The sequence below is a fragment of the Haemaphysalis longicornis genome, unplaced genomic scaffold (assembly GCF_048455015.1).
Source record: "Haemaphysalis longicornis isolate Haplotype H1 unplaced genomic scaffold, Haemaphysalis longicornis Haplotype H1 scaffold_9, whole genome shotgun sequence".
NCBI lineage: Eukaryota > Metazoa > Arthropoda > Arachnida > Ixodida > Ixodidae > Haemaphysalis > Haemaphysalis longicornis.
The window spans coordinates 1,372,985-1,433,932 of NW_027526460.1; the positions used below are offsets into that span (position 1 = coordinate 1,372,985).

Sequence of the window (60,948 nt, forward strand, 5' to 3'; positions counted from 1 at the left end):
AGATGAGGTAGATGATCACTAGCTTTTGTATGCGTCGTAGTGTATTTGAGGTGTGATGCATCCTTCTTGATAAAGGGACATGTTTACTGGGAAGCACGGTGGAATCTGTCATGGCTGTGCTTGCATCTGTTTTTTGCAAAGTTGTGGAAGTGGTAGTGGTGAGTGTGGCGGGCATCAAGGGTTTCTTATGAGTGATTAACGGCAGACGTCCCAGGGTTTTGTGCTTAAATATGCATCAAAACAGTGAACTGAATGAAGGTGGCTACGCAGGCTAGTTGATTGAGACTTCATCTTGGAAATTTTGGTCAAATGTCAGGCATGACTCAAGGAAAGGATAGAGACAGGAATGAGCTTCATCAATGAAGCTTCATTTCCCTCTGAGAGTGATTACAAAGTAAACAAAACCATCATGTGACACTGCTTTAACACCACATGTAAAAACCAATTACAGCTGCTGCACACTTCACACTAATTATTCAGTATTCTCTAGTGCATCTGTCTCCCACCTTTATCACATAGGCCTCAAAGATTTCTCTTTCCTGTTTTGTGCCATACAACTTCAGCACTCTCGTTGTATCAAATTCTGGCATGCAGCCACCTGGCGTGCATTGAGTCTTGGAGTGGAGCACCAAATCGGTTTCTGTTCCAGTTGTCAGCAATGCGGCATGCTCCCACCATCGCCTGTTAGGGCCTTGTCTGTCCTATGTACCATCAAGATACATTGAAATTGGAACAACAAACTGTGACTTTCAGTATATGCTGTGCATCATGGTGACGGGCTGTGTAGCCACAGGAGGAACAAAGTTACAAGAATTCGTGTCCAACAGTGTTATGGAAATAACATTTGAGAATGTTAATTTGGCCCACTGCCGCATGTCGTGCGGGGTCCCGCTACGGTTATCAAACTTTGTCACTGTGTAGGATCACGCAGAACACGACGAAGGCTGATCACAGAAGCACAAACGGGCACCAAATATGGTGGTGGGCGAAATAAATATTTTCACAGACCGAACAGTGCCCTCTCGACACCCACGTGCAAGTTGGTCGAACTGGAAGTACATAATACCTTAGATAAGCTACACGAAGCTTACCATCACTCCCAAACCTCCCGCCTCAACCACCTAATAGACGAGACACCCTTGAACTCCTCGTATATCCAGCGCCCCAAGAACAGCTACAAAGTGTGCCCGTCCACATCCGTCAACACATTTGTACAGCTCCCATACCGCGATATACGCATCAATACGCTCGTCAGGAAAGCAACCCTCTGGAGACCAACGAAACTAACGTGGATAATTACAAACTTTTCATTTCTGCGCGCCAATAGTCCTCTGCAATGATTTAACAAGAATATGCAGCAGGACCATGACCTCCTGAATATAATGTCCCGGGGCTTATGACAGCACGCAGCGATTACAAGACACGGGGTTCGACGAACCAAAGCGACGCGCAGGAATCACCTTTGTAGGTCGCAATAGTCTTGTCTTGTTATTTCTTAGTCAACGACCGTGTGGTGAGCGACAAGAGTTTCGTGCGAACGATCGTTCGTGGCTGGCCGGTCGCAATAGTCTTGTCTTGATATTTCTTAGTCAATGACCGTGTGGTGAGCGACAAGAGTTTCGTGCGAACGATCGTTCGCGGCTGGCCATGATAGCACCGCCGTTTGATGTTGAAGGCATACGCGCACTCGCACGTCGGAGACGAAACGCCCAGCGGCCTCAACACAGTGCTCTAATGAAATGCAGCGCAGAAGCTTGTTGCGAGCGCACTCATCACTCTCGCAAATCGAGGCGGCACAACTGATGCAGAACGCCCGTGTTCACCGTCGTAACGCACTACGCGCAAATAAGGCGGCCGCACACACTCAGCGTCTCAATCACACGCTGCACACCACCGTGAGTGCTCTCCAGAAGTTCTTCGAGAGCGCCCGTATCACAATCGCAAGCCGAACACCTATGCACCGCTGCAACGGCAGACAAAAATCACGGCGAGAAGATCGCAGCGAAATAGCCATGGAAACTTTTTCTTCTTCCATGATGGAAATAGCCGTACAACAGCTGCCATTTTTTTAAAACTATGACGTCACATCCGGCAAAAAAAATTGCTTTCTTTGTTTTTTGATGTCTATAGTTGGCGCATGCGCAGTACGGCTCGTCCACCGTTCCTGAACGTCAGGTGCATATCGGGCCAGCAGATGCTGCACCCTGATTGGTCGATTCTAAACACGCTGATTGGTTGGTTTACAAGCAGATGTGCTCTGACCTCCGACGTTTGCGGCATATTTACTTTTCTATATCCCTCTATCACCCCTTTCTCCTCTCTAATCTTTGTATACCCCTCCTCCTCCTCCCCACCGCACTGGGTTGTATGCAGGTGAGCCCCCAGTTGGGCTCAATAATATCCCCAGTGCACTTCCTTTTCCTTTTCACGCGAACCACCTAAGAAGAATTTACTTTTCTATGGCATGGCGGGCTCGTTGAATGCGGCTCCCACCGATGGGGATCGTCAGCGCTGCTCTGACTGTGACAAGGTGTTTTCGCACCGAAAAGACATGCTTAAACACGAGAGAAATGTGAACCACAAAGAGGGGACAAGCCCAAAAAGCCACATGAAGTGTGACAAATGCGGTCACCGCGTTGCAACTTTTCATAACCTCGTCCTTCACCACAAGCGATGCACGATTTCGACGCTGAGATTGTGTAACTGGTCTTCGGCAGCGCTGAAGGTAAGAAAACTTGGAATAGTTTGCTTTTATTTCGCCTACGTTAATCCGCTTCATCTAGTATTGTGCTCAGTGATTTAAGGCCTCTTTTTATCACACGTGACCTTGAATAGCTGTGAGCAGCATTTAGAAGAAAATGTAAATATGAGCGAAGAGGTATTCGTATTTCATTGAATGGACATTTCTGTTAGATAGAAACGATGACTTCATTGTTTTATTTGCGACTGTGTTACAAAGTTTGGTTAGGCCTCAACGTAGGCCTATCAAGTGTCAAGTCCACGCTCAGCGACGTTGCAATTAATGCAGGGCGGTATCTTTCCTGCTGTTAGCTAAACTGAATCAAATGAAATGTAAATGTGAGCCGACGTATATTCGTCACCGTGTAAAATCAACCTTCGCTTGTTCCATGTTGTGACCGTTCCAAATTTCTAGGCCTAACGTATTAGCATGGTAACATTCGCAAGTGGCAGTTGCGCGCATTCACCATATATTACAACAATATTGCGACGCGGAGTCGTGGTTCTGGCTAGTTGGTACATCACTGCAAGGGATTAAAAGCGCCGCGAAGACGGCGGACCAAAATGGAAGGCGCACAGCACACGGTGTGTCTTTGTGTTTCGGTCCGCCGTCTTGGCGGCGCTAAAAAAAAAATCTTGGAATCAAGGCAACGTGACATAATAGAGTTTTAGCATAGCGTTACCGTGTTTACGTTACCGTTTACCATGTTTGCAGGTGTCGACCGCGCATGCACGAGAGTTAACGTGAACGGCTTTATCGACGCCAGCGAGCTTCCTGAGCAGACTAAGTGTACCGTCGCTTATTGAATACAGCGAATGCAGTGCGCTCAGCGCTTTATGCTTGGTACAGCCTATGAAAGTAATCTTACTTGATGCTGTTTATTACGTGTTTCTTGTTAAATAATGCTCAGGAAAGCGACAAACGACCATTTTTCTCAGATGAGCGAGCAAAATGGCCATCCATACTCGTGCTAAGCCTTGCCCGCCTCAAACAGTTCCAATAAGTTTCTGAGCTCGCAAAGTGCTTTTAGGCCTCCAAAATTGTGCTGGCAAGGTAGTGTAGGTTATTGAGTAATTACTACTGGGGCAAATTCTATTTTACCTTGATTCTAACTTTTAAAGCTGTACAGATGATGGCTACAGTATTTTCAAAACAATTATGGCTTTGGTAAAAGACGGCAGTATCATTAAGAATAAATGTGTTGTTGTGATTATGGTATGCACTACAGTTGCATTCAAATTGTATGTCATCCCGCGCTGGTACTGAAAACTGGACTGGGTGGTTCATCTAGGCTGGCCCAAGCGTGCTGCAACTCAAGCCCATTACTCTGCTTGGTAGGAGTGGTGCTTGCACCCTCAGACCAACAGGTGACGCGACAATGAAAGCTAGTGCCCTGCGTTCTGCCACAGAAATCGGTCTTCTATATCATGCTTATGTGAGCGCATGCCGTCAACTTAGCCTGTTTCGGAGCTGAAAGTGTTACTCTGGACTGCCTGAGATCTTCAGAACTGCTGAAGATCTCAAAGTCTTTAAAAAATGTAGAAATCAAACAAATAGACTCAAACAAATAGACTCATACAAAGAAGTAAACAGTACTATTTTCAAAACCTCTTTAATAATGAGACCACTCGCAGTTCTAAAGCTATCTGGAAGCGCCTAAATGTTCTCCTTAATCGGTCCTCCAACCAAACTACTGCCGCGCCAGAAATTACCTTAAACGGAAAACAAATAACCGGAAATGAAGTGACCAATGCGTTCAATGATTACTTTATCTCTATCACAAATAGTACTCATTCCCCAGACTGCACACAATTTTTACCTCCCAAATTGCGAGAAAGTGCATTTTTATATCCGACAGATGAGGCAGAAATCAGAGAGGTATTTTCTACGTTAAAAAATAGCAACTGTTGTGACAGCGAAGACTTACAAACAAAACCAGTTAAGAATACTGCAGGGATTATAGCTACAGTGTTAGTTCACATCGCAAATTTATCTTTCTCAGGCGGGAAATTCCCAAAAAGGTTGCAATTAGCGAAAGTTTCCGTAATTTATAAGAGTGGGGATATCCATGACATGTCTAACTATAGACCTATATCAGTATTGCCAATATTTTCTAAATTAATCGAAAAGTTGATTCATAAAAGAATGTCAGCTTTTATAAAAAAACATACGATCATTACCCCTTTCCAATTCGGGTTTATGAAAAATCGATCTACTGAAACAGAAGGAGATAATACTAGAATCTTTCGAGAAAGGAACTTATACTTTGGGAGTATTCATTGATTACTCGAAAGCATTCGATCGAATGAATCACAAAACTCTTTTCTTAAAACTTGACAATTATGGTTTTCGAGGTACGTTTCTTTCCCTTATAAAGAGTTATTTGTGTGAACGGAAACAGCAAGTAATCATAAACAACTATAGATCAACTTTTAAGACTTTACTAGGTGGTGTACCGCAAGGGAGCATCCTTGGGCCACTTCTTTTTAATTTATACATAAATGATATCGTAAACATTGACAAAGGCTGTAAAATAATTGTATATGCTGACGATACCAGTCTATATTTCCAAGAACCAACATTACATGAACTTGAAATAAAGGCGAACACCGCTCTAAGGCATTTAAATATGTGGAGTATAAGTAATTCCTTAAGCATAAACGTTTCTAAAACGAAAGCAGTGTTATTTCGACCCAAAAACAAAACAATTGACTTGGATCTTCGTTTAACAATTGGGGCATGTAATGTGGAGCTGGTTAAAACGGTAAAAAATCTTGGGGTTGTCTTTCACGAACACATGTTCTGGAATGATCATGTTGACGCCACCTATTCAAAACTCTCTCGTAGTGTTGGCGTGTTGTGCCGCTTGCGTTTCTTGATACCCCAAAATATAAAATTACTACTGTATAATTCTCTTTTCTGCTCAACATTACGGTATTGTTTTCTTGTATGGGGCACCACAACCGTTACAAATCTGGATAAGATCCATAGACTTCAAAAAAAGGCCGATAGGGCAATTGAAAATGTAGCATACGATGAGCACACAGCCCCAATTTTCCAGAAACTAAACATGATTCATATACATGACTTGTACAATTTAGTTTTGCTCACGCGATACAAACTATATATCAAAAACAACGACCTATACTTAACCCAGCTCGCTGGATTAACAAACCGTCCGCGTGTCTATGATACTCGCTGCACGCACACATGGAGTATTCCCTACACACGCACCAACTACGGTCGACAAATGCTTAAATATACCCTACCGAGCACATTGAATTCCTTTCGGGCTTGAAAAAACCTCCTATTTGTTGTATAGTCCTGTCTATTGTGATGATGATTACTGTTATTGCTAGAGAGATTGAGAAATTTTGTTCGACATTGCGTTACCCTGTCACTGGTAGTTTTATTGGAATGTACCTATGCCTGTTTGGTTTGGTTTAATAGATTTTATAGGTCTAAGCATGCCAGGAAATTGCTTTTAATTGCTTTTAATTGTTTTTTTATCTCGACCTCTATATGTTTTTAGTTCAATGTATGTAATATGACTAAGTGTGCCAGAGAATTGTTTTTTCTCCGAACTTACTTGCGCCTGTTTCCGTTGAGTACAATTATGGCTAATTGTACCATAAAACTGCTGTTGTAAAAAAAAGTTCCCTTTTATCTTCTTTGTATTACTCTGCCAAATTGTATGTCTACTGTACATGAATGTCCATTGCAACCGCTGTTTGAATTGTATAAGGGACACAGGCCCCGTCAAGCCCAAGTTGGCTTTTTGCCTGTGCCCTTAGTATATCAGCATATCCAATGTTGAAATAAACACTGACTCTGACTCTGACTCTGACTATGACTCTTTTCTTGCACCCCTTATCCAGTGCCCGTTTCCAAGGGATGGTGCATACCCAACCCTGCCTGAGCCCGTTAAGCTCCAGAGGACTTCCACCCTGGGCCACGGCCCACAATGGCCCACCCGGTGCTGCAGCCCCCTCCACTCGCGCTTCGGTAGCATGCTGCCATGGGTTCTTTTTGGATAGCCGAGGGGGGGGATTCGGTGCTGCTACAATTGATCACGGCTAAACTAGCAGTGCTAGAAGAGGCCAACTGTGGGGACAGATACTCCTGTACAACAGAAAATGGCCTGCTTTTGCTTGCGCTGTCTAATCTTAAAAAAAAAAAAAGAAGCAACACCTGGGCCATGAAGCACAGCATAGTGGAGGGCTACGGACTAATTTAGACAACCTGGGGCTATTTAATGTGCACCGTAATCTTGACACAACGGCACCATCGTATTTTGCCTATTTATTTCCCGCAATTACAGCCTGGCTGTCCTTGGTTACTGCATGCTGCAACCCTCCTTAGCTGGTCATGCTGCCAAAGCATGCTACAAAAGCACTCATGGCCTGCTCGGATTGACATTTGGGTTTCACTACCGTTGACGGATGTGAAGGCTCACTTACAGCCTCTGTACATTTTTTTTCGCTTGCTAGGAGTAGGCCACATTCACAGGCACTACAAAAATTCCAGTGCCTTGGAATGTCTCCACTTTTGCCTGCAGTTGGATGTGCACTACCCCCGCCCCCTCCCCAAACATGTGCTAGGCTTTTTTGCGAGCTGAGAACAAACTTGTTTATTACCTGTCAGTCCAACTACCTAAAATGCAGTCCTGCAGAGTACGGTCACTCATGCTATAGGTGTTCCATTTTTCTGTATTCAGCAAGTTCCTGTTGTCATGAAGATGCTCCATCCCCATTGCCTGCTGCACCTGTTACTGGACAAGTCACTGGTGCTCCAAGAACTTTCATTTTGAGCTGTGAATGCAACACTGAGGGAGCTGAAGACATGCTGAGAAATGAGTCGCCTGGACTGCAGTTGGTGTTTCCCTCATTGCTTGAGATGTGCTCTAATAGGAGTGTTGCCACACTACCTTGGCAATGGGGCCTAAACTGTATTTATACTAATCCAAATAAACATGATTTATGTGGAAAGTTTGCTTCAGGGACATCTCTTTGCTACAGACAGCAATATAGGCCAGGGTGGGAAATGGGAACTATTGAGTGCATGGTGGAAGCTGCCACGAGCACAACTCATTTGAAAGACTGGCAACAGTACCACTTGATTATGAACTTCTGCAACTTAATTTCCATGTGGTGGTTCGTTGTGCACCTGCAGAATTCCAAGAAAAATGGCATTCATGCTGGCTTGCATGATGGGAATGCGAGGGTTTTCTGGGTCTTTCACAGCTGTGTCAATTTTTGAGCACCACAATGGGAACCTTGATGGAGCCAACATTTCAACAAGAGGAATCGCCTTCAGATACCTCCCCTCGTCAGAGCAATGGCTCAACAGTTATTCCTAATGGTGTGTTGATAGATAAGCACTTTCAGTGTGTTACAAAATTTTTTTTATTCTACAATCGGGTCGTCCTAACGTGGTAGCCTTATGGTTAATTTTATTCATTCGGAAAGAAACTTTGATGCTTATCAAGGGTGTGTGCAATGCAGTGGTTTGCAAGTGTTTCGAGAAGCATCATGAAACCCAGTAAAAAGCAACAAACCTCAAGACATCAGAGATCAAGGCGCTTGTTTTCAAGCAAAAGGAGCTTGCATAGCAGCCCCTGACCTTTGCGGTCTCCTAAATGGTAGAATGCAGCGCACATGAACAGGTAACAGAATAAAGTCTCTCAGCAAAATGGCTTGGTGCAGGTTGGTTGCCATGGCCATTTCGAGTCAGCCTCCTACTGTCCACTGCACCACAAAGGCCCCTCCCACAGACTTCAAATGCATGCTCTGTCATCTGAATCCATTCCTTTCTCTGCAGCGGCAAGAGTGCAGTACAGACAATGTTCATGCAGCAAGCACACACAAGAAAAATTGGCCAACGAAGTATTTGTGCCAAAGCAGCAGCAAAGCCTAGAATTATGACATTGGGGTCAAAAACACTGCGGCAACATTGCAGAATGCGTGAGCTTTCCGAGATGCACTGTAAAGCTTACAACATGCCAATGTAAACGGCCCTAAAGTTCTGATGCAGAACAGCAGCAAGTAGAGAGCTATTTTAAAGCTAATAATGAGGATGTCGTGCAATGATGTGTGCCTGTCTCGTACGAAGATATGCACTGCTATTCTTGAATCCTGATTTTAGAGGACTCCTTGCAAAATTGCTAGCCATAATTACTTTGGTTCAGGTTAGCTGATGCTTAAGAGTATATATAGTATCTGCATGCAAGCAGAAATGATGTGTTCAGCAGACACAGCCATGCAGCATTGAGTAAATGGAAACAAGTGTGGCATCTTCTGTGCAAATCAGCGGTTGCCGAAAGAAACAATGCGGCATGGCTATTAGCAGCAAATTTCCCTAGGGCAGAGGACACGCTGAGGCTTCAGCAACTGGATGGAACAAACTATTTCTGATTCGTGTTTAGGAGAAGGTGTACATGCAAGTCGAGAATTTCGAAATTAAGAGCATATAAAAAGAAAGTGCAACTCTCGGCCTAGGGCAAGCACAAATCATGGCCGCGTGTTTATGCACACGGTTAGCTGCCTGCCTGTACTGAAATGAATGTGCAAGTAGTTTCCTCCACCACCTATGCTGACCCCGCCACTGGAGAGAGCATACCACCAGGGTGCCAAGGGTGGGCTGCAGCGAATCCCACATGGCAGGCAAGTATGTGGCCCACCTGAAAAGGGCCGTTTCAACAAGCCGATGGTCGTCGGTGGTGCCTCGCTGCACCTCGGGACGGCGAGCCGTGCTGCAGGCAGTCGTTCCTCTCGTGGCCCTGGGCACCAGGTGCAGCTCGTTCTGGTGACAGACCGCCTGGCCAGCGCCTTCACAAGGATCGCGGACATCTCGTCGATGCAACGATCCCTGGACACGTGGTATCCATCCGCGGCAAACAGGGACCGCTTCGGCTGTTTGGTCGCGTTCAGGAAACGGTGCTGCGCACAAATTCAACAACAAAAGAAGCAGACTGCCAGGGAAAATGCAAGCACACTTCACAGTACAGATATTTGCTGTTTGGTAACAACAGGATGGGCATGTGAATGAATTGCAGTAAGCCATTTGTTCTGTACATGTCCTTCATACCTAGATAAATATGAACCAGGCTGGCTGTGTAACAAAAACGTCAAGTGAGGTAACAACCAAATGTTTTATGTAGAATGTTAGAATACTGTTTGTTATAAAAAGCAATTAATGGTTTTGACAGTAGTTAAGTGGCCTGTTGGAAATCATAGGCTCAAACTAAACAAAAGCAATGTTTCATACAGCTGCAATCGTGTGAAATAGCAAAAGAATGGTTTGGGCCCCAAATTCAGCAGGCATGTTCCAGCTGGGAATGTGTTTGTAGAGCACAACAGTAATAAAGGCATGAAAAAAAAGGTAGAGCTTAGATGAGTTACCCCCAAAGTATTGGTAGGCAGTTAGAATGTTTACAAAAATTTATAAATATTTTGGACCCACTGAAACAATAGGGGAAACTTCACTTGCCCTGGTTTTAAGTTTATTAGTACTGAGCTTAATGCACCCCACACAACACCATTGAAGAATGTTACACCTGCATGAACACAGCAGCATTTAAGGTATAACACAGTTTTATTTGAGCAGAGGTAAATAAGAGAATATTCCATGATCAATCTATTTATGCGTAAATTAGAAAAAGCAAGGTTTTTAAAGTGAAGCTCGGAAGCATGCTAAATGAAAGGGACGAATGGCGAGTCGTTACTAATCACAAATTTCAACTCAACCACCTTGCCGGAAACAAACCCCTTCCATGGAGGGAGTGTGTGTAATCGCAAGATTTTTTAGAGAAAAGTTTGTGAATGCACTGTACACGTAGGCCAGAAGGTATTTTGACACCCCAGCCGAGGACTCAGAGTCGTCAGCGCTTTTTTCTGCTGTTTTGATGATCAAGGGCTGTTTGTTCAGGAACCACCCTCTCTTCTCCCTTTGGCCACCATCTTTCTCAGTCACTGCATTCATGTGCTTGCTGTGGGAGCTAGCAAACATGAGAACCACCTATAGGCAGGGTTACCTCAGGCTCACACAATTGCTGGAGAGGCTAAACAATGTTTTCAAGACCCCCAACTGTGAGCTTGCACTTTTTTTTGCGAAAAAAACAGACATCTAGATAGGCCTTTGAGAGCTGTCTGAAATCACAAAAGTGAGTATTTTGTGCCCAAACTGGCCAGCTAGACCTCACTAGTGGACCCACACGTGAAATGCCTCGCATAAAAATCAATGAAAACCTATGCTCTTAATACTACAGACTCACTGCATTGGCTTATTGCATGGCATTGTGTGGGTGGGCTTCTGGTTTCCACCTATGAAGCCTGTTGGTTGTGTTACAGCGTCCAGTCCTGCTGTCAAACTTCTTGCGAGACTTGCACTGCCCTGGAGTGTACCACCGTGGATTCCTTGGAATTTATGTTGGCCATGAGAAATCCTAGTAAATCGTTACAAGCCCCTGAAGCTGGCTGGCAAGTGGGCAGTTGTTTAGCGACCACTGTTTAGGGGCACAGTAGGCAGGCTGTTACAGAGGCTACGAAGAAAAATACAAGGTCCGTTCATTAAAAAGATTCTTTGCCCAAAAAAACAAATGACATCAATTTTATTGTAATCTTCAAACAAATAAGATAGTACAGAAAATGTGTAGAGCAGTGGGAGTTCCATACACACTTTCCAGCTATTTCTCTATGACATCACAGAATCCTATTTGTTCAATTCACAGCCACCAACCTAACCCACCGCAAAAAAAACATAACTGGGCAATTGCAGTGGGGCCTTCATTTCGTTTGATCGTATCACTTGAGTGCTAACCTACAGTTAACACACAGATAACTGCATTTACAGTGCACGTCCGTATGACGTCACTCGTGCCCAATTACTTCAATGCAGTTTGAAATTGGGATGTTTTTCACCATTTATTTTGGTTAAACTCGCATCATTCACCATTACAGCCTTGACCTTTGCCTATCAATTACATTTGCAGTGTGCTCGCTGCTTATACCCATGGACACAAACAATCCGCTGAGGCTTTCACGTTCCAGGCACATATTAAGATTCTCTTTGACGTTGACTATTGAGCCTACGTAGAACCCATGGGTTTTCATATGCTGGAGACATGATAATCGGCCAAGTGTATACCCTTCCTGTTACCGTCTGTACAGCTTCTTCTCTGACCCTATCGGCTGGGTGTCCTGAATTAAGTCCCTTTGCATGAGAGGACTCGGTAAAATCTGGCCAACATAGCATATACCGCCACATATACAGAGACGTGAAGGTTATGCCAATGCAGCAGCTATGGCATGAAGCGCCTAGCTAGTGTACCTTTTGGAAGACCCAGGTCCTAATTTGTCGTAGCATCATGTGTGTGCCAATGTGAGGAGCTGAATGCATGATGGAAACTACCCAGCCACAATCTGGGCCACGGGCTACGAGACTGCCAATGTTCTCACTCTTTCACATCCTTTGTATCGCAGATGTATTCTGCCACATTTTACTGTAGTGAAATGGCTCACCACTACAGCTGCAATAATTTCTTCTGAAAAATCTTTTCAAGCGCTGAAGACCGTGCATTTATGATACAAGAAAGTCATGATCACCAGACTTTTCCGCGCACAAAACGTATTTCGGGTAAACAATTTTAAGCCACAATTCAATCCACTCGAAAATATATACAAAAAGCGCGACAAACTGCAGATTTCCGGGTCTTCTTTGCTAATCTCCTTAAAGGGGAAACTACTGTGCTGGGTTGTACGCGGTACATGTGTGGGGACACCAATGATTACCTTTTCTAGCTATCCGTGGTTTGCACTTGTAATGCGCACATGCGACCAGTAAAATATCAGTGGCCGCGTCTAGCCTACGTCCTGAGCACTGTACGTTCCGCGCTGATGTCATTTTGAAAACACACCGCGATTTCAGGCCACCGATTTAAGCATTCTGAACTTGCCGTGGTGCAAACTGTTGATAGCAGATGCCGCCGCGCGGACATGGCGCAGCAGGCTCACATAATTTAGAGTTCCTGTATATAGCTCCCGCAGGGAGCTATATACAGGAACTCTAACATAATCACGCTCGGACGGTGTCTTTTCTTGCGTAGGACGTGGGTTGTTCCAACGGGGCCACTCGGCTGCGCGATATAACGCAGGTACCATCGGCATACAGCAGGCGGTCACAGTAGAGTCACAGGTCAGCATTACTCGAGCGGATTTCGCTACCGTGTGGAAAGGCTGGCTTGGTCCCCGCATACGGCAACGTTCTCTCACATTCTGATAGTGCGTCTAACTCTGTCAACTCTGCTTTATCTACGTTGTCGACCCAAGAAATTCAGGCATTCAGGGCTTTCGGATGGCCATACATGCCATTCCGGCGACCGCCAGCAGCGGCAGCATCGGCGGCTTCCGCAAGAACGAACAAAAAAATTCTTTTATAAAACTTCTAGCAAATGAGTAGCTCTCTAATTTTTTATTGAAATGTAAAAAAATTTGCTTTTTTTATTTTACTACGCAATATAATAACAATTGCTGTTAATATGACGTCACTATGACGTAATATGACGTCACGCCTGGTCACGCGGGGTAGGAGTCGTTCCCGCGCGGGGTTCCACCCGGCCATGCACCCGGCGCTGCCTTTTGCAAATCCTCGCAGACGGCGTTTGCGGTGCAGCGGCAAAGAAAGCTTTGCGTGGCAAAGCTTATGTACACGCTGAAGCAGAAGCAGGTAGGCTCTCGCACACACTGGGTGAGACCCGTGTGGGAAAAACGACGTCAAGAAAGCGAATTCTTCACGGCGTTCATGTTGGAGCCGAGAGACGAGGCGCAGAAGGAAAAGCGTGCGCTATCGCTAACCCAAACCAGTGCAAAAAGCAAGGTAGAAAGGCGTAATACTTTTTAGTCATGCTTTTTATGACAAATGAACGAAACAAAAGTTTGCAAACAACCAGCGTACCAAGCGCGTTACTATGCGCAGTGCGGCAACATTGAAATCGCCATCCTCCATGGAGGAATACTCCATCCTCACAGTCGCTCGAGCCGTCGATGTCATGTTATAGTGCATTCCAGGCACTATTCGCCGCGAGCTCGACATGTAGGTGGCGACAGCGTCGCGCTGCTAGTGTGGATGCTCCGCTGAGCGGCCCGTAAGAATGCACACTGTAGGCGCGCTTCGTGCCTTTTTCTCGCCGTATGTGCGCACGAAAGGTGCAAACAAGAGTGGTATGCTGTAGTTCGGTTCCTCAACGTTCAATGTATAGCATGGAAGCGGCAGTCAGTTTTCATTACTACGCCAAAAAAAGCGACGACTCATGGAGAATCTCAGAATGGCCGTAATTGTGACAATGAACTTCTACGCTGTGGCTCGTAGCAAGCTCTATCTTTCCAGAACATGGCTTTGAGCCTTCAATAAACGCATCAATAGAAACAAATCACGAAGCCTCGATCTCTGAAATTCAGTTTACAACGGCAATCTCAATCGCTTTCACTGGTAGCATGACGCATTCTTGCATTTGTGGGATGCCCTGAAATGGTAACACTACTTAACTGCCCCGAAATTCTTTCTAAGAGCTTACGATATTTTTTGTGTGTTCGAAAGGCAGCATAAGATTACTGAATTTTGATCAGAGCAGAGATATAAATGTAACCGCTCTAACGGGTCTTTTAAATGAAATTTTAGCTACTTGAAGGAAGGTTTGATGAATAACGGTTTCGGATCACTTATTTACGGCTTTCGTCGCAAGTGAACTTGCGAATTGAATTGTCAACGCACGCAGTACAATCAACATCTCATGTTTAGCTAGGTTTTCGCAAAGTGACAAGCAGGTTTACAGTGTGCAAACCAAGCTTCTGGGACCTCACAGTGAGCACAAATTTTCTGTTACGGCTGCTCTGTTGACCATTTGCGTTCCTTTTAAAATCTAACAGGTGCCTGCAACAGCGAGATGTGTTTGCATTCTTGCGTATAAGGTCGCTTACGAACCCTAAAGATGGCAATAAATGAAGTTGCGCTGTTGCAGATGTAGTAAAACATTTCCTTTCTATTTCTCGTTGCAAATCAGCGTAACGGGTTCCCGGTAACTACTTTGTTTTGTAAACTGAATATCGCCTTTGCCTTGGCATTTACTTCTTGAGGATTGGTTAAAAAATAAAATTCTGTGCATTTCGTTTTTTTTTTTCGGGAAAGGGGGGGGGGGGGTCCTGCCAACGTTGCAAGAGCAGCGAGAAGAGAATGCATGTAACGCGAAAAGCCAAACTATGGTTATCACTATTACTTACAATCGAAACTACACTAGGCGTCGTGTTCTGTAGCAGTGAAAAAGCAGTATTTTAACACGTATTTTCAAAACTGATTAACGCCCCTTTGGTCCGAGATTGTCCAGGAATTGTGGCTAGCCTTTTTCAAAATTGTATTGAAAGCAAGCATTGTGGGAAAAAATTAAAAGAAAACAGCGAGTCATGGCACACACCCCTCACACATGTGGGCAACAACGTGCATTATATTACGCGTTTTCTCCTCTTTCTTTAAACTTAGTTCCACCTTAAGAGGTTAAGATGTGACCATATTAGGCATTTGGTTACGCTGAGTGAGACACGTTTCTGGACAAGGTGATTCATCTCGGTATATGAAAATGACACACAAAATGCCACATGACTGACGCAAACTCACAACTGCTTAATTTTACCGAAGCATTCCCCCTAAACACTCTTGCGCATCCATAGAAACGTATTTTAAATAATACGTAAAATTAGCAACTAGATACAGTTGAATAAATGTTTACCTCCTCTTTAGTATAAACAACGACTGTCCAAAAAAGGTATTTTAGAAAAGGTACGGGAAGAACACGATCACACAGGCGCGGGTGTAAAATACTTGTCCGGTAATGTATGGGCGATAGCGCACGGGTCGTGTGCAGTGTGAATGTTTTTGTTTGTTTCTTCTTTCTATAAGGACACAGCGCAATTTTACAAGGGTGGGGAATTTGCACGCGCATGCACGGTCTTGTCTCTTCTTACCCGCTTCGCGTACTAAACTTTTATCCTTTAAATAATCATCACGCCACCTTAAAAAAGCACCCTTCGACGTTCCCGAAACGGCAGACGACTGCACTCAACAATACGAAAAGTGCAATGTGCAGAAGCAATGTTTATAACACGTTTCACATTCAAGCGGTGACCACGGCGAAGATGTTTCGTGGAAATTAACCAGCGCATTAACCCGCAACGGCCGCTGATTATTGCGTTTCTAGAGGAAATGCGCAAGCAGAGGTAACTATGTCATTGCTTACTGCCAAACGAGCACACATATTGGTTGTTTTGTCGTGTGCAGCACGCGCCTTGCGCCGCACGCAACGTGAAAAAGCAGACGACGCGAGAGCGCCATCCACACTAGGAGCGGTTCGTCCCGCCGCCGCCAGGGGCCGACTGTGTTCGCGCTCGGGGCGAATAGTCATGTGGTTGCATGGAGGAAAAATAAGCTGTGTGGTTGCCTCGGCGAGCGACTTCGGTTCGGCGACTGCGGATCCTAGTCGCGTCGCTCGTCGCGTCGCTGGAAAAATCGCTCCATGTGGTTAGCGCTTAATTGGTTGTTTTGTCGTGTGCAGCACGCGTCTTGCGCCGCGCGCAACGTGAACAAGCAGACGACCTGAAAGCGCCATCCACACTACGAGCGGTTCGTCGAGCCGCCGCCAGGGGCCGACTGTGTTCGCGCTCGGGCAGCTCGGGTTAGCTGACCGTCAGTAGTATTAACTCTATGGTCCGCTCGCTCCGGTATCGGCAGTATCGGCGGCCCACGCCACACATGCGCTATTGGCGGTGAGATGTTGGAGTGGCGCCCCCTGGCTCTGACGTCGGCTTAGGGATTCGCGCCGCTGTCGTCTGCTACACTCCGCTTGTTAGGGGCAACAGTGCCTGGGCTAGAAATCGCCCGCTTCGTTGCTGTACTGCGTTAAAAAGCGTATTTCTAGCGACTCAGTTATTTTGCCAGCTTCTGACGCATCTGAATAATTTGAAGCTGTATCCCCCACAAGTTTGCAACACACGAAGAGATAGAGAACAACTTTCTTCAGAGTATCGGTCAGAAGATCATGTGTAACTCGTCCTTTCTTGCTTATTCGCCAGGATCAGCGATCAGAGCTTCTCGATAAGTATTCAAAATGCGTAGGCTTCCCTGCAGTATTTTTGAGATGCTCCTATGAAGACTCAACAGTCTAATACTACGTACCAAGCAGCGGCCTCTACACGCTCATCGTACAGCAGGAAATAAAGCGGCTTTCTCCTGTTTCTTTCGTTGTTGTCTTGTATCGGATTAATGTTTCTTGCTTTTTTTTTTTCTGCCCAACGCATTAATTTTTCTGCGCCGTCACCAACTTCTTATTAGGAGGTTTCGGGATGTTTGGCAGCCTCACAAAGGTCGTGTGGATATTTCCTTCATTTTGTATGGCATACATTCCCTTCTTCACAAATTGGCTTTCATTACGGCTGCGTGCAAGAAGGTGCATATCCGCAGCGTGCTTTGTTTATTCACATGCAAATGCAATGAGATTTGTGCTACGCCACCGCGATCGCGCCCTAAACAACGTGGTCCACAGTACTCGAAGGCGGCTTTTGTGCTCCGAATTTTTATCGTAATTATATCGTTATCATAACTGACTCTCAACTCGAACAATGATGACATGATTACGGTGTTTAAGGCATGATATACTCGCTAACTAATGTAATAAATAGTATACCTGCATATATTACAAGACTCGAAACCGAAGAATTCCAAGTAGCTCTTTATTGCTTTTCAACCCTTCCAGGCGCGAAGAACAAATCCTATTCTACTCGGGATGGCGTTCTATGATTTGAAGAAAATTACTTTTACTCTCTTGTCCTAGACTGAGGACCCGGCCCACTAACCAGATCGATTTAATTGTTAAACAAAGTTTTCCCCTCCTCCCCTTACTCCTGCTCCTCCTCTTGAGTGCAGTTTTCCTATTACGCATATCCGAATATCGGGAAGATATGGCTGTGCAAAATGTTCCGAAATATCCCTCCAGGTCTTAACAAACATATATGTGTTACTATAAATTTAACGAAGACGTGACTCGTTTTGCTAAATAACCCTCCATACTGGTTAGATGCCTGGTATAGAATCAGCACGAGCGTATATAAACACTGGGTTATTTGGAACTCAACCTACAGTTTTTGCAGTCTATAGTGCATGTCGGCAAACTTTCATGCCTTGACAACGTAAAGTGATGTGACAAAACGCGTTCGAGCGTTCGGCAAAGTTGCAAAAACTGTTTTACCTTACATATGATTACCGGGAATCGTGATGCCTTCTGCCAAAGCCGACAGCCCTGAAGGCCTAGAATTTGATTTGGTCTTCCATTTTCGCTGTTGTCGGTTATTAGCAGCTGGCTGTTCCTTTTGTTCGAATGCATACATGAGAAGCTGACGCCTATCTTCGACTCTTCGCGCTCCGCACAGGACCGGCTTCGCAAGGAATGGGGTGGCGCCGGCAATATTTCTCCCGTAGCGGTATCCAAAACTACTTTAATTGACACCATGAGCTAGTGTATGCGATTTTAAGCCTATCATTATGCTAAAAAGTTACCCACACGCCAATTCTGGTGCGGACAAGCATCAGACGTTGACCGGGCGCAAAGAAACAGCAGGGAGAGCGATCCTGAGTGAAGCAGACGACAAATGCGAGAATCCCTAAGCTGACGTCACTGAGGCGCGCTTCGCAGCGCCGCCTGTGTTCGCGCTCACCGCCAATGGCGCTCGCGCTTGCTATCGGAACGGAGCGGGCCGTGAAAAAAACGGTCAGCGTGAAAAAACGGTGGACGCGACCGCTGCAGCTCGGTGCTGCAGAGTGTCGCAGTTACTGGGCCCTTTTCGCGTGCGCCTCGCTCAGGGCGATTGTTGTTTGAGCGACAACCAGCGGGAATTACCGTAGCTGATGCACCGGTGCGACAGCTCTGTCTGCTGGAAGTCCGCGAGAGACCGAGGGGCCGCCTTGTGTTGTGCCCGTACGGAGGCGCGCATGGCGGCCATGGCGGAAGAACGGAAGAACAGCATCTGCCCTTTCGCCAATCATACTTCAGCTCAAGTACTCGGTGTGAGTCCTTAGAAAGCCTCTCCAGCTCAGCAGGCCCTTGCCTAGAGCCTCCAAGACACACGTGCAGCTTGTTAGCCCGGCTGCAGTCATCAGGAAGCCGTAGTGAGACGAAGAGGAGGGGAAACATTACCACAGAACAGGGAGGACTGAGCTTGGCAGCGACTTCACCTGCAGTGCGGGGGGTGAAAGATAGGACGGAGCAGAAGAGAAAGGAAAGACCCTCCTCTCCCGGTGTGAAACGCGCTCGAAGAGACGGCGGCCGAGCGACCCCGCTGGTGGCCAACTAGAGCAGCAGCTGGCGGTCAGCGCGTCGGAGGCGCCGAATATCGGTTTCGGTGTTTGCGGATCACGGCCCCCGCCGGCACGCCGCTCGTGAAACTCGCCCCGATTTGCCTGCACAAAGGGACCGCAAACGAAACCAGAGCGGCCGCCGTGTATTGTTATTTTGCGCGCCCCCGCGGTCAAGGTTGGCCGCTTTCGCGGGCGCTCTCTCCCGGGTTCCACCGGCACCGGCCGCGAGCGACGACGGCCGTTTACTATTCCTCGGCTTCAGTGCTTCCCACGCCAATCATCGCGGTCGCAGGACCGGTTCTGACACGAACTGGCGATGGATTAAAACGAGCACATGCCCAGCTGGGCCTGCAAGGTACTTTGAATGAATAAAATAAAATGTGGAAAGACGATCGTCGTCCGCCGCCCCTCTTCCATGCCCACCGCTTCCCCTCCCGCTTCGCTCCTCCCGCCGTAAACCAACGCCACCTAGACTTTCCTCTAGGTGGCGTTGCGTAAACACGGTGGAGGTTTTCTCAAGTCACTCCGTCTGCTGGAACCTCTCGTTCTTGGAATGCCGCCAGGAGGGCTAGTGCCGCACGCGAGCGCTTTTTTGAATTTCAGGTCAGCATATTTTTTTCAGAGCGCCATTTTTTAATTTTCTATCTCAAAAATCAAGCAGCCATGTACGCGTAAATAAAAGAACCCTGTAAATATCACAGATGTGCTTCAGTAAGGCGTGTTTTTGGGCGACTTGGTTCATATTAGGGAAATACGATTTAGCGCAGCAAAAGACAATTTAGCGCCCGTCCTGTCCGTTCGCAGTCTTTGTCTTTTGCTGCACTAACCTTATTTCCCTAATTATCACAGATGTATATATATGATCGTTTTCCTCAAATAGGTCCCGTTCTTGCTCAACAATGCAGACAATTATTAACATTGCCGCCATATCCAGTTGTCTGGAAATTTTCGCGCTTAAAGGAGCCCAAGAACCCTCTTTAGTACGCCCGTATAGGCCTCCTGCGCTGCCCAGGGGGCGCTGCGCAAGCGGCTTCCGGGCAGTACTTCCGGGTAGTACAAAGCTGCGCGGGTCCCATAGGATCCCCTGTTGACAGAAGCAAAATGAGCTCGACGCCCCCGATTATTTTGCGACGTGGTCACAGCTCATCCCCGACGCGTCCGATCTATTTCAGCGATCAACTTGGCATTAGGGGAAAAAGCTTTGCTGCGCTAAACACGTTTACAGCGACGACGAAAGTGCCGGGACCGTGACGGCGTCTGCTACTCGCAGGTTCACCGATCGATGGTCGTACGAAGTGAAATTCTAAGTGAAATTTCTAGGTTAAACTAATACTCTAGGTTACAAAGACTTCTCAAAAACAGCCAATCAAAAAAGAAGAGTGACGCAATCGGCGATGATCGCGCTTTAAAAAGCCAGCGAGTCCGGCGGACCGCAGGCTCGCCTGCTGCGGTGCGTCGCTCTTTTGCGTACCTGCACACTATGCGTGCACTTTCATTAAACAGTGCTCGTTTGCGTCGCCGTTACGAATACATGGTGCAGCGTTAGCTTGCCGTTTTGTTGCGTGTCTCAGTGACAAAATGCCGCGACCGTCAGAAGCGTGAAATCTGTTTTGCGATTCCGAAATTAGTGGCCGTAAAACAAAGTGGTCGGGCGAACTAAGAGGCCGCTCGCTTTCCTTGTTTGCTCTCACTTTACTTAATTACGCTCTTGCAACATACATTCCCAGTTCGCACTTAATAGCCTAGAATGAGGGTCAGTAACGGCCGAGTTCCATGCAGCCGACACGGCGGAGAGCTGGACGGCAAATCCGGAGGGGGGGGGAGGGGGAGGAGGAGGGGGCTTTGAATGCTAAGAGAAAAAAATCAGCGAGTTTCTAATAGTATTTGACAATAATCTGGCGAAGTGTGAAGATGGGGGGGGGGGGGGGGGGGCAATTCAACTGGAGGACGCCAATTCTCTGTTCTTGTCTCGCTGTCTAACTCCTTTGAAGTCAAAACTGGCGTGTCGGCGTTCAGATTCGACGACCCCTGCACTAGAAAACCAACACAGTCAGTGATGATCGTGTGTAAATATTCGGGGCCCCGCGCCGTGTATGCGGCTGTGTTATGTGATGTTATAGAAGTACACATCTCTGCAGGCAGCGGGCGTGTGATTTGGTGCATGTTTTGAGTCTTTTCATAGCGCTTAATTTGTTTATTTGGCGTATTGCCCCACCTACTCGCTAGTATACATGTACCCTGCCGTTCGTTAATCGTGCAGCGTAAAACGTTACGCAAGAATCCTTTAGTTTGCGAAAATACGAAACAAAATTTCCACTCGTTTCAAAGGCGGTGCCAGGCCAGCAGTGTCAGCTGAGTCGGCTGCGCAATTCTTGCGTTCGCTTGCATGCTCCCGCTGAAGCAACGTTTTGCAGTTACCTCAGGATATAGGATGAGCAGCGTTCCGTGTTTATGCTACTCGTGAACTTTCCTTTGGCGACCGCATGCAAGAAGAAAAAAACTGTTACTGTCGTCAAACAGTTAAACCACCTGACCTGGCGATACTGTCCCATGCCGCCAGGGCCGTACCCAGAAATTTTTTTCGGGGGGGGGTTATGAATTTTGGGAAGGGGGTAGTTTTGCTGAAAGCAACAGTAAGTATTGTTTACGTGCTGCCTGGAAAAGATTTCGGGAGGGGTTCGAACCCCCAAACCCCCCCTCTGGGTACGGCCCTGCATGCCGCGACCACCGCGACAGCTCGCTCAAAAGAAAACCGACAAATCGACTTTTTTTAGCGGATATTATTTTTTTAGCCTCTGCAACTACTTCAAGGGCTATTTCATACAATATGCAGTCATTTAAACACCCCACAAAGCGCCACAACCAACTTTCACTCTGGCTTGTAATTGAAAACACATGGAGGGCGACGAGGGTCGTCTGCTTTTGTACTACCCAGAGGCGTCGGCCGCTAGGGGCGCTGCATGTCGCCAAAACTCCAGCGCAGGAGGCCTATCAGGCGGCTTGCGTGGAGGGGCCGAATTCTCTCAAACGAAGGGGTAACGCCATGCAAATGCATGTGTTCAGGGGTTGGGGCCGTCGCTCTGGGGTGTTTTGCGAAGGGACTGAGCCGCAGAAAAGCAGTGCGGCAAGGGCGCGAAGCTGCAAGCGCAACGACGGGGCAGCGGGTGTCACTTCGCGCCCTTGCCACACTGCTTTTCTACGGCTCAGTCCCTTCGCAAAACACCCCAACCCCAGAACACATGCTGTTGTGACTTCTCTTTGTCCTCCCTTGTAGCTAGACGGCGGTTCACATCACCATTTCATTACGCTCGTCACGAGCTGCCGCATGCTCATGCGGCTGCGTCGGCTCGCGCCACTGCTTATATAAATGCCATTAAAGCCTCATCCTCTTCAGACTTGTCGCTCCCCTTCCTGAGCATTGCGCCGCAGCTGGAGGACCCAGAGGTCCAACACACATGCAATTGCATGGCGCTACCCGTCGTTTCAAAGCGACACCCCGTCGTTTTAGAGAATTCGGCCCCAGGAATGCGAAGGGCGGGCAATGGCGCCAGGGCAACCCGCGCTCTGTCCAATTCCCGCCAGTGGGGTCACGTCACTATCGGTGCCATTTGTGTTGACGACGACCATCACACTTCTCGCGTTTGACGACACTTGTAAGCCCAGAGATATGTTCTGAAGCCTGCAATACCAGCTGACCGCTACGGAGAGAGAGAACAAAATATTTAGTTTGTCGACTGCAGGAAGCTCCTAGGCGTCGGCCAGAAGCCCCGCTGCGACGTGTACAGTGTGGCTGCCTGCGGTCATTGCCATTGCATGTATGCTAGGTCCGCTCGTTCCTGGCACCTTGGGAACTCTGAAAGGTAACGCGCTGGGTTGGGTAGACAATCTGGCTCGGATAGGAGTTTGTCTGGAGGAGTCGCCACACCACGGACTGGGGTTTAGGTACCCAGGGATGCGCGGGTGGGAAGTGGGCCCGGGTCAGCCAATATTGGCTGGCAATAGGGCACGAGTCTGTCCCTGTCCGACAGCGAGGCGAAACGCTCGTCTAAATTGACGTCCGCTCGGTCGGTGATGTCTCGAGCGTCGTCGTCCGCGGATTCATTCCCGGCCAGGCCGGTGTGGGCAGAGGTCTAGATTAGCTGCGTCTTACTGTTCGTTTCTCGGGCTTGAAGCCGGAAGTTAAAATTTCGTACGCCTCGTGGGAGCTCTGCCTTCGGGAGAAATTTAGAAATGCAGACTTGGAGTCGCTTCTTACGGTTCTGATCTTTGTGGAGGCTACTACCGTCGCCAGCGCAATGGCCGCTTCGCCCACCACTGAGGAGGTCGTGCAGAAAGAGCCGGAGGCGATGGAATTTCCCTTATTATTGACTGCCGCATTTGCCATTGCGTCGTGATCAAAATGATCAAGAGAGCGAGGAAATAGACTTTGTTGAGTTTGTCAACTGTGGTGCTTAATCGTCGGCCGTGGGCTCTGAGCCATGGAAAATTTATTTTTGTGCACACGGGTTGTGGAATAAGAATAGCGGCACATAGGTGATAGACGCGTTTGCTTTCGTGTTCGACCGCTGCCGGCATGCCTCACGGAGGTAACCTTTCAGCTTTATAAGCAGGAAGAAAGTTTCTTTCGTCCATGACAAACCTCAAACGCGACGGGGCTTGGTAGCTCCACAAGTGTGACACTGCCGGACGCAAGCGGCAGTTTTTGCGGAGGTTCACAGGAACCTCCGGTAATGCTCCTGAGGTGCGAGGTTGAAAGCGAGCCTCCGTCACAAACCAACGTGCACGCATCTCTATAGCCCCGGAAACGCCGGCACAATTCCTTGCCTTTTTTTTTCCTTCTCAATTTCACGCACATACAAGAGGCCGAGTCCGGGTATCTCGAGCTCCCGCAAAGGATGGCCGCCTGATACGCACCAGACGGCGAGCGAGAGAGATGGGTGCGATATCGGTCAAGGCTACGTTCGGCCAACCGCTGCTCCGTTTCGCGCTCCCGTTGGCGCCTAGCTCACGCATCTGCGAAAGGGAAAGCCGCCATCAGGCACGCTGGAGGTCACTGCCAGGAAGGAAGACGCGCCGATGTGGGTTACAGGGAGGGTCCACCTCGGCCCCGCAGTGGAGGAGGGGGCGCCCGCGGGTGCGGCGCTCACCGCCCGCCAATGAACTCGTCCGAATGCCTGACCACGGCTCCCGACGTAGTTGGGATGTTGGGAGAGCTCGCCAACGTGCCCGCTCTTACTACCTCCGCCAAACGTAATATTGGCGCGCGCATCGCTAGAGATGCTTGTTGCGATTCGCTTGTCAAAAGGAGGGTAATCCTTATACTTTATTTATATTTACACAAATTTTCTGCATTGCTGAGCAATGATGATGGAGCAATGTTTTCACCGAACAACAAATGGGGCGCATTCAGCGGCCGCAATAAAGTTTCGTGATGTCTCTACCGATTCACAGCGAGACTGTTCGACAGGCCAATCAGTGAACGTTAGGAGGTCTTCGCGTACGGGCCAACGGGACGGGTGTATAGCGCTTGCAACACGCTGGTGTTTGCGGTAGGGGCGCTATGCAACGCGATCAAAACTTGACCGTTCAAAGAATCAACCACGGTGTGGAATCAACCAAGCCATGAATTAAAGAAAACCTTTCTTTCCTCTGTGTACTCAGCCCGTTTTGGAGACAACGATGCATTACGGAAAGTGGCACGCTTGGTAAGCATTCCAGGCGATTAGAGACAAAAATAAATTACTGGAACATCTCGCTGCCAAAATTGGTTGCATCTAGTGTCACTAAATAAAACTTTATTTCGTGACACTAGTTGCATCCTTGATGGGACATATATTCCCAGTGTAAGTGACAAAGTGGTTTTGCGTCACAGACACCGAAAATGAAAAATAAATTGCTTGGCGGATATTTGTACCACTCCAGATGCGAGTACGTGGCGGGGAACTGTAGAAGGTGTTGATGGAAAAGGACTTAGCCAGGGCGACGAGATGAAAAACAAGCGAACGATTCTTTCCTCCATGCTTGCAGCGGTGACGCACAGCGAGGGCAGCCGCTCCGTGCGGGTGAGTCCACGGGGTGGGAGGGGAGGCTGTCGTGTGAGCGGCGGAGGAGTCCATTGTCAGGCGCGTGCAGCGGCGGTCGGTTTGGGGATGGCGGGAGGTGTGCGAGTGGGAGTTGCGCCGGTGTGGCCTGGGGAGTGGTCTGGGGAGTGCGGGGCGTGGTGCGGCCGGCCGAGGGACGTCGGGGGTGTCCGCGGGGGAGGTTCGCACGAGCCTCGGCGGCTTATTTTGCCGGGGCCCCTTCCTCCTCCGGCCACCACCTCGGGGGGCGGGTCGCGGCCATGCGCGGTGCCGTGCCACCGGCGAAGGCGGCCCGCGGTCACTCGCCTCGGGCTTCCCCTCCGTTCGCCGCACGGCGGGGTGTCAAAGTTGAAGGACTCGCTCCCCGGAGGAGGTGCGGCCGCTGCCAGGTGCGCGGTCGTGCCGGTCGCGTGAGTCCCCAGCTCGTTGAGAACGCGCTGCACGCCCACCGCCTCAGCTCACGTCCAGCCGGCCGGAGCCGCAGAAGGGCCGATAGCTGGAGAAATTTCTCCGGTTAATACGACAATCTCTTTTGGCTTGATGAATGTGTGCCACTCAAAAGTGTGCGCAAGATATGCGGGTAAGATGTGCCTCGCCGTGCGCCATCTCGATAACCGCTCGCATTAGCCACGCAACGCGTGTTAGCTAGACGCCACGACACATGCTCGCGAGGCACTCTTCAAGAAACGTGGCGAAGAGAAAGGTCGAATCAGTGATGCGATCGGTGGCACGTTTCACCGCATAGTTTGGATTTTTGATAAAGATGAATTCAGTTTTTATTGTTTTCAAGCCGTCACGAAACGTGTTGCGCATGCTCGGCTCTTTGTACGTAATCGAAGATATGGCTCCGAAATAAAATCGGTTGCATTAGCGGCGCCAGTCGGTCCGTCTGTCTCTCTCGTCTGTTCGGCGCTGACTGATTGCGAATGAAATCACTTCGCTCCATTTACGCTTTGCCTCCTGCTGCAAAATTTATTCATGGTGTTGCTGCCGCCACCGGGGTGGTCATTCCTTTCTCTATTTCCCTTTTTGTTCCTTCTTAGCATCAGTGATCATCACTTTTTATGAAGATGCTGCAACCTTGATGTGCCCCCTCCCCCGCCCTTACGCAATGCCTTCGGGCCCTCAAGGATGAATAAATGAACTGAATTCCAGCGACTCGGACGCGCGGAGGATGGACCTGATGGAAACCAACGCCGCCTGTATAAACAGTGCCTAACGCGTGAGCGAAAAATGGCCAAACAGCCACTCTCCTGTTGCTCTCTCCTACTCTTCCCCGCTCCGTAGCCTTCCAGCGTGCTTTCGTGTCCGCCAGCCAGCGCCGCTTCTCGGAAACTATGCAAAATAGTGGAAAGTTTGTTTAGCGTTCCCGAGGCGGCGCTCCTACGCCTTCTTGTTTTTCACCATGCCTGACTGTCTTGGTCTGTCACTGATAAAACTTCCTTTGTCACGAAGCAAAATCCCTTGCGCTGCCGCAGGCTGATGCCGGCTTTGCGCTCTTATCTACTCGGATCACAGGCCCTGAAATTTTCTGAGTGGGGCATCCCCCCTCTATCCCATCCGCATTTAGGTATTGTTTTGACCCCCCTGTTCGCACTCCGCATCGGTACGCACTTCTGAAATTGAGGACTATACTGTAGAAGCGCCCGGACAGCGTGGCGGGATCGCAGCTGCTTATCCTTTTGTTTCCTATAATTTTCTAAAGTTTACAAGCACGTGATATTATTGGAAAGTAATCGTAGAAGTAAGTGCCTGAACAAAAAACGTGCACGCAATTTTTTCTTCTCTAAATACTCCAGAAAGAAAAATATCAGTAAAATAATGGCTGCCCCATCCGAAAATATCGTTTTTCTGTTAGCTATATGTCTACCCGACAATCAGTATGTTCTTAGACTATTTCAGTCCGCCTCCGTCTTTATCTTAGGAAAAATGCAGCAAGTATGAAGCGAGCGACACGTTGAACGAGATCCCCAGTGCGCCACAGAACTAGCGCCCCGTCACGGCTAAGATGTAAGCGAAACGGCCCTTGAAGCCCAACAGGCAAGCTGACAGACACACGTCGTAGAAGTGGGTGCGGCGTTCGCGACTCGCGAGCAGTGACGTAAGGCGAAATGTCCGCCGGCACGCGCCACATAGCGGATCAGTGCCTGAACTAAGCGTCCCTACCCTTCCCATTGAAAAGCGCGCGACGCGTCAGGCAATGTTAATACAGGCGGCGTTGTGGAAACAAACGGGCCGTCCTGGAGCGCCGCTCCCGGAAGCTTGGCAGGGCTCGCAAGCTTGGACGTTCCCTGTCTTCCCTATTGGCGGTGAGCGCGACCACAGGCGGCGCTGCGACGCGCGCCTCCGTGACGTCGGCTTAGGGACTCTCGCATTTGTCGTCTGCTTCACTCGGGCTCGCTCTCCCGGCTGTTTATTTGCGTTCGGTTGCCGTCTGATGCTTGTCTGCACTAGATGTTGCGTATGCATAACTTTTTATCATAACAAAACCTTTCAAATCGCATACACCAGCTGAAGGCATTATATTTAAAGTATAGTTTTTGACACTGCTCCGGAAGAAACATTACCGGTGCCGCCCCAGTTTTAGCGAAGCCGGCCCTGTGCGGAGCGCGAAGAGTCGGAGTAAGCGTAAGCTTCAGTTTTCAGCAATCTTAAAAGCAAAGGGAGCCGGCAACAGCTAAAATGCAAGACCAAAACAAATACCAAGCCTTCGGGGCTGTCGGATTTGGCAGAAGGCATTACGATATCCGGTACTCATATGTAAGAGAAAACAGTGTTTGCCACCTCACCGAACGATCGAAAGCATTATATCACACCACTTTACGTTGTAATAGCTTGAAATTATGCCGACATGCACTATGGGCCGCAAAAACTGCAGGTTGAGTTCCAAATAACCCACTGTGTGTATAGGCGCATGCTGGTTTTATACCAGGCTTCTAACCAGTATGGATCCGGTTTATTGAGCAAAACGAGTCACGTCTACGGTAAAGATACAGTAACACTATGTTTGTTCAGACCTCGAGGGATATTTCAGTACATTCCCCACAGCCATATCGCCCCAATATTCAGATATGCGTCATAGGAAAACTGTGCTCAAAAGGAGGAGGAATAGGAGGAGGAGAAACTTTGTTTAACAGTAAAATCGAACTGATTAGTGGGCCGGGTCCTCAGTACAGAACAAGAGAGTAATTTCTTCGATTCAAAGAACGCCATCCCGAGTAAACCACGATGTGTTCTTTACGCCTGGAAGGGGTGGCTACCAATACAGAGCTGTTTGGAAATATTCATCGCTTTCGATTCACGTAATATATGCACGTATACTATTTATTGCGTTCGTTAGCTAGTATATCACACCTTCAACACCGTAATCATGTTATAATTGTTTGGGTTGAGAGTAAACTCGTTATGATAACGATGGTTACGGTAGAAATTCGCAGCACAAAAGCCGCCTTCGAGTACTCTGGACAACGTACGTTGTCTGGAGCGCGATCGCGGTAGCATAGCACGAACCTTCTCATTCTATTTGCATGTGAATAAACAACGGACGCTGCGAATATGCATCTTCTTGCACGCAGCCATAACAAAAGCGAATTTGTGAAGAAGGGAATGTATGCTATACAGCCTCAAGAAAATATCGACACGATCTTTGTGATCCTCCCAAACATCCCGAAACGTACTAATAAGACGTCAGTGATGGTGCGGAGAAATTAATGCGTTGGGCACAGCAAAAAAAAGAAAAAAGAACATCAACTCGATAAAAGTCAACAACGAAAGGAATAGAAGACAACCGCTTTGTTTGCTGCTATGCAATGTGCGTGTAGGGGCCCTTTGCTTGGCACGTTGCATTAGACTGTTCAGTCTTCATAAGAGCATCCCAAAAATACTGTATCCAAGCCTACGTGTTTTGAATATTTATCGGGGAGCTCTGAGCGCTGAACCTCGCATAAGCTAGAAAGGACAAGTTACACACGATCTTCTGACCGATGCTCTGAAGAACGTTGTTCTCTCTCTCCTCGTGTGTGGCAAACTTGTGAGGGATACAGCTTGAAATTATTCATATGCGTCAGAAGCTGTTAAAAATACCTGAGTTACTAGAAATACGCTTTTTGATGCACTAAAGCAACAAAGCGGGTGATTTCTAGCACAGGCGCTGCTGCCCCTCACAAGCGGAGTGTAGCAGACGACAGCGGAGCGAGTCCCTAAGCCGACGTCAGAGCCAGGGGGCGCCACTCAAACATCTCACCGCCAATAGGCGGCGTAAAAATCGACGCCCCACGTGACCAACCTTGACCAACCTAAAGCGCTGTTTTCGACCATCAAGCCCACCAGACGGCGCAGGCAAAATGTTACTTTTGGTATAGAATACAAAACATTCATTCCGTGACTCAAAGAGCCCACACAGTTCGCTTACAATGTGTTATTTAAAAATACTATTAACAAGTTCCGCATCAAACATCCGTTGAGCAAAAATGTACGCAACTTTTTACGAACAGCCGACTGGTGCACCACCTTGTTTCTGAATTCGCAACCACAAAGCCGCCAATTCAAATTGAAACCGCTGCAACGGCCGACCGTTTCAATGTGCGCGGAGCACCGGTTTCGTGACTGTTATTGCTGTTATGTGCTTTTGCGTCCATCAGTTGTTGAGAGGACTGGCAAAACACGAGAATTGAGTGCTTGTGGAATGACAAATGTGGGAAATTCCGCATCGGAAGGCAGCTGTCGAGGCCAGAATATTCGATTCTTCAAACAGAAGGTGAGTGTTATGCACTCCGCTAGAAAGACGGTGCAAAGGAAACCGTTGTCGCCGTCAATACTTCATTTGTGCCCTTCGTTCGAAATCTTAGTGCAAGTGAACGAGTTGTTATGGCAAAAAAAAAAAATGTTGTCACGAAAGCGACGTACAATTGCAGCGATCGAAATGAAATGATGTCCTGGCCTCTGTAAACTTGCGGATGTCAATAAACGATTTGTTCTCACTTGCTGCTCACTGTGGTCTGTGCCAGTCGAGGCCATCTGGTCACCTGGCGTAACATCACTTCACTAGCGCGGCGCAAGTAAACACGCGACCAGCGTGCCAGCCAGGAGCCAGCAGGAGCAGCCACGGCCGGACTCGACGCCCCTTTCGCGCGCGGGAGGAGGAGAGTCGAGTCCGGCCGTGGAGCAGCGAGCCGGCGGCCGCCGTGCGAGGGCAGCCATGTTATTAAGGAGCTCAAGCGGCCTGTGCAAAAAGCATCCGCCATGTTTACAAAGCCGTGTTTACAGCGCCATCAAGCGGGCGTACTGGGTAGTTCACGACGCCGCCACTACGCTTTTTCTGGCACTACAGGCAAAGCTAGACCTTTGCTTCTCTAAAATCCTCCCTGTTCTGTGGCTTGGCCGGCGTTGCTGCGGAAACATCGGCCGCGCGCCCCTGATCCATGCCCGGAGGCGTATTTCCAAACGCTTCGCTGCCCGGAGCACCCGTGACATGTCTGTTAGCGCGGCGCAGAACATGGTGCCCGGAGTGGTCGCATTCCGTCGCTCTACCGCGCTTTCCGAAAGCGCCCGCCGTCGTCGTGCAGCCTTTTGATTTTTCTCAACCGAAATTGCGTCGACAAGGAACAGCACGCGCTCGCCCCGGAGCTGGTGGAAAGAGGTGCGACTCTACCATCGGGCCGAGTTTCGTTTGTCAGCCAGGGCGTAGCGAGTGAAGGAGCGTGTCCCGGAGGATTCCGACACCCCCCGATAAACCCCTGGGGTGCACAAGTGTGCTTGCAGTCGCACGCGCGCTGCCGGCCGAGTACGCGTAGGGTGCGGAGGAGGATGTCCCCGACCCCGCGTGCGTGAGAATTCGGGGATGCCGTGTGCAGGCGTCCAAGAAACGGGAGCCGGGGATATCGAAGCACGGACGTGTTGGTGTGCCGTGTCATTACTAGCCGGATTTTTCGGCATTGAGAAAGTGTTTTGGGCGCCAACAATTGGCAGTCAAAACGGCGGTTTAGGCATCCAACTTCGTAAATAACGGTAACATATATTTTTCACAGCTATGAAAATAATTTTAAACAAAGACCCGCGCGACAGGAAAACCAAAAAATGTTATTGTTGGTGGTGCACGCACACAGGCACAGAGAGTTGAACATAGCCGTTTAATGGTTTTAGTCCAGCAGTTGGCTTAAATAAACACACTGCTCACGTTCATATGTTCAATGGCCACTTTCGCTTGCTCGAGCGTTGACTGTAGTAAAAGAGACATGATAAAGAATACTTGTAAACTGAAAATGCTGATTAAAGGGGCCATGCAGACAAGTTTGCTTCCTTCAAAATATTGCCTCGTTAGAATCGCACTGACAACACTTCTAACGTAAGCTTCGCTCAAATACACTATATAATTAGGAAAAAAGAAAATAAAATGAAGAAAAAGACAGGTAAAAAGGGTGGTAAGGGCCGCCTCGTCCGCAGTTATTGAAAAGATGGGTGGTGATTGTAGCAGCTCAGATCTACGGTGGCAGACTGAAAAGGAACTGGAGCCAGTTCCTCTGTCATCATGCATGCGTACGACGATGCTTCCCAAGAGAATTCAATTGGTGGTGAAACTCTCGGCGTGCTTTTAAAGCTTGTCTCGGAGCTGAGCAACTTTGAGGTCGACAATAAGCACTACGTGCCAATCGACGGGACCTCGATGGGGAAAAAAAAAACAGGACCCAACTATGCTAATATTTTCATGGGCACATTGGAGTCTGAATTTCTAAGCAACGCGCAGCTTCAGCCTCTTTTCTATCGAAGGTTCATTGACGATATTTCTCTCAGTTGGTGCCATGGGGAAAAGGAACTTCTAAAATTTATCACCGCTTTCAACAACGCCCACGAGAACATTTCATTCTCCCACTCGTATTCCGCATCTGCCATTAATTTTCTCGATCTTTCGGTTAAACAGGATTTTATTTCACGGGCAAACTAATTAGAGAACGTTTGTAGTTTCGCTACTGTTTGCGCAACTTTTGTTCGGTTGCAAGGGCACAGCAAAATGACTGATGCTGGTCGTGGAGGAAAGACGATTCACGAGAGGCTCCTAGACTCATCGGTTTCCAGGATGCCCGATTGTTACAGCTACGACAGCTCAACCTGGCCAAGTGCCTGGACAATTTCTAAGGCACTCAAGGAAGCGCTGTGGCTGGGAAGGCGAGCACGGCTCATTTCCCGCAGGTTTCTTGGCCGTTGGTGTGAACCGGCCAGCTCAATCAGCAGCGGAGGAGGACGGGAAAGAGCCCCGTGCTGACGTGGCGGGGGCAGCTTCACAAAGGCTGCCAGAGAAGCGGTTGGCCACCAGGCAGCACCAAAGCCTCCCCTCCTAAATTACCACAGCACTCTTTACTCCCATCATCCTTCTCCCCACGGTTGTTTGTGCCCACCACTGGAAGTGAGCATTCTTTTTCAAAGCAGCCTGTTCTTCTATAGCCGCAAGTGCTTACCGAATGCTGCACCCCAGCCCACACTATTTCTACGCCCAATTGCCTCCTCGCGGCTTGGATGAGTACTACCAAGATGATTATTTATTGAATATCACCAAGAGTGGAAACTAGCTGCAATCGCATGCCACCATGGGAATTGTGGGCACTGTGAGAATCAGACTGGCAGCAAGTGCAAAGTGCTACGGATTAGACTTGTCGGCTCTAAGGTGTTAGTCAGTTCTGTTAGTTCAGCATGCCAGTTTCTGGCATTCAATGGCTATCACAGATGTGTCTAAATAACAGTGTGATGAGCACTTAACGCATGTTCTCGCTTATGAAACAGCGACGCGAAAAACATAACTTAATGGGTACAACAAACAATAAGTGTGGGCGACATCGACAAGCGTAAAAAGGAATATACTACCGCCAATGCCCTCCATGGTCGTCGGTTGGGGGCCGCTTCTGGCCAGCAACAAAAAGCAAGCGATGGTGACGGTGTTCTGTATCAAATTTTTTCGCTTGCCACCCACACTATCCATTTGCTGTACCCACTGAGTTACAATAGTCGCGTCACCGTCGCTGCATGCGGTTACCCCCTTGAAGCATGCACTGCTTGCGCTGCTGAGCACGAGGTCGCGGGTTCGATTCCCGGCCGCGGCGGCCGCTTTTCTGATGGAGGCGAAAAGCAAAAACGCCCGTGTGAACGAGATTTCGGCGCACGATAAAGATCCCCAGGTGGTCAAAATTAGTCCGGAGCCCTCCACTACGGCGCGCCTCATCGCCTGCGTTGTGTCGGCGCGTTAAACCCCACAATCAATCAATCAATCAATCAATCGAAGCATGCACTGCCTCAGGCCGGTGCAATGAGGCGACATACATGGCGACTTGACAAGCCGACGCATTTATACAATTTAATCGCGCTTTGCGCATGTGCTTGAAGACTTACCTGCAGTAACAGGCTTCGCCTCTGTTGGGCAAAACAAATTAACACAACATGAAGGCATCACTCTTGCATCTCTAGCTATTGCGTCTGTTTCGCCTGCCAAAGCGCGTAGCAGACAATATATATTGAGAGGAAGCAAGAACACAGTTTAAGACAATGTAATATTTTATTTTAAGCTACATGTTACCAAAAAAACAAAACAAAAACATAATTGATAAATACATCTGGGACGGCCCACTGTTACCTGGCGGTGTGAATCAAATTCGAGACGCCTGCTTTCTTTTCGTTCTAACCGCAAAATTGATTTCTCGGTATTTTTACACAAAGTATAATTTATTACTGGTGGCACTTTCGGCAGCAACGTTTTAAACAAAACGCAATTTGTGTAGCCACGAAGCCGCTGCTGGCCACACCACATCGCACTTGCAGCCGAAGTCCACTGTACTGTGGCGGCACCCATGGAGATACGGAGCGCTTTCGCAGAATGGCGTTGGCACTAGCGCCAGATTCCACTCCAGGTGAGCTAGTGAGAAACTCTATGGGATCAGCACCATCCAAGACAGTTGTAACCATTCACCTCTTCTTATATTATATTGGCTTAGGCTGAAGGCAGGGCTTTCTGGGTGTTGGCATTACTGTCAATTTCCCATGTTCCTTGGTGTTTTTTGAGACTAGGGATAACTGTAAGGTCGTGGAGTACTCCAAGAACATTTTTTCAGGTTTCCCTATTACAACATCTCCTACATTCAACCTCCAGAGGCCAAGTCGCATGACATGGCGGGGGCCGGATGGCAAACCAAGGCAGAGGGGGTTGTGCAAAGAAAGGGGGTGAAGGGGGTGGCTATAAGCGCTAAGATGGGGGACAATCTTTCTTTGCTCCTGTCCAACACCATTTGAGGTCAGAAGTGCCATATCGGCCGTCAGGTAGGAAGTGACACGGCATGTGGCCCGCAGGTTGCCGACCCCTGCTTCAGTGGATCTGTGGCTGTCGGTAATCGTTGCTTAATTAGATCTCCAGTCCTCCCCCTCTCGCCTGCCAACTGCTGGCCCACAGGCGCCCCCCGCCACTTGGTCCCGTGCCTCCTCTCCTCCCCTAACGAACCGCAAAAGAATGCACAGCCGTGGCTGGAGCCCACTTCTTCCAACTAGAACAGGCACACTACACGCTGCTCACGCACGGCTCAAGGCCCCAGCTTCAGCTCACGCCGCAACTTTTGCAGCTCGAGCACCAGCATCTGCCGCTTGACCAGCTCCGTCTTCCTTTGCTGTGCGAAGTAGCGCTTGTGCTCGACAAACAGGTCCGCCTCTGCGGCGGCCTTGCGCTTCTCCTCGGCCCGAAGGGCGGCCACGGCCGCAGCTCTGCGCGTCTCTTCCTCCGACCGTATCCGCTCCTGGACCAGGAACATGGTCTCTGCCATTGCCCGCTTCTTCTCCTCCTCGCACTTCCTCAGGGACTCGGCCAGGAGCAGCGTCTCGGCCACTGCCCGGCTCTGCTCCGCCTCTGCCCGCAGCTGCTCGGCCACCATCTTGCGCTTGGTCGCGGCCAAGACGTCCAGCTCCAGCTTCGCTTTCCGCTCGGCCAGGCCCGGGCTGCCGCACGACGAGAAGACGTACCGCCTCCTGGCGCACCTGCCGCCGGGACGCACCGCCTCCGGAGGGGAGGCCACGGCCGGCTCCGTGGGGGGCCCAGGAGAGGCCCTGCTGGAAGCCGCCCCCGCTTCCCCGCCTCCGCAGAAGTTGTCCGTGGCGGCCGATGCCACCTCATCGCTTTCCACTTCTTTCTTGACTTGCACGCCCGCTTCCCGAGTGGCCAGTTCCACCTGCTGCACAAAGCTGTTCGCGCTGCTGCTGCCGGGACCTTGCAGTGTTGGCACGATGAACTCGGCGCCACTTGGCTCGTTCGACCTGTGAACAACCCGACCACCAAACATTTGGACAAGAAAAAGCAAACGAGGCAATGGAGCTCAAGACTGCAATTCAATGAGTGGGACGGGGTGGTGACACCACAAAGCACGTGTTCAGCTTCCACTGCAGTGTGCAGTGCTCACAGCTTGTGAAAAAACCCCCTTGGTGATGGAGCCCCTCACAATTCTGGGAGTGTTGCTGGCCTTCCCTATTGCTGCCGGTGATGTCACAGTTGCATCGTGCAAAGTGCATCCACTGGTTATTTTTAAATGCAGTCTTATCCAAGCCCAGCATTCCTTAGAATGCTGTTTGAAGAACACACAAGCAGATTTCTTCTTCCTCTTTTCCTGTTTTTATTCGTTACTCTGCATATGGATGACCCTACACATACCTCAACTCCCAAGAGAACTTGCTGCTGTGTGCTGTTAAACTGACATTTTCTTTTACTGCATTGTCGTTTGAGTGTTACTTCTCTATTTAACGGACGACCCCCTACTGTACTACTGTACAATTAATGCACGGCATATGAACGAAGATGCCAAATAAAATTGAGTGGGACAGGTTACGGCACTTTGTTGCCAGGCATTAAATTGTCTTTTTGCCAACCTTGCCCCTCACATGTGTGACAAATGTACAGTTCACTGTACTCTGTAACCGACTGATTGAATAAACTGAACAGCCTTAAAATGAACCAACCAACTGCAGTCGACTGTGCAGCTTCACGACAAACATGAGGAGGCCAACAGGTAGAGGAGGCCCTGTGCGTAGAGAATTTGCAATGCGTTTGGATGCCAGACCTCGGCTGGTGTGTCAGTGGGGCATCCTTCGCCGCTGTTCCTTGCAAGAAACTCACCTTGAGCGAGCAGAGCTCACAACGGCTGCCGAGCCTGCTGCGGGCAATAGAATGCTTTGGCACCCGACCTTGGAGTTTTACGATACGTTCCTATGCGCAAGAAGTACCCTAGCCCATGTACAAATGTGCCCTTCCTGAGCACACGCTGAGGTTTCAAACTGGGCTGCATGTTTCCGTTTTTGTTTTTACTTATTTATTTAGAAATATTGCAAGCAGCAGTGCTGCCCAAACAGGAGAGGGTTACAAAACGTGATTATACAAGGCATGTTCAAACACACCAACACTTGCACATACCATAATTGATACGGGCAAGCAGTTTTATTGCTCTATGGTGTTAGGAAAATGAGCCTTCGGAAATATTTTGGTGCAGGCAAATTACGGTCGTATGGTTCTGCAGTGATCGATTCTAGATGATCTTTGTGGTGCGGGAAGTAGATAATCTTCGCGTGACAGGCCAGTTTTGTTGTCGTACAGTAGATAGAGAAATTTGAGGCGGGCGACTTGCCGGTGAAGTTGAAGTGGTGGCAAATCGAGAATCTTTATCATCTTTGTTACCGATGACAATGTCCTGTAATTTGACAAAATGAACTGTGCAGCAAGAGGTTGGATACACTCAACCTTGGTAATATTGTTGGCATGAAACGAATCCCAAACTATTGACGCGTACTCGAAGACTGGGAGAATCAAGGTGCGATAAGCTTCTAATTTAATATTAGAAGGAGATCCTTTCAGTTTTCTTCTCAGTAAGCATAGCTTCTTAAAGGCTTTGTTGCAGATATTATCGATATGCACATTCCCTTTCAGGTAATTAGGAAGTCCAAGTATTTGACAGACGTTACAACTTCGAGAGCACGGTTTTTAGTAACATAAGTGTGAATAAGCGGATTTTTCTTCGTGGTAACAACCATCGAAACTGACTTTGAAAAATTAATTTCCATTCGCCTCTTATCACGCCAGTCCACGAGCTTACAAACACTTTCACTCAATGCAGCCTGACAAGAACCACTCTTGATAGTAGAGTAAACAACGCAATCATCTGCAAACAAGTTGACCTTCATGTTGTCACCATATCATTAACGTACTCTAGGAACAACAAGGGTCCCAACACTGAGCCCTGTGGCACTCCTGATTAGACGCATAGACTATCTGGCCTAACACCATCACATCCAACAGACTGGGAATGGTGTTCAAGGTAAGCCTTCAGCCAACGAATCATAATGTCGGGTAAACCAATCTCTGTAAGCCTAGCCACAGGTAAATTGTGCAGCACCCGGTTGAATGCCTTTGACAAATCTGAAAATATTGCATCTATTTGTTGGTGATTATCGATTGTGGCTGCAAAGTCATGAATGACAGTTACTAGTAGTGTTAATGTAGATGCATACGCCTAAATTTATGCTGGTACTCAACAAAAAGTTATCTTCAAGGTGCTTTGATATATGGCTTGATATTACATGTTTGAGTATTTTGCAGCAGGTACTAATCAATGAAATCGGCCTACAGTCTTTTTGCATCTAATAGGTCACCTGATCTGGGTATAGGAATCACCTTCGCCGTCAACCAGTCATGTGGCAAATCGCTCTGATTGAGCGATGCCCCAAAAAGTACATAAAAATAGTGCAACAGTATTTCAGAATATCGTTGAAGAAAGATGTTTGGGATGTCATCAGCGCCACAAGATTTCCTTGCATTTAAAAGAAGCGCGCATATACTGTCTCGGTGTAATACCACATCAGGAATTGGAATGTGTGTTGATGATGCGCATGATTCTTCGTTCTGGGTACCGAGGGATGCAAGTTGCGAGAAAGACTGGAAAAACATGGAATTAAATCTGTTTGCACTCTCTTTGGGGACAGTGGTAGTTTTCCCATCAATCTTGAGTTGCTTGGTCTGCCGCTTATGTCTGATAAAAAGAGCCAAAATTTCTGGAGCCATTCCTTCAGGAATGTTGAAAGGGTTTGGCTGTAAAACGTACTACGTGCACTGCGCAACTTGACGAGCCGGTCGTCCTTCAGGGTGCGGAGTTCAGAATTTTGTATCCTCGCTTTGCGTTTTAGCTGAATTATCTGTCGTGTGATCCAAGGGTTGTGGTGCCTAATTTTCTTTTAGCGCAATTGAACATATGAAGAAATACATGACGTGACGAGTGTTTTAAATCTGTCCCAAAGATATGAAATGTCACCACCAAGCTGAAATTCATCAAGACTAAATGCAAGCTGTCTAGGCTGGCTTCATCATCTGCCGCTGAAAAGTGTTCTGTTGTGTTTTATGGCACATAAGCAACTTAGGCTATCATGCACCAAACAGAAGGTTTTGTGTATTTTGTGGGTAATAACTGATTGTTACAGCACGTTACAGTCTTACAGCTTGTTTAGAAGCCCTGCTTCTTTTATAAAACTAAAAATGGAGGAAATTTTAACAAGTGCGTTTTCTCCTAAAAGTAGACTGGGGTGAAATGGAAGGTATCATAGAACAGCCTCAAATGCTTTCCTCTCAGGACCTCAAATTTCGTACATGAGAGTAACATGTGGTTTACTGTTAGCTCTTGGTCGCATTCCTCACATCTTGGTTTATCTTCCTTCATAAGAAGAAAGTTATGTGTCAGATGTGTATGTCCAATGTGGAGACGACATAAAATAACTTCTGTGAAGCGTTCATGTTTGCTTGATTCCCACTCTGCTATAGTGGGTTTAACAATGTGAAGTTTGTTGTTTGTTTCGTTATCCCATGAGGACTGCCATGTTTCTCTCAGTTTACTCCGTATCAATTTCATACAGTCGCTATGAGGAATACGTACATGTGTTACTGTTTTGCTACCAGCCTGTGCAGCATATGAATCGGCTCTCTCATTACCATTCATCCCAACATGGCCAGGAACTCAAAACAACTTAATTTCTTGTCCCTGTGTTTTTGCGGTCACTAAATTGTGCATTATGTCTCCTCTTATGGGCTGAGCTGCATTTTTGTAATGCAGGGCTGTGATCGTGCTGAGCGAGCCTGTGTAGATAACACTTTTCGGAATGCTTTCCTTCCTTATTCTTTCTACAGCCACAGCAATGGCACAAGACTCCGCTGTGAAAACCGAGGCGCACTGCGCCCTGTTGCACCACAACGGAGTAGGATCGCGCATGCGCCGGTGAGACGCGCCTCCTCGCCTCGTGAAACGTTCGGTTCTCCGTCACTTTGGGTGTGATTATTTTTCTTTTTTCCATGCCGGGCAAGCACGGGAGTATGCTGCGTGGTTGCCCTTGCAGTTCACACAGAGTTGTTGTTCAGTTGCGCAGTTCTCGGCAAGGTGTTCGTTGGAGGCACATTTGGCGCATGTCTCTTGGCCCCGGCAGCTCAGAGAGCCGTGGCCGTAGTGTTGGCCTTTGTAGCATCGGCGTGGGTTTGGTATGCAGGGTCTAAGTTTCATCTTTGTGTAACCCACCTCTACAGATTCTGGAAGGATGCTTGATGCGAAGGTGAGGACGATGTGCTTAGTCTCAATTTCTTTGTTCTCCCGTTTGATTTTGATTCTGTAGACGTTTGCGACATTTTGTTCTTTGAGCCCTTCGAGACGCTCCTCCTCGGACAAGCACTTGCGGTCGTCACCTGAGATGACCCCACGGACTGCATTGAGTGATCGGGGCTCGCTGACAGTTACACAGATCTCTCCAAAAGACGTTAGCTGTGGCAGTTCATCACACTGATGTTTGTAGAGTAGTTCTAGGAGGAGGACTCCATTGGCTAGCTTCTTGATCTCGTAGCCCTCACCAATGGTGGCTGTTAGCGTTTTGCAACTACAAATGGCGACACAAGTCGGGCAGTTTTGTCGGGGTCGTTACTGTGCACCACATGGGAGCGTGGAAAGTTGACATTTCTCGTGCAAAATTTCGTGGTTACATTGGTGCCCCCTCTTTTACGAGAGGGATCAGTTGATCGAAAAAAGGAAGCCATAAAATGAGAAATCTGTTCGGCCATGGTGCCAGCCGCCCACCATGGAGCACAACAAGAGGACGGGACAGGAACTCACGACAAGTCCTGCCCACGCCAGTTGTACACCACGACTATGACCAAATACGGCTGACCTCAGGGTTGTTCGCCACACAAGGTTAACCCTAGCCGCCAGGAAAAACAGAAGCTGAGAAGCAATGAGATGGCAGGAGAGTTGTTAGATGAAGGGGAGGACAGGAAAAGACGACTGCCGGTTCCCCCCGGCTGGCTCAGACCGGAGGTGCCGTCTATGAGAAGCGGAGGCCAAAGTGGTGTGTTGCCTTCGCCAAGGGGCCTTAAAGGTCCAAGCACTCTGCGTCGGCTCAACCACCAGGATCCTCTTTTCGCTGGACACGGCGCTGCCACGCACGGCTACACGTGGGTGCTCGGGGTCCGTGGTGTCGCACAGTATACACAAACATCTGCTTTAACAGATGCCCCCCGTGGGGATCTGCCGCTGAAAAATCGGGGAATGTATGGACAGGATGAGTTTTCTTTTTTTTTTAGGCACATTTAATGACAACTGGATGAGCTTGCTATCTAAAATACCCTTGGACGTAGTTATGGAAGAGTTTCCGGAAAAATGAGTAAATATTAGGTCAAGCGTTGATAGCACTGTTTCTGTGAAACGAGTGGGAATTTTCACTAGCTGCTCTAAATTGAAAAAAGTGCAGCATCAAGGAGCAGACGTACACTCTCCGTGTCCTGATTGCCAGAAATTGACATCTCGTTCCAGTCGATGCATGGCAGGTTAAAATCGCCAGCCAATATTGATTTGTCGTTTGGGTGGAGCATGCGCTCTAGGTACGCATTGCTACGGGCAACTATTCACAAGAACACATCCCTTAATGAGGACACAGCTCTGGTTTACTCGCACGTCCGAGCCATTGAGTGCCGCGATCTCCGCCTCCGTCTTCCTCCTCCCCAGTCCATCTCACCGGCTCACAGCCCCAGGGGGATTGTCCTTCTCCCCAGCTACATTACAAGTGTCTTCTTGATCCCTAACGGCATTTAGAGGTGCCATATAACTTGATGGGCTTCTGGGTGGCTGGCAAACGACGCTAAGAATGGCAGATAACTAATGATAATCGATTTGACATGACATGCTTTTGTGCTCGGGAGTCGAACGGAGTCGACTTCATTTTTTAGCATCAGTGCCACTCCTCCGCCCCACCCGAGACGACCTCGTCTAACTAATTTGTGTGTCGATGGGATAATTTCAGAGCCTAGGATGCTCGATGAGAGCCATGTTTCGGTTACTGCTAGAATGTGGGGATCATTAAGAAATATAACTTCCTCGAGCTCTTTACATCTACTGACCAGACTTCTAGCATTCCTCAGAATTATTTGCAGCGGTTTGGTATTGCATCAAGAGGGACTGGTTGAAGATTTGGACTGACAGCTTGGGACTGCACTGGCTGATGGATGGATGGAGGCAACCAGGCCTCTCCATCATCCTGGCGGGGTCCTCCACTCGGTGTCAGCTTCTGCTACTCCTGCGGTTCGTCGCCCATGAAGGCGCCTCCCCGTCGTTTTCGCTCGGCTTCTGCCTTTCGAGAGCGTCCAAGACCTGCTGGACAGCCCATGATTGTAGGATTCGGGCTCATGGAATAGGATAGCACATGATTTACCCTCGTCCCACACATAGGTAGTGTCGTCCACAAGAAGGCGGTCATAGTCCAGTGTTACTTTACACCCCTGATATTTAAACTGTTTGCCATACTACCACAGCTTTGAGTGTTTTGTGAAAGTATTTTTGCTAAAGTCACGGTTAATCGACAATTTTGTTCCTTTTAGTTTTTAGCAGTCTCGAAGCACGGACACTCTTTTAATTTTAGTCGAAAAAGTTGCGTATAACAGGACAGGGCTCATCTGCTTATTTCTTACCTACTCTGTGCACTCTTTCGACAGTTTTCGTTACAACATCCAGTTTTTCACAAAAAATTTTATCGACTACGTGTTCTGTGAAATGGATCTCATATGGGGTTTTGGGAATGCCAAAGATCATCAGATTGCAGCGTCGACTGCTATCCTCAAGGTCATCTAGTTTTACTTGTTGTTCGTGCACCAGCTTTTTCAGAGAACAAACTTCCAATTTCAAGTCGCTGATTTCTTCTGCATGCTGTGCAATAACTTTAAGCGTGTTATTCAGCTCGGCGAGACGCGCATTCATTGTTTCTTCCAACACCAACTGTGAGGAGGCAATTTTTTCTATGGACTCCTGAAGAACTGTTTGCATGTCATTTATAAGTGTCGTGGCTCTGTCGGGAGGCCCCAGGTCGCTTTCCACACCCCCCGCTAACAAAAGCAAAATAACACCACAAGCATCTTGAACCACTGAGACACACGGAAATCGTATTTTGAACGAACCTGTACAAAAAGGGCAAGAGGGGTCATTGTTGCGTCTGCGGTCGTCCCGCCGTGCCCTCTGAAGCCATAGGTAGTGTTGTCTAAAAGCTAGCTACCACTTCCTTTCCCCCCTTGTTCAACTTTAACCCATGGAGAGAGAGAGAGAGAGAAAAAAAGAAAAAAGCATTGCACTGTTTCACGTGAAAATTATAAATTTATTTTTAGTTTAAATTTTTAGAGGCCAAAGAACACTAATTTACCTCCTTTATTCTTAAAATGTTTTAAGCATTGGGAAAACAATTTCGCGTTTCTTTTAAAGAGTCTGCTTGCCACCACCCTGCAACTAAAAAACGAGTGCACTTACTCGCTGCTGGTCTGGGTGGAAATCCTGTGGTTGCAGGATCCTGGAATGAAGGGGAAGAAACACAGACATTCAGTAAACGATACTTGGAATCAACACACTTGCCTACAGATTGTAGGCCAGCATAATGAAGCTTTGTTTAAGCAAAGTGCCTGTAACTGCACATTGGGACGCCAGTGCTTAAACAAACCGATAATGAAATTCGTCAAGCGTACATTTTCTAGTACCAATTAAATAACACCACCTCAAACACCGTTCACCGACTCTTCTGGCGACAACATTAAGAAGCACTGGTAAAACATTTTGTAGCTCCACCAACAATGTTCAGGCTGCCCAGCCAACGGGATCATTGCTGGCAACCACGGCACTGCACTGCAAAGCATCAGCTGCCCTCTGCCGCAGGTGCAGCCTGCTGCCAGCCGCAGCGGCCTGCAGCGGCTGTCGCACTGAACAGGCCCCGGGGGCAGCAACGTGAAAGAAAGCGCTGGCTTTATGCGTGGAGGAAAAGAGAGATCCGCCAAGAACGCCTGTACCACAACTCATGGGGCAGAAGTTTCTCGGCTGCATCCTCTGCTGGGAGTGCTGTGCTTCATAACCCAGGGGCACGAGTCCTATGGTCTACTTGTCTTTTGGCCTTTCAGTCATACCTATGGCTGCCGCTAAAGAACTAGGCTAACAATAAAGAAGAGAAGAACATACTTCTAAATTGCTTTTCCATAAAAATATCACCTGTGTAATGACGACAGGCCATGCATGCTATCTTTGTGATTAGCCGCAAGTTTTGTTAGCGCATCGGCCACCTGGTTTTACTTCGTGGGAAGGCCCCCTTTGGTCGCCATTGCCTGGAACAAGCAGAAATGCTCCACAAGCCGGAAGCACCAGAACATTTCATGGATTTGTAGCAGATGCTTCTTTGCATGTGGTGCCACCTAAAAGTGTCGGCAGGCCAAATTAATCGCAATTATCACCGCTCCCAGGCCAGAATGAGGTCACACTTCATGTCTCAACTGTATGAGTAGCAACAAAATTGTTGTTATTGGTTTGGTGCGAGATTATCACATGAGGGCAGCACATGCACCTCCATTAGAAAAGTTGTCTAGAAAGCTTGTGGGTGACTTGCTCAAAAACGGGAGAAGAAAAAAGGAACAAAATGACAACGCCATTCATTGCAGTGCAGACCGTGCTTAGGGACTGAGTGAATAGGTGGCACAAGCCCCATTGGGCAAGCCATCCATCCACCCCCCCGAAACCTCTAAACATCTGCACTGATTCATTTCATTTCATTTTTCATTTATTCTCCAGATCAACCGCTGGACGGCCTCCTGGGCTATAAGCTGCAGCTTGACTAGGCCCAGGAGCCGTTCCCAACAAGCATGTTCACGCATCCTATACAATCGAATACACCCACAGCACGCACACTTTATGAAAAGATATGAGGAACGATTAGACTTACTATGGGTACGTGGTCATGTTGGGACGCAGGACAGTAAAAGAGCAAACCGACTCGCCCACGAAATTGCACTCTGGGCTCCCTGGGACCGCACCGAGCCCCAGGGAGATCGCATCCCACCAAAACCCATCACACTGAAAGATCTACGACACAGCCCGGAAGCTTACCCTAAACCACACACACACCTAACCAAAGAAGAACAGGTCTTAGTGAGGCAGGCGCAAAACGGGTACCCTCCTAACCCCAGCATGAATGGCCCTTTACCACGGAAGAACACTCCCACAGTGCTCGAAATGCCTGGGAGTGCTGGACCAGTGTCACCTACTCGGCAACTGCAACAAGGGACCAGGGCAAGAAACCATTGTGGGACTCTCGTCGCGTGAAGACCAAACCGCCCTCGCCGCTTACCCCAAGCAAATCCTGGAACGCCACTGTTGCAAGGGACATCAACAAGCCCCCGACAAGGACTCAACTTGGCCCACATGCCGCCGCCTAGGAAGCCACGACAGGCAACCTAGAGGTTCCCTGAACAGAGGGGATCTATACCGGCAAAAGATATATAGAATAAAGCTTTCATTCATTCATTCATTTTGGGTGAAGTGTTTGATACAAAAACGACTTGTGTGAAACTCTATCAAGCAGTCACAGGACTGACACATATGCACTGCACTGTGCGCCCCAGCAGCAGATGACAACAGGGTGAGGAGGATAACGCAAAAACAGCTTGCAACTTCATGGTAATACAGAGAGCTGATTTACGAGAAGGCACCAAAATAAATAAATACACACAAAGAATATGGCTGTGTGACATTCTATGGCTCAACGCACCTGTACTCAAAATGAGTACAAGCACAGCCAGACCAGTCTGGTATAGAAGTATGACCTTTTTGAACAACTGTCTTTCCTACCGTCAGCTATTCCAGGGTGAGTGAAATTGTGGTGTTTATTTACCCTCTGCGATATTTCTCATTTACGTCTATGAGCAAGAAGACCCGTTGCATCAGTGTGGAAGTTCAGAGGTGAAGTGCAGTGCAACGCCTAGCTGCACGTCAAGTTTAAACAAATAACTAGTGGGTAAACAGAGAGAAAAATTTGTGTCTAAACAGTGTTAACCAAGTTGCATTGAACGCAATGCACCAGCTGAGGGCACAAAAAAGAAATCTTTAAGACGTACCAACAGAAGAACTGAATGCTTCATATGAATGTCGATGAATGAAAAGAAAAAAAAAAAAAAAAAAGAGCAGCAAGGGCGTATCCCCCAAGGAGGAAGGAGCCCAGGATGCTTGCTAACGGGCAGACGGCTTTCCACTTATATTCCGAGCTCTGTATTACACTACAACTAACTGGAAGCCGAGGTACGTGTAGTTTGTTGGATAACCTTTGCAGGTGAAGTAGCACCAAGTCTTCAACTTCTGGAGGGTATGTCAATAGTAGCTCCGTGTATCCCGCAAACAAGACGTTTTTCAGCAGCTTACGTTCCTGCGCATGAAGTGGTGTGCAAACCACTTATCTTGGCAAGTACTTGCACAACACTTTCAGGAGTTTCTGCTAGGCAAGCTACAAGGTGTGACCGCTTTATGCAGGCTTTCTGACTAAAGTGACGAGACATCCTGATTTCGGAGGGACATGTCCCGGTTTTGCGGCTGTAGTCCTGCTGTCCCGGCAGCCCGCTTGTGGGACGCTGTATCGTCCCACATTTGGCAAAAACTACGAGGGCAGGTATCAAGCCCAGTGTCACAAATAAAAAGCTGGAGGAATGGAAGAGCCAGATGAAACCGTTTTTGGAAGGAAATAGTGCAGATGATAGGACTAAGCAAGCAACCCTTAGTCCCAACGTCTGAGCTCTTTTCTTGAAGTTACAGTGTACCAACACGCCGTTCAGCAGACAGCGTTTGAGGAACAGTGGGTGAACGTGCTTCAGCACTTCAAGCATTGCAACAATATCAAGGCAATCGTCGAGTACCCCATGTGCTTGCCAGGCAAAAACGCACCCGTGGAAAGGTAGTTTTCTTGGATGAATAACATGTGGACTGCAGAGAAGACACACCTTCATTTGACCACACTAAAAGCAATGGAGGTGAATCCGCACGTGAAGTGCGTGTGGTACTACACATACATCACCGAAAATGAAGAACTGTTGGGGGCAATTAATTCAAGCAGGAAGTGTCAGTTACTGGCCGGGAAAAAACCTGGAGGACCAGAAAGGCCGCATGGTGCAGGTGCCGGCATACAAAGTGCAATTTGTAATTTAAGCCATGTGCCACGTTCTTCCTTACCCCCGTTTCACTTTAGGGCCTGAGGAATATGGTCACTTTAGTTCTCACAGATTTGGATTCACTGATTCAGCGATCAGAGAACTACGTGATCGAAAACTGCCTCGACATGAGCACTTTTGACACTTATAACGCCCTTAAAAGGCTTTTCCGTGCCCCCATACGGACCCGTGACACCAATTAAAAACTGACACCGACCATGAGTGTTTATAAAAACGAAAAAAGACGTTTCGGTTCGGGAGCCGAAACGTCTTTTTTCGTTTTCATAAACACTCGTGGTCGGTGTCAGTCGAAACGTCTTTTTTCGTTTTTATAAGCCCTCGTGGTCGGTGTCAGTTTTCAATTGGTGTCATGCGTTTCCCAGACCAGACGGGCCTCCGTCCAACGCTTGATTTTCACCCATATACGGACCCATACAGCAATGCATTTGCGACTGAACGTCAGTTGCTCGTAGTTGAAAAGCATGTCAACATACGCTCACCGGGCGAGTTCTCGGCTCCGGACGAATTGTCGGAGTCCTCGATTCGAGCGTTCGCAACATCCTGGAGTCCGGGTCGATGCTTAAGTAGGCCTTCCATGGCGCTGTAATACTTCCATGTCGATTTTTGACCCGGACGCAGAATCCGCCGCTCCTGACGCCAGCAAAAGCAAGCGCGAAAAGCACCCCCGCATTGACTTGGAGATCGTGCGGACGGTTGGGTAAACAGCAAGCAAGAAATGCAGGCAGCGGATATTTTAGTTGCCACAGATATTACTCACATGATTATAGCGCGATTTCAAGTTTTTCCAGTGGCACCTTATCTGCTGCCACGACCAGTCGTAGCCGAGCGGTGACAGGTGCTCTTCGATAGTAATAAATGTTTGCTGGTTGCGCTGCCGTTTGGACTGCAGCACGTGAACAAAGTTAAGGTCTCTGATGAGGTTCAACACAGTCAAAGTCGCTTGGTCTGTCCAAAACACGCGACCGCCACCATCGGGCGCGGATGAGGCCATTTTGTTGCGGACAGACTGGTGCAGGCTCCTGTTCTGTGGGCCAGCTGCGCGCGACCTCCGCGCCGCTCGTCGTTCGCCGGAGCGGCTAAAAGGAGGAAAGAAATCCTTGGGTCACGTGATCAAATCGTGACGTCACTTGACTTGTTTTTGTGCGCCTAGGGACAACGCTGAAGTAGGCGCAGCATTTCCCTGGGTGAACGATTTGCGCTGTCAGTACCCAGAGTGTGTTTGTGTTGATTGCTACCAAATGAAGCTGCAGATGCGTGAATATACCGTGAATGCTTGTATTGGTGCGATCTCCGTATCCGACATACCTACTGCGTCATTTCAAGAGAGTCTTGCAGCCTGAGCCATCGCCTCCTGTACCTGAGCTCAGCCAGATTGAAGGACTCTGGCTCAGCGTAGATCAACCATGCCGGTCTCCGGCGTTTGCTGTCACAGACACGGAAGAGCGCGGAAAAGAGGGCATCTATGCGCTCATTTTCCCAGCAAGGTCAGTAACATCGTTATTTTATGTTTGTTGTAGTTTTTGTGTTTATACTACTGTGCTGTGAACCCTAAAGCTGCGTGAATTCTTGCTTACGCGGCCACCTAGCTCGGCCTCCTAGCTGTCATTCTCATTCCCGATCGTATTGGGATGTTAACGATTTTTGTATAATCTTGAATCACATTTAGCGTGCGCTGCATGCTTGGGCGAGGAACAGACACAATGGAAAACGACAAACCAGACGTTGGCGCGCAAACCAACACCTGCTTCGTGTATCCAACGTACGTGTGGATTCTTTTCCCACTCCCTGTTTCTCACCCAAGTATGCAGCACACGCTAAATTCAAATTACGATGCTATGTCCTTTCACACTCCGGCCGCAGTTTCAAGCGTTTCATTGTTCCTTTTGTGCAGGAGCCCATAACATTGCTCAAGTTTGATCGAACCGGTGGCGTGTGCTCCCCGAAGCGCTGTCCTGGCTGTTTGTAGTGCAGTGCCTCGATCGTAAGTATGCATGTGTTTGATAGCGTTAATCTCGCGAGTATGCCGTGTGCACGCATCAACGTTCTAGCTCTTCGGGCAGTGAAGTTGCGTTGCGGGACTTCTGTACAGAGAACGTAAGTATATCGCGGCCAAAGAGGAAAAAAAAAAAAAACAAAAAAACGTGAAACCGTGAGCCAAAAAAGACGGAAGAGGGAGAGAGAAAGGAAGACCAAATCACGGCGGCAGAATCAAATCATCCGAAGGGCTGTGAAGGTTATGCAACATTTTGGGCCCTTTATGAGGAGGCACCAGGAGCAACTGTCAGTAAAGTGTACATTGAAAGTGAATGGAAGAAGCTGCGTATGGGACAAATGGTATGTGGCAGGGCATAAAGCCATTGAAAATTTGAAAGCGCACAAATAACGTGTACAGGCAGGAGGGACACACACAAGCACTTACTGGCAACTGCCGTTTTGTAGAAAAACATGAAGTTTATATAAGAAAGAATTAATAGATTGAAGAAATATGGTGCTGATTAGCGCATGGTCCTGCCCGTGTAGAGTTATAGACGATTTGCTGACACACTTGTTACTATGTTCATCGATAAAGAAGCCGTTCCCTAACAATCTGATCATTATGCCTGTGCAACATCACAGTCTCATCAAACAAAGAACGACACCCACACTTTTTATAATGCGCAGGAAGATTTGCACCCGTTGAATTCGTGATCGTAAACAAACGCTCCCTGAGATGGACACTTAGACAGCGTCCTGTCTGGCCCATATACACGGACTTACATGACAACGGAATACTGTAAATCATGCCAATCGCACAACGAACTAAAGGCTGCGCATGGTTAACACCGCACTCATTTCTCCCTTTCCTCTGATTATCCTTGTTATTAACAATGCAGCAGAGATTTATGACTTTTGCTTTTGCAGATAACACACAGGACGATGCGCTGTGTGTTCTTTTTCTTGTAGTGGGTTGTCCTGTGTGATCTTATTCCACGTCGCCATCTTTTACGCATTTTGTTTTTCAAAGATGTATTATTAGCCTACCCAACTTTAAGTTGTGCTGACACAGCATTTAATCCTGTTCCTGCAGCATCTACATAGGAGGGCTTCCAGTGGAAAAAAAGAAGTGCTTGGACCTGGCCCCTACGATGTTGGTGCAGGGCCTGGAGGGCAAGCCTTTGTCTACGTACTTTCTGGGTACCCATGGAAAACAGGTGAATGCCTCCACAAGTGGCTGTTTTTGTGGTACACTCGAAATTAGCTGCAGGCAGACTTCGTGTGCTCGCAGACCATCCTGGTAGTATGACAAGCAAATATGTAGCTGTGGCCTAGTTACTGACGGGAAGACTTAATAATAAAAAAACAACTGCCCATCTGCTGAAACGACAAAAATGGGGGACGTGAAGCTTTGCAAAATAAAGTCCAACACCAAATTAACCAGCCCAGTACTGAGCACCTGTTCCTTATCGGGATGGTCTGCTGCACTGCAGTTGGGCTCTCTAGAGCTTTACTGATGCAGGCAATCAATGACCTTCCGTAGCGTACAACCGTTGTTGTTAGATGGAGGTGTGCATTTTCTGTGTAATTCTCCATGTCCATGCAAATCCAAATTGCTTCGACTGTGCTGCAATGGCGCAATGGGATAGACTTCAGCTTCATAACACGAGGGACCTAGGTTCAGTTCAGATCACGGGAGGCGTTTTAATGTTTTTTCACTTCACCCACGATCGTCATCAGAAAAAGTTGGTTTTCCTGCTGTGCATTTTGGGTGGACTACAGACACATCAGGGAGAGGCTGGAAGCTTCGTTTTAGTAAATGAAACTGTACCAAGTACAGTATGTGCGTGAAGCTTAAGCATTGTACAGTCATGGACAATTCAAATGCTGAACCGCGGAGCGCACTGACGAAGATACTGGTGTCGTCACCTGGCAGCGGCCCTGGAAAATGCGCGGACATGCGCAGTTGAGATGACGGGAGTGAGGCTGCGTGTCCCACTGCGATATGTTGCCCCCTCCTCGCTCGCATGCTTGCCTTGTCACCATGCCGCCAGAGCACTGAAAACAATTGTTAGCGATGCGGCACGAGATAGTATCTGCGGTGACTGTGTGCTCGGCTAACACGACCGCCTGCTCCCCATGTGTGCCGGCGTCACATTGCCGACATAGCTTTGCATATGGAAGGCAGTAACTTGATCAAATAACGATGGACACCCGGGTAACGCCTACACCATGCTCAGCAATGCCCGCTCCGCGGATTTCTACAAGAAGTGAGGTGCCTGCCAAAAAAAACGAAAAAAATCGGGCCGCCAAAATTGATGTGCAAGAGCAACTGGCCTATAGAATGGTTGGACCTGCATATCTTCTTAATTTTTGTGAATATTAGAATTCTGCCAGTGATTTTCCCAGCCCACACAATGCTTGCAGTTAATGTATATGATTGGATATGAATTCTTGTGGTATATCTATTTGCTACAAGCACTGAATCTGCCAAGTGACTCAGCCTGGACTCCGTTGCACGAAGGCGCATTCTTGTTGGTGGCCAGCTCATTGTTCAATTCCCAAGCCACTGCACCACGAACACAAAACAATGCGGTGCCATCAGAAGTTAGGCGGCATGCATTTATTTTTGTCTCCATTTATGCGCGCTGGTTTTCTTCAAGAAAGCATGATGAGCTCAACAGTATGCTTTGCGAGAGTGTGCATGCATTTCCCACGCAAGCACTGGCCACACCCGCAAGCAATTACGTGCCGCATTGCTCTCAACGCGACCAACACCCTCAGCTGCAGCGGCGGTAGTACATGCAGTGCTTGCAGCGCTCTTACGGCATGGTGACAAGGCAAGCATGCGAGCGAGGAGGGGGCAACATATCGCACTGGGACACGCAGCCTCGCTCCCGTCATCTCAACTGCGCACGTCCGTGCGTTTCCCACGGCCGCTGCCAGGTGACGGCACCAGTATCTTCGGCCATGCGCTCCACGGTTCGAATTTGAATTGTCCATGACTGTACATGAGCCAAGCCAGGGAGGAGTGGTTATAGGTTAAATCATTGTAAAGAAAGATCACAAAAAGTTCAGCGTGAATCACTGAGCTTGCAAACTTGTCAAATCTTGACACTTTATTGTACCAGTCTTTCATGCTCAGCTGAGCAATGGTGGACAGATGGGGGCAACAACTGGCAGAAAGGGCCACTAGCACGCAGTTCATGTGTCTATGTAAATATTCTAAAAAAGTACTGGTATGAAATTTTCGTGTTACATTTTTCCCATTGCTATGGGTGCCTACCTGCCCAGGAATCATAGAATAAAACATTGGATAGTCGACCTCAGGGTATATAATAATTTTGAGCCTAGTAGTTTTGTTTCAGTTTCGGCTTGGACAAAACGAACACCAAGGCGGCCGCCATGAGAGAATGGCACTCTTGATGTCGCTATTCTCATTGCATCATGGTCAGACTGGATGCGCGCCCTAGAGTGGCCCAAGCTGGCCACGGCCGCACGATATCAGTCCCAAAACTGTGACATGATTCACAAGGCAGTGCAGCGTGCACCATCAGCAGCCAGTGTGTTGGCTAAGTCACTGGAGCCCTAATGTCGGCAGTTTGGGGCGAACTGCATGGCGAGGCACTCCACGTATCTTGCTTATGCCAGTATCGAAAGGGTATTCATTCGGAGCTTTCTTGTGCATGCAAATATTAAAATTGATTTAAAATATGTTACCCTATACTGAATGGTTGCTACTAAAATCTGCAGCTACAAAGGAAACTTTTTGCATAGTTATCTCAGCTTTGATATTTGAAATACTCCTTTAAGTAGACGCTAATCATGCTATGAACGTTTAATAGTGGTGCTACTCCTTTAAGGTATTTTTTACTTGTTTTTAGTTTGGAGGTAAGAGAGACCGTAGCATTCTGGCCGCCCATTTCTGGCCATCAGTATTTCTGAGTTGTTCTTCAAAACTATTTTTGCTCGGCACTTCTCTGAAATGTCGAGGACACCTAACTTAACTTAGTCGTGATTAATGCATTATCGTGCAAAGGTGAAGCAATCTCCATCTTTGCCACTTCGGACCACTATAGAATTTGCTGCCCACATAGGGGTGCTCTCCAGCTGAATCAGCCTTAGGTGTCACAGGAGTGAGAGTAAGAACTTTAAAATAGTGTTCGAAATAAGCACAATACAATAGCTTTCTTTTTTGTAACACGTTAACAGGTCGACCAACCTCATGGCGACTGTAGGATGTGACTTGTTTGTAGAAGGGCAAGGTCAGAAAAATAGAGACGAGCAAGTAAGTCATTGTTGCACGACAGCTTCTGCGACACCTAAGTTAAGCTGCCTGCAATTTACGTGCAAATAAAATTGTTTTCAAGATGTTTACAGTATTATTGCCTGGTTCAAGGAGACTGGTATACAACATTTTGAGGAAAGCTGGAGTTGGCCGTGTTTTTATTTGTATTAGGAAGTGTGTGGAAATGTGCCATTTTATTATTTATTTTATAAATTTTGAACTGCTACAGGAACTTTAATTTGTAGATGTAGCACCATGTATTTGGTGCTCTATGTTTATTTATTCAAGATACCCTTATGGCCCCACGGGCATTAATGAGGGGTGTGGTACCTGAGCAGATTAAACGAAGAATAATAACGTAAGAATTCTGCCACGTGCGTACAAGAAAAAATAAAGGAAAAAAGATACAGCAGAAGTGTCAATGTCCACACGCATACTGAAAAACATACACGCAAGAAACACAATAATAGTGTACTGTGTTTAAGCTGTTTGTTCATTTGAATTGTGAATGGGAGGCTCCTAAGGAAACATATGTAGTGCTTGACCAGTTTTCAAAATGCTATTTCTTTTTTACTTTTCAGTGACAGAGGTCTCAACAAGCATCTGGATGCACCTACAACGTTTGTGCTGAGCACCTCTGATATCTGTCATCTTCTATGGCCGTGAAACTGGGAATAAATGAAACTAAAAACTGTCTCCTTCATTTGGTATATTCCTTTTACATTGTGCAGGAACGTGGAAATAACATGGAGTACAATACACAAGCACTTGCACGTCATCGTCCCCTGGTCACTTATCTGGTATTTATGCTGCAGTTTAACCGAACTGCCTGGTAGCCAACATTCACAACCATTTCAAGTTGTACCTCTCAAGTTAAAAAGTTATAAGTCATTTGTCCGAGGAACATGTTAAAGGTCTTCACAAAAAGACATTATTAAAGATTGAGATGCTACACTGCAGGTTCACTTACAACAGCAGGTTCTAAAGATTTTGCATATTTTAATACTGGCCTTCACATCTGCTCTTGAAGCCTGTAGGTTGGAAGCAATCTAATGCTTGCTTTACATCGGTTACTACAAAGGGCTAGTGTCGTAGCAATCAAGCATCCTGCAATAACAAATTTGTTTAGACTTGGAGCCACTAAATAAGCTACGCTACCATCTGTTGCCAATAAATGTGCATTTTGGAATGACCACATCTGGAAACTGACTTGAAGGGGCAGTATCTTATCCTACGTTTCTTTTTAGTTTAAATGTGGCACACTGCGCAAGTAAAACTGCTATTGCGATAACTCCTCCCGGGTACACGCGCGCTTATAGGAAATCTCGCAGCCGTGAACGGAATTTCTCTGATTTTCTCATCGTTCTTGAAAGATGCAGAAACTTAAACGCAGAGGTATAAGTGTCGGAGAAATAATGAAGTCGTCCTCCAAGTTTGATGATTGGTTGGTGCGGGGCAGCAGTAATATTAGGGCCACACAGAGGAGAAATTTTTAAGTTTATGAGAATAAAGGAACCAGTGCAGGACAAACTCGGGGCGACACCATGGACACGTTCAGGCAGGTACGCTCCGCATTAAAGCAAATGGTTCAGCAAGACATCCGTAAAAATTGAAGTAATTACAAAAGGAAGCGTCAGTTCCAGCCGTTTCTTGCGTCGTCTGCTGCTAGACACTGGCCATGCGCCGGCACTGGAATTCCCTAGGAGGCGACGCGCGAAGCCACATCAACCCTGCTCGCTGCAACAACAAATTCCCTAAATGTCTTTAACTTTTGTCCCCAACTGACAGTGGTTTCAGGAGCCAATCAAAACGTGGAACAATTTCCTCCTTTTAGCCGCATGCGTCGTTCGCGGCACGAAGCCAAAAAGAACGGCCGCCGGGGCTGCCGGGGGCATCTACAAACGTCGCCGCTGCCGGTCTGGACCAATGACCTCCACCAGTAGTAGAGTGTTCACTCTACCAGTAGTCTGCGGCTCTGCGCCGGTTCGAGCCGCTGAGTGTGCCGAGCTGGCAGGCGCGGCCGCCGTGGTGCGCGAACTGTTTCCGAAGGCAGTAAACGCTTCACGATTGCCTGCTTTACATTTCTTGCGAACGACGCGCGGAATCTACAAATTCAACTCAGCGATCGTCGTAGTTGAACATGGAGCAAAAAAACATTGGGCCCATCTCCCCACGAGGGGGGACTCGTCACTCGAGTAAATGCGTCGCGTAGGGCATAGGCGTCAACTACGTGGGGGCAACGGGGCGCGTGCCCCCACAAAGCTTCCCCGGTGGGGGCGTCGCCCCCCCCGGGGAAGTTCGTGTGGAATTCTCTCCGTCCGGCCAGCCGGGGAAACCTGTAATGACCTCGCAGCTAGTGGGACCAGTACGCACCCGCTCTTTGCACGCTCTAAAGTGGTAACTACCCGTGACAAATGACATTTCGCCGGCGTTACAAGAGAAACATCGACGTCTCTTAGGCCCCTTCGACGCAGTCGCACAGAAAAACACGTCTTTCAATACTCCCATACAAATTATCGGCCTTTCTGCTGGCAAGACAGCAAAGGTGCGGCTCTCCGCCCGTTGTGCGCTTAATTAAATTCGCGACATCTTGGTTTTCCCAGAAAAACAATGAAAGCGTGATCGTCTTCCACAGAACCCTGGCTGGGTGCAGTACGGTCCCAGAGACTTGAGCGCATGTGCTATCCCTTTCAATTATTTTCTCTGTCAATCTGGTCTTCGTTGCATTCGGTGTCGGGGGAACTGAGCACCGCCGGCTACCACGAGCCCCCTTGGGAGAGAGAGGGGGATGTCACTTGTGCATCTCCGTTGTGTAAACTGGACGTCGGAAAATTGAAGACGACTGTCGCAGCTCTCCAAACCAGCCAATTTTTTCCTTGCCGATGGGGCGACCGAAGGCGAAGCCTGGAGAGGGGGCTCCGTGGGTGTGACCGCGACGCGCGGAAGGGTGTAGCCAGCGATGCTTGTTTGATTGATTTGATTGTAGGGTTTAACGCGCCGACGCAACGCAGGCGATGAGGCGCGCCGTAGTGGAGGGCTCCGGATTAATTTTGACCACCTGGGGATCTTTAACGTGCGCCGAAATCTCGTACACACGGGCGTTTTTGCTTTTCGCCTCCATCAGAAAAGCGGCCGCCGCGGCCGGGAATCGAACCCGCGACCTCGTGCTCAGCAGCGCAACGCCCTAGCCACTGAGCCACCGCGGCGGGTGGCGATGCTTGTTCCTCGATGGTGGCGACAGACGCCAACGATACTGGTCATTGTGTTCTCAGCGCTTTTTCGGCTGGCTTTTTGTTGCGCATTAGAGAGGTTGTATGAGCTCATGGTGAATGTGTCGATGCGGTGACGCTTCGGAGGCCTGTGAGGTTTCCAGGGGTAACTGAAAATATGACTGCAAACGAAATCTGTGGGAGACTGAAACCTCAAGACAGGGGCGAAGAGGGCGTCGGTGGAGGCCGGGACAAAGAATTAAAATGAGATGAAAGTGCGCGTGCAAACATAAAATGAAGGTTGATTTGCCCGAATACGGGAATGAGTGATATTTGTACACACAGCCCGTATGAGCGTTATCTGCATTGAGAAAATATAGAAGCTGCAACTGTTTTCAAAAAGGCCCGTTCTTCATCCGCGACAATATCCTATAGACTTGCCTGTAAAAAAGATAGCTACAACAGTGTTTGCAAACTCCTTTCAGCGTGACAGAGCAGCTTACATAAAGCTTGAAATATTCATAATATTTTCTGAGTTTTTGGGGCAACTGGGGCATTCGCATTTGGGGCAACTGAATGTTTGTAAAGCTGCTTTCTTTGGATAGAGAGAGTTTCCCTTTCATTTAAAGAAATTACATAAAAAATGCATTACACCATCGTAATCACCGGCTAATTGGCTAATCTGATTTGCGTGCCGCAAAAACGAGCAAATATAGATTAATGGCTTAGAAAACGTGTGCAAAAGAGTTCAGTCACTTGGCTTCATAACAGGTGTTCTCTTAACAAGGTAGTAAATAAAAAAAAATGTACTAATGTTCAATTTCTAAGAACAACTGGCAAGAAAAAAACACAGCACTAATCTAAAGATGCAATCACTGCGCTAGATTATGGTCCATCACTCACGTTATGCGGAAATAAAAATATAACGGCTGTTTCAAACAAGCAAGCACCGATATTTCGGTCGCCGATATGTCCGTGCACAGAAATGTCGGTGCACAGAAATGTCCATGCACAGAAATGTCCATGCACCGCAATGTCCGCCCCGAAATGTCCGCACCGAAACTTCTCAGACCCGGGTGAGCAGCCGATGCTTTTCTTTGGCCGACTGCCACTCGCCAAGGCACCGGGGCGCTGGGGCGTAGTTCGAATAGCACGTCAGAGCGATCATTCTCATGCCTCCGCCGAGTCAAAACATATTTGAGGTCGATGATGGGACAGACAAGGCTGAATCATGTTGCTCTTTTCCATGGGCACAAAGAGCTTAGCCGAAAGATAAACCTAGATGTCATTGCTGACGAATTCATCGGTAGATCGGCTGTACGCAAAAATACATTTCTGACTTTGAATGAGTAACCTGCGTACAGGACACCATTCCGTGGAAGCATTTGTAAAATATCATGTATGTGCATGTCCTTTAGTTTTTTTGTGTGTTGATGTATACGTGTATAAAAACTCTGATTCGTGATTTTATTTGTTGTGCTTGCACTTATATACTTTGTATATATAACTCCATATACTTTGTGTGTGTGTGTGTGGGGGGGGGAAGGTATGTATGCTTTAGGTGTGGTTTTTGTAGATATTTCATTTCATTCATGCTTTTGTAGATATTCTATTTTTTTGTTTATTGCACTATAGCCCCTAATGTCTTGTTTACAGAAAAATGATGACACCATGTACCAGTTTTCTCAATTTTTTGTCCTACCGTTTCAGCGAACATGTAAAACTTTCTGAGCTCACTCGGGGCACCGTTGCCTTCCACTCCCGTCACACTCTCACGACAGATTGGAAAATTGTACGCCTATGCAGTGTGTGCTACACCAATTCAGCAGTAGCCGCGATCAGCAAAGCCCGCGGGAAAAGCAGATGGAGACAGCTAGAAGGTTAAAAATAAAACAACTAAAATAACCAAAAGAAAAAAAATTTTGCCCCCTCCGGGAAATTGAAAACTCTACGCCTATGCTTGGCGCAATTGTCTGTAATTGTAATGCGCACATGTGCCTAGTAAAAAACGGTTGCCGCCACTACGCTTCGTCCTCGGCACTGTACATTCCGATTATCTTTTGGCGCTGCTAAGTTGTCTTCATTTCGAGAACACACCCCGCGATTTCAGGTCGCCCATTTAAGCATTCTGGACTTGCCGTGGTGCAAACTGTTGATGCGTCGGAAGATTCACAGAATTACGCTCGGACGGTGTCTTTTCTTGTGTGGAACGTAGCTTGTTCGAACGGGGCCAGTCGGCTGTGCGATGTCGTCTTACGTACGCTGAAACTGTACGCAGGTACCATCGGCGTACACCAAGCATAACCAAGCGATCACAGGTCAAGATTACTCGAGAGCGGCTATTTTGCTGCGGTCTGGAAAGGCTGGCTGGGTCCCCACGCAATACATAATCACAAGCAACTTTCTCACGTTTTCAGATAGTGCTTCTAACAATATGAACTCCGGTTTATCTACGTTGTCGGCCCGAGAAAATCGGAGCTTTGCCACGCTTTCGGATACACGACTCCATGTACGCCACCATGATGTACGCGATACGGCCAATACGGCAGCCGGCAGCAGCAGCAGCATCGCCGGCTGCTCCCGCAAGAACAAAAATTGTTTGTTTAGAAAAGTTTTAGCAGTTCAGTGGTGCGTTATTTTGTACTGCAAATAAAAAAAATGTGTATTTCGGACTACACTACACAAAATAATGACAATTATTAATGTTATGACGTCATTTTGACGTCATGCGTGGCAGCAGCCGTTGCCAGGGGGGCGTGGCTGGTGCCACGCGCGTGGCAGGAGACGCTGCCTTTTTTTATAATATTTTTACGTTTTGATACACGGTAGTTATGGTAATGTATCTCACATTGAAATTTTAAAATCCCAAGAACATTAAGTTTACTTGTTTTGTTTTGGGGGGTTCTTTTATTTTGTGCTTCCAAAAACATTCGCAGTAACGCACTCTTTGCGCCGAGCGGAGGAACAGCCGGTTGCGGTGATGAGGTGCGAGGTGCCGTTCATAAAGGGGCACTGACACAAAAATTTTGCATCTTGTTTTTTTTTTGTTGCGATAAATAGCTAGTGACCTACTTATATCCTGTAGAAATCTCATTTGCTTCAGCGTGCGACCATTGTTTAATTAGAGGCATTTTCAATGCGGCCAGTCGCAGTTTCGGTTTCAGCGAGTGCCGCGAAACGATGGATTTTGTGGATTTTGTGTGAACAAAGCTGACCACGTGACCGTCGGAGGGATATCACAGAGCAGAGCCGCCATAGCACTGTCGAATCCGCATCGACGGCAGTTTCTGCAAATGCCCCCACGTACTGATCTCGTGAGGCGCTTAATTAAAAAGCGACCGTGGAAGTGACGCAGGCGCTGCGAGTGCAAATGCTACCGCGGCTAAAGAACGACGCGCGACGCTCGAGACGGTGGGTGGCAAGACGCGCGCTGGGAGCAGCCGGCCGGTCTGCCTACAGGTCCGCCTACAGATGTGTTCGGCTTAGCACTGCGGCGGATATTCGAGTGCCGCTCTCGTAAGCGGTGCAGATGACAATTTTTAATGCAACCCGCCATCGCATCATTAACTCCTTTCTCATGTAAGCCACCATGGTCGGGACTTGGGGACAATTTCGTGCAGCGGTAACAAGCTATCACTCGAGCTACCTGCGCCGGCCTGGGCCACTTCGCGGCCGTGGCCGCCGCCTGCACAGCGACCGTGCGGCTAGCTCAGTGGGCTTTTCGTGACTCCGGCGCGTTTTCGCATCCAATGGTAATAAACAGTAACAGAAACAGAGTGCCTGGAATCACTGTAGAACTTTGGTCGCGGCCAGCTGCCCGATGAGCTGATGAAATCACGGCGCCTCCGCCACCGCCGCCAATGATCGGGTCGTTCGTTCTCGAGAGCAGAAGCTCTGCCCTCCGGCCCTCCGATTGGAGCGGCGAGCCGGGCGAACCGGCGAAAAACGCCGGCAGTGCGGAAGCGGCAAACACGAACTCGTGACGTGTTTGGATGTTGTTTATTTACTCAATATCCTGGAGATGTCGATTGCGCGTGGTCCTCTGCTGGCTGCTCGGTTGCGTTTCGCACACTTTAAAATTTATTTTAAATATGCTCTAGGCTGTATTCGCCGCTGATATTTTGCAGATGATGTATATGTGTTCCCACCAATCTATCTCCGTAGTTATCTCGCCTTCAAAATTTTGTGTCAGTGCCCCTTTAAGTTGTAACCGGGTTATAGTTCACAAAACGCGCGCAGGCTGGCACTGGCGCGCTAGCGAGTTCTCGTTGGCGTGCTGTCGCCATAAGCACCGACTGCTTGCAGGCAGTGGACACAGGCCAGAATGAACAGACCCTTGGCCTGGTGCGAACACGCTTTTTACGATACAGGTATGAGGTAGGCAAGCTCCAAATATGGGGGAAAAGCGCATGACATTTGGGCGTCTGTGGGTACGCGGAGGGCGTTCATGCACTGCGTAGGTCTCGGCTAGTGAATGCTACGACTACAAGCCGTCCTGGGAGCTTATCTTGTGCATTTTACAGCCGACAACATGGCAGAAGCGCGGTACGATGATTACTGAGATATTGAGAATGCCCATCCAACAACGCCATTGGTTATGTTTTACAGAACCGAAACCGAAACCGAAACTTGTGTGATTGCTAACCTTGGGCATCGTCCAATCACGGCGCCCCTCCTCCCAACGTCACAGCCTTAGTTGGTGCGGCCGCCGCAAACCGCGCATG

General features: G+C 48.1%; 2 protein-coding genes across 4 annotated transcripts in view; both read right to left on the reverse strand.

Moving 5' to 3' along the window:
* Positions 1 to 13,123, reverse strand: part of LOC144151532 (uncharacterized) — a 40,263-nt gene extending 27,140 nt beyond the window's left edge. For both annotated transcript variants that reach the window (XM_077682622.1, XM_077682623.1), the window contains exons 1-2: positions 12,961 to 13,123; positions 9,420 to 9,678 (exon numbers count right to left, since the gene is read on the reverse strand). In XM_077682622.1, the coding sequence (XP_077538748.1) occupies positions 9,420 to 9,678; positions 12,961 to 12,990 (289 nt within the window). In that variant the 5' untranslated portion in view covers positions 12,991 to 13,123. The remainder of the gene's footprint in view (positions 1 to 9,419; positions 9,679 to 12,960) is intronic.
* A 20,609-nt stretch (positions 13,124 to 33,732) lies between these two features.
* Positions 33,733 to 47,805, reverse strand: LOC144152828 (uncharacterized). 2 transcript variants are annotated; one of them, XM_077684309.1, is made up of 4 exons: positions 47,511 to 47,805; positions 47,227 to 47,383; positions 43,032 to 43,071; positions 33,733 to 35,490 (listed from the first exon to the last, which is right to left on the reverse strand). In XM_077684309.1, exons 1-4 carry the CDS (start codon positions 47,742 to 47,744, stop codon positions 34,767 to 34,769), a joined length of 1,155 nt encoding a protein of 384 aa, XP_077540435.1. In that variant the 5' UTR covers positions 47,745 to 47,805; the 3' UTR covers positions 33,733 to 34,766. The 2 variants fall into 2 exon arrangements, with proteins under 2 accessions (XP_077540435.1, XP_077540436.1); XM_077684310.1 differs by having other exon boundaries at positions 47,233 to 47,383; positions 47,511 to 47,804.
* Between the last annotated feature and the right edge of the window lie 13,143 nt (positions 47,806 to 60,948).

Bases quoted from the DNA above. Each gene is read 5' to 3' on its own strand.
- LOC144152828 (XM_077684309.1), bottom strand. From the start codon at position 47,744: ATGGCCTCATCCGCGCCCGATGGTGGCGGTCGCGTGTTTTGGACAGAC. The intron at 47,384-47,510 runs GTGAGTAATATC...TGCTGGCGTCAG, and splicing joins TGAAATCGCGCTATAATCAT to GAGCGGCGGATTCTGCGTCC. The intron at 35,491-43,031 runs GTAAGTGCACTC...GGTTGTTCACAG, and splicing joins TCCACCCAGACCAGCAGCGA to GTCGAACGAGCCAAGTGGCG.